The 72,089-nt window shown below is 38.0% G+C and overlaps 2 protein-coding genes and 1 long non-coding RNA gene across 5 annotated transcripts; 2 read left to right on the forward strand and 1 right to left on the reverse strand.

The window, feature by feature from the left end:
- The first annotated feature begins 1,419 nt into the window (after positions 1-1,419).
- LOC135477156 (uncharacterized) lies at positions 1,420-5,138 on the forward strand. Its single transcript, XR_010445142.1, has 3 exons — positions 1,420-1,861; positions 2,463-2,617; positions 2,960-5,138. It is a non-coding gene; the product is annotated as an uncharacterized LOC135477156 (long non-coding RNA).
- A 1,236-nt stretch (positions 5,139-6,374) lies between these two features.
- LOC135480194 (paladin-like) lies at positions 6,375-40,867 on the reverse strand. Its single transcript, XM_064759966.1, has 23 exons — positions 40,722-40,867; positions 39,663-39,703; positions 32,549-32,670; positions 23,177-23,313; positions 22,197-22,360; positions 21,341-21,517; positions 19,374-19,538; positions 18,454-18,617; positions 17,617-17,692; positions 17,073-17,218; positions 16,789-16,900; positions 15,134-15,238; positions 14,309-14,404; positions 13,483-13,617; positions 12,794-12,910; positions 12,203-12,382; positions 11,871-11,921; positions 11,582-11,731; positions 10,759-10,908; positions 10,344-10,424; positions 9,822-9,962; positions 9,391-9,546; positions 6,375-9,180 (listed from the first exon to the last, which is right to left on the reverse strand). Exons 4-23 carry the CDS (start codon positions 23,298-23,300, stop codon positions 9,037-9,039), a joined length of 2,634 nt encoding a protein of 877 aa, XP_064616036.1. The 5' UTR covers positions 23,301-23,313; positions 32,549-32,670; positions 39,663-39,703; positions 40,722-40,867; the 3' UTR covers positions 6,375-9,036.
- A 120-nt stretch (positions 40,868-40,987) lies between these two features.
- LOC135477996 (growth hormone-inducible transmembrane protein-like) lies at positions 40,988-47,178 on the forward strand. 3 transcript variants are annotated; one of them, XM_064758245.1, is made up of 8 exons: positions 40,988-41,049; positions 41,442-41,679; positions 42,153-42,264; positions 42,607-42,748; positions 44,781-44,979; positions 45,194-45,292; positions 45,611-45,782; positions 46,240-47,178. In XM_064758245.1, exons 2-8 carry the CDS (start codon positions 41,481-41,483, stop codon positions 46,322-46,324), a joined length of 1,008 nt encoding a protein of 335 aa, XP_064614315.1. In that variant the 5' UTR covers positions 40,988-41,049; positions 41,442-41,480; the 3' UTR covers positions 46,325-47,178. The 3 variants fall into 3 exon arrangements, with proteins under 3 accessions (XP_064614315.1, XP_064614325.1, XP_064614331.1); XM_064758255.1 differs by having other exon boundaries at positions 40,996-41,122; XM_064758261.1 differs by having other exon boundaries at positions 41,036-41,171.
- The last annotated feature ends 24,911 nt before the right edge of the window (positions 47,179-72,089 follow it).

The following is a 72,089-nucleotide window of genomic DNA, read 5'->3' on the forward strand; positions in this document are numbered from 1 at the left end:
TCAATGGTGTTTACAAATAATCATTTTAACAAAATATTAAATAATGATTTAATGAAAGTGAGGCTTTGTGTCATTCTCGTCTGGCAGAAATCAGTTAGCTATTCGTCTAACTCATGTATGCATCCAAGGATTCAATAGAAAAGCACATGTACTTATGGATTACCGTTCTAGTATTAGGCTGATGTTCACTGAATTTCGTATCTGACGTAGACTTGCGTATATCCAACATATAACAATAAAAAATAACGAAACAACGTAGAGTTTGTTCCAGCGTGACGAAACTATTCCATCCTTGGGATAAATAAAAAATAAGAAAATGTTGGAAGACTGTGCACACATGTTTAATTACAGGAATGTATATTGTAAAAATATGCTTAACTGCAAAAGTCTACACACCGAAATTCCAACTTGTGCAACATAATAATCCCTCAAGCATTTGATAAAAAGAATTTCTAAATATGTGGCTTCCGTTGTTAACCAAACATCACTTTACTTTAGAGTAGGCCCTATTGAGAGAAGAGCAAACCAAAACAAACTCTTCCAATAACAATACTCCCTGTGACATTCCCATGTATTTATGTTATTCTGTTTAGCATGAATCTTATGTTCCCGAAACTTAGTCACACGATTTAATCTGAAAAGTTCGTCAGTTTATAGCGTAATCATAGCTTAAAAATTAATATACAAGCTTGCATTCTTCGGAAAATTCCAATGCCCACAATATTTCAAGCCTGTGAATATAGAAGTATCATATTCGAGAACCGTAACATATCTTCGTTATGACCACTTATTTTCCTATAATACACCATCCAGCTGACATTCGGCTGCCATGCGCTGGTGCACGAATATTTTAGTAGATGTTATAAGATTTTGACGGAGTAGCTACCAGGTAGTAAGTGATCCTCTATATTTGTTTTGTTGTTATTGAAACAGCTGACCTTATCCAATGTATGAAATCAGCTTAATTTTAGTTTGCTGATGTTTGTGATATCTTGTGGCTATTGTCACCGTTAAAAGTGTTAATACTAGTGTATTAGTTTTAATTTCTAGTGTAGGCCTAGAAAGAAATGTGTGTCATATAGTATAGAATATAGCATTGTATAGCATTAATAAACATGCCATCACCAAGAGGGGAAGAAATCAATAAACTGTGATCCGATTTCGGCGATATATATTCTTGGGCATGTTGCCAAATTCTCGTAAACCCGTAAAGGATACTATAGTTGGAGGTTACGGACCAGCTCCAGTCATTATGAATCGAGGTCGACGCAAAGTAAGGCTAGCCTTGGCGATGTTGTGAATTAATTAGGCAATTCTGTCCCATAATAGACACGACGTCATACTTAATTAATAACCTCAAGATCGATAGCGCTATTGTCGGGGGATCAAGATATAACAGTGGTCAGCTGACGAATTGGTGGTCGTTTGTCTGTTGTTCTTCTACTGCTAGCAAACGGTGACCCATCGATATCTTTGGCACATGCTCTGGTGATGTACTAATAGTAACCCTGTGTGCCCTGGAGTCGGGCTACTGACGATACATGCTGGCTAATACCGTGTCGCTAGAAGCTGTTCAGAGCCGAAGCCGCTTGCAAAACCAATTTGCATTTGCATGTAAGCAGTAGCACTGTTACCGGCCTCGGGTCTGGATGCTTGGCTGCCACGTAACGTAATCCATGGGTTTGCGGAGCTCTTTTGTGCATCCGATATGAGAGTTGCTTGACAATGGTGCGTGGACGGAATACCGTAACATCAGGGGGCTCCTCTGAATTTGTCAGTTCAATGTTGCCACCATACCATAGCTCGATGATGGGGAGGGCATTGTTGTCGCTGATAGTACTGACAACTGTAATCTGGACGCGTAAGTTAACAATGCATCTGTACATACCACATTTCATTTGTCTAACTTTGTAATTTGGTTTATGCTTTTATTGCGTCACCATTCTTCGTTCTACACAAAAAACCATGTTTATACCGTTATATATACATCTATTTGCACATCATTCGTGGTTCGTGTTTCATCAGTTGGACTTACGGACTTTTTTCTGTTTAAATGCTCAGCGTTAGCAAGTGGCGTTACCATGGCGATATTGATTCCTGTAAAGTCAGGGCCCACAGGCTTTCATAGACATGGTTTGTAGCCGATGAATATATGGGTTTATACAGCCAAAGAATGTCTTGCTTTCATTTCTGTCATCACTATCACCCCAGTACATCAATTAAATTCAAAGATATAGTACTATAATGTGGCAGGAAATGTCTGGTATGATAAATTCTCTTATTATTTTATTGCTTCATGCCACTGATTTCCCTGCAGAATCTGTCTACAAGCTTACAGTAAAGGAATTTGGAGCTTAAACCAGGTACCGCCATATCCGAGCTATGACTGTGGGTATAATTCTCCTTCACGCCTAAATCACATTGAGAAATCCACTTCCCATATTCAATTTATTTTCCTACAGAAGCCGCCGATGAGGTTGTTGTAAAGCAAATGGAGCCAAAACAAAAGGAACTGAAATGCTACAAGTGCCTTGATTACGAACCCCACTGCCAGTCGCTGGCCAACATAAGCGTCGTGGGTGTGGCCACATGTGGACCTGACGAGACTTTCTGCCAGGTAAAAGGTCGCATATTGGGCATAGGTGAACATTTATGGTTTTGAGTGCAAAATGGGTCCACTTTTAGATATAAATATGTACGCTTAAATGAATAATCAACAGTCACCCGTACCGTAATGTCCTTCAAACCTGAACACCTGACAATGGTTGAACACACCATACAAATCCTCTCCTTAAACTGTTGCTTATATTTTGGTAGCCTGCAAGTTAGAAAAGCTCTAGTTTGATAAACAATGAAAACTACAATTTATTGTAAACTAAATCCTTGAGATACATTTAACTCAAATTTCTTAGCTATTGTTTAATCGCGTAGTACAATATTGCATTTTACTTTTAAATAGGTTCAGAGACAGCATCTAAATGATGGCCTGATCACATTTGAGCGCCGTTGTGCGAGCTCTTGTAAACCGGGTTGTGAAAATGCTGGCGACTACAAACGCTGCTCATCGTGCTGTACAAACCAGCTGTGTAACACAGACAATTCGGCACCGGGAATCATCAGGGACCAGCTGATTATTACCACCGTCACTTTCAGTTTTCTTGTTTACCTGAGCGTCCTCTGAATGGAGTGATACAAGTGTGCTGTGATTGTGGATTCCAGTGGGATAATTTCTGTACAAAGAGCTGAAGGATCACATAGATTCTATATGTACATCATATATCTTGCCCTGGCTATGTATTCGGGTGGAAGTGTTGCTTGAGTAGACCTAGGATACATACATGTGTATACTATACCTTCAGTATCAATGGCACGATGGACGTCCGTATTTCACAACGTGTAGTCGCTTAATTTGTGTATTAGCATTTGCATTAAGTATTGATCTTTGAAGTTATCGCAAAAACAAGAGTGAACGGCAATTGAGTTTCTGTATAAAACAGTCGTGTTGTTTTGACCCAAAATATGTAATTTAACTAACAGTGAAATAAAGAGATTGGCGTTCGGTGATTATATTGAAGATGTATTATATAACGTTAGGGTATATGTGACATTGGAGTATGTCGTAAGTATGTTCCAATCTTTAAACAAGGTAAGTAACAAAGTAAGAAATTTGGAGTAATGTATACAGAGAGCAGTCAAAACTTCGAAGTGATGCCCGAAAGACGCCAGGAATATCCTAGACGCGTAAATTTAATCAGTGTTCAAATAATGAAGTATGCTAGTTTACATCAAAAACACGATTCCTTTATCAGAAATGCTTCCATCAAACGCTTTCAATCTAAGGTTCTTGAATGGACAAGTTGTCCAGGAGCGCTTTCGTCCTGCTTCATAATTGTGGTTGTGAGGTTGTAAATGCACCATGTTGTATAAAATCGCCATGCCGGATACACTAACAGTGAGGTAATGGCCGAAAGTGTCTGAAAATGTATTTATTTTGTGAATTTGTGCCGTTGTCATGGATCGTTTTTGGTCCGGTGAGACTCACAACAAGTTAGTTGATTATGGGGACCACTCAGTTAACATCCATTTACGCTTGGGAAGACTTAATGCGCTTGTGAAGATGCGGTAAATGTGGCTTACCGTCGATCCGGCTCGTTAGAAGCAGTTATTCTTCGTAATTCGACCAACACTTTGTGTCGGTCGATTTCAGAGTTACATTTCGCAACTACAGCTGAATTACCCCAACTTTCGGACAGCAAACTGAATCCATGCTCATTGCACAGGCTTCAACAAAAGTTGACACCACAAACAATTCATTACCTATTTCTGGAGCCTCCGTGGCCGAGTGGTTAGTGTGCTAGCGTAGTATAGTGATTAATTCATTCGCCTAGAATTTCTTTCCACCATCACTGAAAACTGTTGACTGCTTTTCTTTGCATGATTCCGTCCTAATTTCGTACTTAATATACTATCTTAGTTCTTCGGTGGTTTGTGTTAAATGTGGTTTTTTGGAGACTGACCTTGCCATTATTGATCCAGAACGTTGATCCTTTTTTGTTGGAGGCCTGTAGACCTGGACCTGTATGAATGTCTGTTGCGACGCATAGATTCAGCTCCCTCTCAAATCATACATGGGAAAGTTTGTCACCAACCTGCTGATGGTGATGGGTTTCCTCTAAGCTTTGTTTGGTTTCCTCCAACCCTGACGCTGTAGTGTGATTGAAATGTGTGATCAATCTGGTATAGATTACTGCTTGAGCTTGTACAAACGTTTCCCTGCACAAGTTCCACATAAGATTGCAAGTCACAGACATTTATACAAGATTTCTCAAGCGGTAGACAACAGTGTCGTTCAGTGACCAAAAAGTAGCAAGTAACCTGGAAATTTTTCAAGGATTGTACGAGTCTAAAAATTGAATTATATGTCAGAAAACTGATGACTGCTTCTTATTTACATGTTAATTATTTACTAATTATGCATTATTTCTTACATATTCCGTTGAGAACTGGTGTTTACCTCGTTTTGGAAATGGGTTTTGCGAATGTGGACTTTGAACACCCCTTCATGCTACACGAGTGTGCGGCATTCGACGTTTTGATGATCAACACTGTTTTCTTGACTCAAGAAATTTGAACAAATATCAACCTGACTTTGTAAAGACTTTGTTCCATGAAGTATTGAAGTAAAGAAAATGGTGTCATGGTTTTCCATTTGTCATTGTAGAGTACTAATTTGTGACAATTTAAGTACATTCAGCTTTACTCTTAAAGCCAAATTTGTTTCACCCGTTTTCATCATATGACAAGCCAGTGCTTGATGGAACGCCCTAGCTGTAAGATATAACGCCTGCCTCCATTGAAATAATAGTATTTCATTAGTTCACCCTTGATTAGGTGTGCTCTAAAACATCGCGTGAGAACAGATTGGGAAGGGTAGCTAACACCCTTGCTTATTCCCGCAATGGCTCTTTGAATTAATGATTATATGGTCCTTCGAAAAGCTTCCTCAAATTTCTATATGTATCTGCAATCGTGATTCTTCTGACCGTTTAACATAAGTAGCCACGATTTTCGCCGGGAGTACAATTCATTCCAATAAAACTGAAGTATAACCCTTATAACGCACTGGTGTGACTGCCATGTGGATCCGGTCGTGTACATTTGATACCACAGAATTCCACCTATATGCTTGTCTAGGCATCCTGCTGGACTAAACGCCCGTCGACGTACCTTCTATCATACAGCTTACTGGCATTGCTTATTTGCCAATCAGCAGTTTTCTCACGGCACTCAAAATTCGTCCACTCAAGAGTGCCACACTGCATGTGATAGCCATTCAGATTTTACGATATATATTCTCTATTCCTATAGTAAACATCACATTAAACTTATTCGCGCAAGCCTCCTGCATCTCAGAAATAGGGGCCTTAGTGGCCGCGAGGGTTAGCACGCCAGCACAACGTTGCTGTGAGTTCAAGTTCAGCTCATGCTGGCTTCCTCTCCGGCTGTTAGTGGAAAGGTCTCCCAGCAACCTGCGGATGGTCATGTGTTTCCCCCGGGCTCTGCCCGATTTCCTCACAACATAATGCTTGCCAGTGTCGTATAAGTTAAATATTCTTAAGCACGGCGTAAAACACCAATCAAATCGAATAAATAAATAAATTATTGAAATAGGTTAGCTTTAGCATTAATAAGTTTCTTTCAGCACTATCTCCATCATTATGAAGAAATGAAAATGTTCATTTTCTTGATTATTCTGACGCTATCTTTCCTCTTCTTACAATATTAAGTAGTTAAATTTTAGTAACTTTATGGAGAAAACTAAGACAGTATTTGTGTTTGTGTTAAGTTCTTTTAACATTTTATTGTAATGTATGTTACATAGTCATGACAAGAAAGAGTTGTATCAAACATTCTGAATTGAACTCCATATCACAGTATATTAAACCTATGAACAAGCACAAATATATATATATATAAAGTAAGTTTCATAGGAAATATATGTAAGTTGTGAATATGCATGACGGGTTGTGAAAATAATCAACCTTCAATGACTAGATTTTGTCTACAACGTTTCAATTAAAGAATAAAAATAACATTGGGCACTATGCACATCATAAAACTATGTATATAAGCAACTCTCACAATGGACTTTGTTTAATCTCAGATCTCAAACACATGATACAGGCATTAAGGACATTCTTCCAGAATGTGGATGCTGACTTGAAAAATCACCTAACTTAGCTGCCATGAAACTATGAGATTCTTCTTCACCATCGATAAAAAAATACAAGGAACTCAAAGCAATCTTGCACAAACAAAGTAATTTTGTATGAAAGAAAACATCTAGTTTGGAAAATCTAAAATGATAACATTCCTACATAATACAGTTATATAATGCAGCAATGCTAGACAAGTGAAATGGACATGGAATACTGACTTCCAGTCAGGTGAAATATAATTGAAATCTGAAACAAACTGAAATCACCATTTTCACACTGTTAGCAGATGTAATTATTTTTTGTTTCCTCCAACACTTTGCAGTCAGGAAGCTCGAAAAAGTTCTAAATGAAATCTCTGAGTTCACATAAACAGAAGTAAAAACATGAAATGATAATTATGTAGACTGTCAAAATCAAGGAAGCCTTTGCAAGATAACAAATTAAATTTATATAAGGCAACTGATGAATATGTATGGCATAAATAACAAATCTGAAATTGTTTATCCATGGTCGACACATGTTGAATTCTGTTTTGCAAAAATGACCACGACCATGGAAAACGTAATGACCATGAATTGGTCCCTGTAATAAACAATGTTTACACCAAGCCATGCAGACTTTCTGACAAGCATGCTTAATGCTAATATCAAAGAGGGAGACTTTGCTGGCACATTATGCTAAAGCTTTGTCCTCCCTCTTGCTGCTACCAAGTTGAAAGGTTTGCAACATATTCAGTAAATATTCTACTTACAAATCTTGGCCCGCTTGCGCGACGCCCTTTAGTGTTACATGAATATAAATACCATGGCAACCAGAACTGTATAAATGTTATCATGGCAGTTACTTGATCATAATGTTAGGCGGACCGTGACGGCTATCGTGTAAGAGAGAGCTTCTTCAGTATGGGGTTTACACCAATCCTGTTAATAAACAGACATATAAAAACAGGGGTCATAATGGACGTCCAACTGTAACGTTTCAATATTATGATACTTCATACTGACTGCGCCATATTGCAGGGATGAAACAATCAGAAACTTGTAAAACTCCTTCCTACCTTTAACAAAGTGGCCCAAGTCTAAGTCATCTTTTAGGTTTCCTCTATTTGGACCTATTGAGTATCTAGCCATATCTCCCATTAATCCCATTGTTTTCGGATGTGTGCCAAAAAGTGTAAACACACGTTTGAAAACAATACACAGCCTGAATAGAATTCACATGGGGTAAAAAAGGCATCTCCGCTCAACAACTTTGAAAATTAGATCTGTGACAACTATATACAGTTTGTACAAGGATCTTTATACACCTGGAAAAACTGTTCGTGCAATACTGTGATACATGTACATGATAACTGTTATTCATATACTGCAGCCAACAAAGTCAGCTCACATTTATCCACATCTCCATGCAACATAATGATTGTCAAGAGATCACTGACCAGAAGTTCAACAGCTAAGAAACAATGAGAACAGTTCTGAATCTAAGTGCACCATTCGTATACCACTCATAAACCATACATGGGCAGTCCAAGCTGATTATCGCAAGACCCTTCATATAATACACAGATGTATGTAATACCTTAATCTAAAAACATGACCATGACATCTGCTACAATTCCTCCTTCATACAGAGGAGTTACAGGTAGATGAGGATTCATGTGGCTGTCAGTGTCTAAAACAATGTGACAATCTGGGCCTGCAGTGCAAGTGTAGCAGATCACGAAATAAAACATGAGGACTCATGTGGCTGTCAGAGTCTAAACCACTGTGAAAATTTGAGCTTCTAGTGCAAGTGTAGCAGATCATCATATAAAACAATGTGACGGTTTGGGTGTCTGACACACAAGTAGTACATCATGATACAAAACACTGCGATGATCTGTGCCTTCAGTGCAGGTGTAGCAGATTGTGATACAAAACAATGTGTCAATTTGGACCTACAGTGCAAGTGTAGCAGATCATGATGTAAGACATTGTGACGTTTTGAGCCTGCAGTGCAGGTGTAGCAGATCATGATATAAAAGTCTGTGAAAATCTGGGCCTACAGTGCAAGTGTAGCAGATCATGATATAAAACACTGACATTTTGGGCCTGCAGTGCAGGTGTAGCAGATCATGATATCAAACACTGTGACATTTTGGCCCTGCAGTGCAGGTGTAGCAAATCATGATATAAAATACTGTGACATTTTGGGCCTGCAGTACAGGTGTAACAGATCATGATATAAAACACTGACAATTTGGGCCTGCAGTACATGTGTAGCAGATCATGAGATCAAACACTGTGACATTTTGGGCCACCAACACACATGCAGCAGATCATGAGAACACTCCTCTGACAGCAGCATGGGGTCTGCGGTTTGACCAGCGTGCCGCCATGGACTTCAGCTCACAAGGCACAGGGGAGAAGTCATAGAAGGCCAGGTTATCCAGTATCTTATACACTCCAGCTTTAGAGGCCACCTGGGAAAAGGGAAAACAAGAAAAAATGACCCATATGTGACCCAAGCTACGACAGAAGCATATTTCAGAAATGCACGCCATTATTAAGAACAAGAAGTAATCCATTCCCAACAATTTAGGAGCTAGAGTTTGGCTTGATTTGCAAAAATAAACACTGTCCACACCTTCAGAATCTTTTCCTCTATAATCCTATGTCACAGGAGTCCTCACCTGTTTCATCCACTGACTAAAGCGTTTTTTCCACCTGGTCCACCTCTCAGCATGAAGGTAGGCATTGAACAGAATCATGTATATATACCGCTCCAGATAGTCCAGACTCCTCCACTTTAAGCGCTTCCTCTCCTCTTCAGTCTTGGCTTTCTTCATCTTTAAACACATGAACATATAAAAATCTGTGCATCACAAAAACAAGTGCCATACACACTTTCTTATCTTGGCTTTTAAATTTAAGAGCTTGAAGCATTTGTAATGAAAGTTTAGTCACACATAAAATTTTACATTGGTCTGATTTCTAATGAATAACAAATGGAACTTGCTTTGCCTTACATAAATTGCAGGTTTAAATCTTACTACACGGAACACTGGGGCCTACATGCTACCCACCCATAGCAACAATTTCGAAAGAATGACATCCTACTTACTTTATTGTAAGTCACAAAGATGACTTCTCTCATGTGGAAATGCATGGGGGTCATGGTCTCAAAACACTTGTCCAGGATAAAGTCCACTTCTCGCTTGACCTGATGACCATTGGGCAGCAAATGAACCAACTTCTGAACCACCTGAAGAGCAGCAAAACTTCCATGGTGTTATATAAACATAAGTGCTTGATTATGTATGCATGCAAGCTTTGATATATTATATTGTGGCAAAGGCACCATAAATACCCTAACTGAGCTGAAATTTTGCCCTTAAACAGTATATTTTTCAAGGCAAATAAATGTCACAAAATATTATTATTGGTGCTGAAACTTACAATTTTCTAGTAGAATATCATTCCAGGTGCCAAGCAAACTTCAAAACACCTATAAACATTAATATAATTCTCAGAATCATTAAAAATGGGTAAGTTGGTCACTGACAAAATTTTTGGTCATTTAAGGTAAATCTCCACACAAATAAGGTCACTGACTAGAAAAATTGATGGAACATTGAGTACTCACAATGAAGTCTCCTTTTGTGTACTGAGCATTCGGACACGACACTCTTTCCTGCTCTCCTAGTTTTGCTCCATAAGGAAAACCCTGAGACAAAACGATGAGAGCCCATGATATTTAAGTGCCACAAGTTCACTGTCAATGTCTCCGATGATCTGACAGTAAAGTATATAAATCATACTACATATACTATCGTGTACTACATGTATTACCTGACTCTGATTTCCTGCTATTAAGCAGAAAACATTATTTGGTGAACATCGTTAAACACCATGTGTTCTTATATGTATTTAGCAGAGTACAGCTTTAAAATTGAGCAGGTAATGGCATCAACAGAAACAATGTTTACCACAAAGACACTTTGGGAAACCATTTCTGTTCTCCTTATCCACCACTCTCCCTGCAGTTTTCCTTGAGTTACCTTTTTGTGACACATAATGAGCCCTGCGAGTGCCATGGCGGTAGTGGTTCTGCTCTTCCCAGTGCGACAGTAGAACACCACAGCTGGCCCATCCTCATCTGTGTGCACCTCCCTCAGCCCATTCATTATGTCCATCAGCTGGTCAAACGTCTGCCAAAGTACACAATGTTCTCAATGTTAGAAAACAGTGCCATGTTCGTTCAAAATTATCACACTGAATCCTCATGGATATCAAATTCTTCACAAACATTACTAAATACCTACATATTAAACTAAATGTTTTGACTGTTCAAGGAATGAACACATTTCTTAACACAGGCCCCTCTGAATGCAGTGTTAAATATTCATCATGATCCTGAATATATTTACTTATCTGATCAGTGTTTTCACAATACTCAGGTATATTTCACTTATACGATGGCAGCCAGCATTATGATGCCTTACCTGTTCGTCAGGGAGCTTCTCCACATCCATGGGCACTCTGCAATACATCACCCATGGGGACATCAGTCTCTGCTAGACAGACTAGCAGAGACTTCCTCCTTACCTGTTCATCAGGGACCTTCTCCCCATCCATGGGCACTCTGTAATACATCACTTATGGGGACATCAGTCACTGCTACTCTACCTTCTCCTTACCTGTTCATCAGGGACCTTCTCCCCATCCATGGGCACTCTGTAATACATCACCTATGGGGACATCAGTCTCTGCTCCTCTACCTTCCCCTTATCTGTTCATCAGGGACCTTCTCCCCATCCATGAGCACTCTGTAATACATCACCTTTGGGGGCATCAGCCTCTGCTACTCTACCTTCTCCTTACCTGTTCATCCGGCGCCTTCTCCCCATCCATTGGTACTCTGTAATACAGCATTTCTGGGGTCAGCAGTTTTTGTTGCTCCACCATGTCTTTACTGGTTAGTATACTGCCAATCTGCAATGTCTCTGGCAGGTTTGAAATATCCCTGTAAACCTGAATAAAGTCAAAACATTCATATTTTACATGTATTTTTATAGCCATATTTGCATAACACACCTGTTTAACCCATGAAGTGAAGGATATTTAACAAATATATCCCACATAAAAGTTAAAACTTTTTAGTGAAACTAACCGATAAAGTGTTCTTCTTCTCTATTTCCTCTTTCAGTTTTTCTTCTTTTTCCTGTAAAATCAAGAAAAAATTCAAAAATCAAGATAGAGCCACTATTCATTTTCCTTCTTTCTTTTAGAGTTCATGAACAGGCTTAAAGCACTTTCCTCTTCTTTTTTACTCTATAGCTGTGTTCTATAATATTAGTCTAAAGTTCTGTCACTAACACTAACATAAACCGGTATATCAAATCTACCATCTCTCCCAGGGCTAATACAAATTGTTTATTTTGCCTTTGTACAACTAACTTTTGATCCAGTCCGGCAATAGGTGATGAATTCAGCTACACATACCTCAATATCTTTCCTGGTGACACCATGCATGATGACAGGCTCCTCCAAGTCTGTCGAATCCCTCACGCTGAAGGTCTCTGTATCACAGTCAACAACCACATCATCCCTCAGGTTCACCAGCACTACAACAGGGTGACCCTGCTTCTTACTTAACAGGTGACTCACCACCTTACACAAGCCCTGAAACAATGCAGGTGCATGCAGATGGTAGTAACAGAAGCTAAGTGAGATATAAAATGACAGACTCCGAGCAAAACTTAACTACACAATGACACCTTCATGGATTGGATATAAACGATGCTGCATTCACTTCAGGGAAAAACACCTACATGATCTGAAATTCTCCATATCCAAATGAACACAATTTCCACATAAACAGCAGAATTATTAGCTATGAAACGAAATTTATCACTTCCAAGTAATTTTAATTAAGATCAGATGTTCCATTTGTGTTTTCATCAGGTTCTTACAGGATCACATCCCTGTATCGCTTTCTCCAACACAAATTGGTTATCTCCCTTTATTACATACTTGTAGCAAAAGCTCAAAACAAACCATTCAAAGTAGATTGCATTAGAAAGAGAAGCTTACATTTCTGTTAGGCTGAGCCATGCCATAAACAGGTAGGCCTGTGACTTTACGGAAGTTGGACACTTGTACATCCATTTGTGAGCTGAGGACATCTAAGCCTATGTAATCATCGGATACCTGCAATCAACAGCAGTCAGTTCATCTGTAAGCATGTTTTAACAGCTTAATATGAAAAGAATTTTGTCCTCATCAGCAAAAAAAGGTACTTCAGACCCATGAAAAATATATGTATCAAAATGTAGTAATAAATATTTGCCAATTTGTACGTTGCATTCTTTTTATATTCTTTCCATCCTGTTTATTTGGACATCTTTGTAACATCAAAATTAATAAGTCCCATTCAAGTTTCACTTTAATTTGAAATTTGTTCTTACCTGTGAGATATCACCTATTCTGAACTCTAAGATGATCATTTGTCTTCATATATTCTGGGAGATATATGTCATGTGAGATATCACCTACAGGTCAGAGTTTTCTCATAAGATATCTCAGCCCTGAGCTGACAAGACCATCAGGTATCTTCAAACCTGAGAGATACAAGTGATGTGAGATATAACCTAGACATCAAGAGTTTTTGGCATTCACCAGATATCTCTGCCTTGGGGTGATAAGAGCCGCAGGTGTCTTCATACCTGGGATATACAGGTAACCAGACATATCACTTACAGGTCAGAATTTGCCATACTTACCAGATACCTCACTCCTGAGCTGATCAGACCAACAGGTGTCTTCCACTCTGTCCTGTCTAGGTGACTCCTGATGCGTATTAACTCAGGGTGGTGGTGTAACCAGGATGTGAAACTCGAACAAAACATCACATGAAACTGGGAACAAAACATTATCTTCAACAGCTTGCCCACAAAATCCAAAAAATTGTCAAATAAGTGCTTTGCATAAAATTATATTGGCAGTAACAAAGATCCTTTGTAATCTTCATAACAAGTATATGCATTTCAATCATCAATGGATATATGAAACTCTTGGTGTTCATTTAGTATATGATGTGTCCTAACATACAAAACTACTAAAAAGCTAAAAATCAGCTTTCTCTATAGGGTTTTAAACTACAGTTTCCTCAGGCACCAGCGGTCAGTCAAAAATTATGTAGAATTGTCTGGTGACATCAACAATAATATCTGTCAAAACAACTTTGCTGAGGAGAGAGGCCCAATTGGGAGCATTAAACTGCATTTCCGGTGTATTCGTCGATGGCATCATTTCCGAATATTTCTGACCACTGACGGAAAATGTGCATAATATAGAGGGGTTATTAAGATATATAACATATGCCTCAAAAAAGAAACAAAGTATTTCTCATTTTTTGGCACATTTTTCACTATGTTCCTTGAAAACATACCCTTCGTTTTATAGTAGCTTTTTCTGTATCCTTTACACCAACTTGATAGATTCACAACAATATCTTACAACCATTCACCATTTAAACTTCCTCTTTTAATTTACAACCATTATAAATATTATAACATGAACAACTAGTAGACTTAAGTTAGAACTCACTTGCTCTCTGAGGTAGGCATTAAAGCAAATCAGGAAAAAGTACCTATCCAAGTACTGACAGCATTTATCCAGCAGGTATCCTTTAGCACTATGACCCTGTAGAATGTAACAAAATGACACGTAAAATATACATGTCTTAAATAAATTTTCCCACAAGTGACTCACAGATATGTACACAATATTGGCGGAAGACAAGCGGTCTTTACAAACTTAAGGCTTTACCAATGGCCTGGTGCAAAGTGTTGAGCACCTTAATTCTGTCACCAAGGTCTCACAAACAGTCAGTTTCACAAAATCTACAAATTCTGTGCACAACACGGAAAGCTCACCTCACTTAAACCAGCATGACAGAATACAACATTTGTTTTCAGTTGTCAAAGTTCATGGTATGTAACATATAATAACTTATAATACGTTATAATTATTCATATTATAAAATTGAGCTGAAACAAATTTTATAGCCAGTTCTAGATAAATACATCAACTGGTGTTCACATTTTAAATTTAAGTTTTACATAAATAAACAAGAAATAAACTGCAGTTACAGAAACCGGCAAGCAGCAGTGTGTATTGTATAACTGGGTAGAGCTCCCAACCATAATACATTGTATTACTATAATATTACTCAATGTATGCTATCAGTAGGGTATTTAATTAAACTTAAATAATTTCAAAAGCATAAGATACACAGGTTTCACTTTAACTGTTATTTAATATGACTAGTAAATAATTAAGGAATTATTCATTATGTAAACATATATTAGTCCAATATTTTCCGCTGTCATTAAAACTTAAAAGCAGAAGCCAAAAATAACGGTCGCTTACATCAACAATATAGTCATCTGTTATACCCTCCAAGCTGGCTTTTGTTTCTGCTATGATTGTTCTCAGATTCAACAACTCGGCACATGAATCTACAGCAAGGTCAACCTAGAAATGTAGAGCAATGAATAATATTAATGTATATGTACCCATAATTTTACATGTCAGTTAATACTTATTTCTTTAACAGAGTGCTTGAGGCGAGCCACCAATATCTGGCAAGCAAAATTTCCCATTTGTGACACACTGATATGCTCAGCATACTGGTTGATGACCTGCTGCAAACATGCAGTCATTGTTAACCCTTTATTGTAGCACTGACCCGACATACACTGAGAACTGGAGAATGTGTAAATTACCTGTCCATGGCTACAGGACTGAATTCACACCTTTTGTATGTTAGCCGCAGAAAGACAATTAGCATCTAAACCACTCAATGATGACCAGCTCCCGTACCCATTAATGGCTTCTCAAACTGAAATTTTACACATATGAAAAAACAATCCATAGAAATTACAGACGTAACTATATTTATAGGTTATTGGATTGTATGGTCCTGTACGGACGAGTCCTGGGTGCCCAGGAAAAGGACTATTTATTATACATCCACTTGTCAAAAACGTAAGTAAATAAACTCGAACGCTAAACAAATTGGGTAAAACTAATTATTTCATATCGCGTAACAATAGCAGATAGCCGGTTGTGGATGAATATGGAATACTGAAAGGTGCACTTTCATCAGCTGACGGAAAACTGGGTCAGGCGCACGTGGCTGAAGCAGTATTTTACAAACAGAAGTGTAAAGAAAAGGAATGTAGACGTTTCAGTGAAAATTAAAAGTGCAGTTATTGAAAACTGCTCCACCGAACAGACTAGTGTAATATTTACTGGATGAGGATGAAAGAGAAGTAGAGTTTGCTGAGAAAGTTAGCTGATTATCCTTGGGATTCTGTGCGGAAGTTGATGGCATCGGAGTCCTGAAAACTTCGTTTGTGTGCACTTGAACTGACCGGCCAGGGAGTGGAAGCGCGAGAGATGGTTGACAGAAGGCGCGATTGCCCTGAAGTAAACTCGACATTTGCTTCTGCTCTACATGATCGAATTTAAAATCATACTCCTGGATGCTAGCAAGGGATTTGTGTCCGGTGACCTGCATACTTTTATGTGGATCAGATTTTACAAGGGTTTGGACGGTTGTTTTTTCAGACCGAGTGATTAGTTTTCTGGCCTGTCAGTCCAGCAGCCTCGGCTGCCCTCTTCATTAGCTCTCCCAAACGATGCTCTCCCATTGGAGTGGAGTAATACCACACAGCTGCATCAGGTTGAGGCGACATTCGGGAATTGGTGTGAGGTAGAACGTTCTGTCCTGAGACACAGATTTTTTGGGACGAGCACGGACGAACATCATGTTGTGTCGTCTGCTTGTTGACAAACAAAAAGTAGTCCGTACGTGTGACGTCACAGTTACAACTGTCCAATATATTAAAACATATTGGACAGTTGTGTTTACTACATAATATAGTAGGAGCTGGACACTGTGGTGTATAAACTTCTTCACTGGACTGTTGCTTTCTGCTCCAATAACATACTTAACATACTTCCAACATATGTTGGAAAGTTATCATCTGTAGCTGGAGCCATTTTAAATACATACAAACCTGATTTTTAATGAGTAGCCCATTAGGTAAAGCTTGCACCAACTGACAAATAGCCATAAATTCTCCCCTCTCAAAGTTTGGATTCATTTCACTGATGGAAGGCCCCTTCTTGCTGAAAAACAAAATTATTTGCACACAGGCTTTAACAGGTATTCAGTACAATTTCCGGGTAGCAGTTTTTTTCAACACAAAGTGATGTGCTATACAATAATTACTTTCAACCTTCTGACATGATTTTAATAATAAATAGCAATTTTTTCTTGATAATAGGGAGATATACTTACTTTGTTTCTGGAGGAAATCCTGACATATGTGCCAACATAAGACAACCCATCACCATGCCAACATGGCTCCTCCCTATTCCTGAATGACATGTGAAGATCAAAGCTGGGTTTGAACTATCCTTGCACAGAAAGAACTCCGGAACTTCCTAAATTTATATTGTTAAAATACAGAAAGCAAATTAATATTAACAAACAAATCAGCTTTTTCAGATGAATCAGGCTATTATTGTATTAGGTAAATACTTTGCAAAGCAATGTGGATAAGTAATTTATTTACTCACTTGATTGGTACTTAACACCGTACTTCATGATATTTCACCTCTATGAGAACAAAGTGTATTATACAATGTAGGTTGAGGCTGAGTATCTACACACATCTACGTGCATGGTTTGTTATTGATGGCAATTAATGCAGTGTTTATATACTGCATTATTTACATGTATTTCATTATTTACCTAACACTCTCAAGAAAATGTCAGCCTTGGAAGAGAAATGAATACTGGCAGTTTAATAACTGGGAAATACAAGTAAATATCATTATACCCGGAAAACACTGATAAAGGCATCTACATCTTCTGTGGAGGGTGCACCGTCTGCAGGAAAACACATCCTCTGGTACCTACAGGTGTAATACACAGGTGGGAAAAACAGATAAGAATATAGAGCTAAAATATATTTTGTTGAACTGCATGATTGTAACTAGGCATGATGTCCAGCGATATCTGCACATTACTTAGATGAACATATCAATTAAGAGTGAGGAGGAACCTGTCCAGCATGTTAAAGACTGAGAGACAATTAAAAGGCATGCACTTTCCAACAGAGGCACGAGATGAAATCATGAAATATAATCATCTCTTCATATGAATGACAAACACAGGAAAAAAGGGTTAATTGCTTCCTAAAATATATATCAGATAGATTTTGCTGAATCTGAATCTAAGGAAGTCAAGTGAATTTAAAGCTGCATTGACATGGGTCAAATTTTTGTCAACTTGTACACTGAATTTGACATGATGAACGAACACAGATGTAGGACAAATGCTGGTTTAGAATGTTGTGACCCTGTATGCAGTACATTGTGATTATTTAATTGTTATGAATTGAAAATGGCAGTAAGCAGTGTTCATATGACACACTTTGTCAAACTGTAGAAATTGTACCAAACTACATTAGTCCTGTTTTTGTTCGACTAATCAAATTTGACATGTTGAATGAGCATAGGACAAACTCCTATTTAATAAGCCGCATTTACAAATTGCAAAATTGTATGAAATTAGGTTTTCCAGATTTTGTTAGACTAATTGAACTCAACATGTTGATACAACAAGCAAAGTATAAATGTGGTTTGACAAGACAGCTTCAGAATTGTGTTCTCACCTGATCCGTTCATTGTTGAAGCAAGGTCTCTGATAGATTTCCTCTGACACCAACAGGTAATCCTCATACTGGACAGGTAACACATGCGGCTCATTTGACAGATCCTCAAGGTTGTTATAGAAGTAAAACTTGTTCTCATCATTCACAGTTGCCAAGTCTATAATCTGGGAAACATAACATATTAACATTTATTAATGATAATTTTCTGCATCATGACTACCTTTATCTGGAAACACTTATAGGCTTAAACGTATTGCTTCCATACAGCTTCATATATTCAACAAAAATTTGTCTGTTGGTATGATAATATAAAGAGATTAACTGAAGGTATGGACTAGTTACATACTTAATCATCTTTGGTAACACCTATACATATATACATGTATATCTACATGTATGTAAAACTTAGCAATAATGATACGTTTTGATGTTAATTATCCCTCCCACACTGTAAAGAAGCATGTGTAATTCTACAAGGCTTAACAATCTGCTGGGCATCAGCTTTCACAAGGAAATTCTAAAGATAGGCACCATCCGGACATAAATTAGGCATTGTTATCTGTTTATATGGTTAATCCAAATACACAGATCTCAAGAACAAATTAGAAACAAAATTTCTAATAAAGAAGTTATTGTATTATCACAACAAGAAAGGGTCAGAATGGAATTGTGCCATTGTTTATGGGAGGCTGCTTTCACTGGTAATGAACTGATTTGTCATCTTTGATAACACACAGAAATTCGGATGTCACAACTAAGAAGTACGTATCCATGATTTGTTCCCTACATAATAGTGGAGATATCTGCATGGCACGTGGAAACACTTTACTTAACCCTTTTTACCTATCGGGAAAATTGTAACTGTTTCTTAAAAACATTAAAAGAAAAGTTTGATAGAAATGAGATCACAAATGGTTTACCATTTTTCTCAGACTGATTTCCTGTTCAGCAGCCTCATGAGGGGTTTTGCCAGAGAGCACATAATCTTGCAGATTGTCCGAATCCCTTAGAGAGTAGGACACCATGTCTGAGCCATCAGGAACAAGAAATACTGGTTCCTCACGCAGGTTGAACACCAGAATGTCCTGACAGATACAAACACACACATCTGCTCAAAACAAGATGATTATAAGCCACATTTGCTCCTATTTTCTACATACACCAACACTTAGAGACCTGTCAATGCCACAATTGAGGTCAGATTTGCACATGTACTTTCACTGTAAATATAAAATATCTCCCACTGTCATGTCAGAAGAGGACGGACTCTTCTGTCACCCACTTTGTTGATGTCCTTCAAGATTACAGTGTATGGTGCAAAGTTACCTTTATGTACATAAATTAATAACTGACTGGACTATAAGTTCTTATTTATATACAGAAGTTAAATTTTAGATTTTCCTGACATATTTATGTTAGATTTCAGGCAGCACACATGTAATACAAAAAGTTCTTTGTACACAAACATAACAAATATATGTAGAATACTGCACAGTTAGAATGAAATATCATACAATTCTCATGAATGATACAAAAGATACTTTCACATGTCACTAGGACAATATATGGCATTCCATTTATACCATGAAGTACACTGCATTTTACCATTAAGCAGTTGTCCCTTCAAAAAGTCCATGTACATGTACACTTTGTAACTAAAACTAATGCAGCTATCTCCTCCAACGCATAAAAGCAAAGATCCCACATTATTAATAACACTGAAAGTGAACTAAACTTCATGGACCTTGCATTGGTAGATACACTGTACATATACATATTTAATAGTGCCACAGAGCTCTCGGGCTAGGTGAATTGAGACGAACTTCTCTCACAGTCTCATTATTGCACTATTGACATCAAGTAAATCAATAGATTAACCAGAGCAGAGCCTGTGAATAAGTGTCTATACCTACTCATCCAGAACCAATTTCACCTTGCTACCTCCATACATTAAATCCATGAAAGCTCTGCACTACGGACAGGATACTGTTGTATGGTAGAAACAGGCACATTAACATGTACAAGAAGCCCAAGTAAATGTAGCTGAAGCATGAGATATTTCAAATGGAGAATCCAACAATAAGAGTATAAATGCTTCTACAAACTAAACTAATTTGCTAGAGATCAAAGACCCCAAAACTGACTCAGTAATGAATCAGCCTCCTTAAAGGTGTTTTCCAGAAAAATCAGTCGCCAATCAATACACCGCAAGGGGGTTTCTCTATTAACAGACCATAAGTCTCTAAAAAGGTGTAAGAAATTTATTATTTCCCACAATAATAACCAAATTCTACAAGAGATATATAATTACAAACATGTCTTCGTTAGACAAACAAAATACAATGACAGTTTTGCATGTCATCTGTAGACCTCACAGCTACAGACAAGACATAGATTTCTCTTTGTAACTGGGGTATTTACAGGATTTGAGTAAAAATATATATTGTTGAACCTTATGTTACATAGCCATTTACCATGAACCAAGGAATCAGCTTCCAACATTGTCTTCTTTGAATTATCATGGCTGGAAAATATCTCCCTACACAAGACATCTAGTGACTAACACTAGATGTCTTGTTTATGTAAGCCATTCCACCAAAAAGTTGTTTGCAGTTGTTTACTGGATACATAACACCATTTGATCCCGGATCTGGCATTACTTTTGAAAACATGACTAGACTGGTGTTTTTTTTTATTTTATGCCATAGGCCAAAATATTTTATTTATGTTGTGGCTGTCAACATTATGTTGGGAGGAAACTGAGCAAAACCCACGGTCACTTGCAGGTTATTGTCTGACCTTGTTCACTAGTTCACACGTTCATACAAACAACAAAATGTTCTTCTGATTGAACAGACTTTCTGTAACGAGTTCTACTGAGACTTACAGACTGACGATCCTCCAGCAGACTGCAGATGACATAGAGTAAGCCATCCTGTGAAGGCTGGCCCATACCCAGTACTGAAAAACCCTTAGCCTGGCGAACATTGGGGGCCTGAAACTTCTTCAAGGTGTTTAGTTTGTCAACACAGGTACTTCTGTCCTTCACAAGGAAGTATTTACCCTGAAATGTTGAAAAGACATTATTGGCTCTGAACTCTTCTTTCTATATGTCTTGAAATTGTTATGGCTTGTGATGCAATCACAGAGGACAGATCTACATACCTTTGAAGTGCAAGAGAACATGTGAAGTCTTGATCTGCACGAACATCTCGTATTAATACCCGCTGAAGTACATGTGCCCAAAGTACATTGCTCAACAAATAAAGGCAATTACACATACATGTGCATTATATTACTTTTGTATCATGTTATCCATTCCTTTTGGAATTTGAAAAATAAATAAGTGAAACCACTTTGTACTGGGTTAGACAATATTTTCTGATTCATTTCAAATTGTTTTCATGTAGTACACAAGTCTTTAACCCGAATTACAAAAGACAACGCTTTGTCTTGACACCATATTTTTGCCATAATCAGGAGAGTTCATTTTCATTTCATCCCCTCTTCTAAATTCTGCCTATATGATGCAAAGGAAATTGATCAAAGATAGTCTTTCATACACTGCCACATATCCATAACTTTATACAAGTTAACAATATAATCTGATTCCAAACCTTTATTCCAAAAAAATTACAAAAGCATTCTGACAAAACATAAGGGTTGCGTGTATTTCCTGTATTTATCTGTGTTCATTCATAATTAGAATTATCTACACTCTCTCACCTGTATTTTTCTCTTACCTTTAAGAGAGGGTGTTCCTTCATGCCCACAGCCAGACTACCCATAACGATAGGCTCCTTCAGATCCACTATGTTCTGGAACTCCTCCTTACAGTTCTTGATGATCACTGGTGCCACACGGTTTGTTCTCACCACACATGATTTGTTCTCTTCTCCGTTACCCTCTATCATGACACAAACAATCTACAGTCAGACCTCAGCATGGGAGCATGCTGTGTATCAGCGTCATCACACTTCACAGTCTTACAGGTTAGTTAAGAATTCTAATTACAGTATAATATACAATATGTTTTCAGTGGTATTGTGACTCCAATTTAATGTTAATAATATTATAATAATTTAATGTTTATTTTAGGAAATTCTTCATTCCTACATGAGCAAAACAATTATTTATAAAATCAATTTTAGACAATATTATCAAAATAACCTTAAATACAGCAAAAACTACCAAAGAAATATGTAAAATGTACAATGTGTTGATCACTTCTCTTTGAACTCAAGTCTAACCGTAACCTAATCTTGGACGACACAGCCTGCCGTAATGAAGCAAAAGGACAAAATGTTCATTGGTATTAAATATGATGAAATATAATGCGGTTTGAACACTACATGTACATGTAATATTCCTACTAGCACACCATCATCAGTTGTCTTTTTTTTGTCTCTATGATGTTGTCTTTTTTATCCACCAAAGCCTTTTTCTTCAGGAGCCAGTCTGCCATTGGCCTGGCATGGCAGTGGTATCTTCTGCCCATAAACCTGACAGCCATTGTATGAGCTGGGTGCACTATTGGATTTTCATAAATTATCAAGCGAAATTTGTAATATTGGAGCATAGAGTGTAAATGAGAATTTGTGAATGACATGGACTGTCTGGCGGAGAAAAGCCTATAGTGCACCTTAATGCATCGTATAAGTGAGAAATGTAAACCTAATCAAATGAGTACAACATGAATTCTGAGAACTGATATTTGTCTTACCTTGCTTTGTTCTCTTGTTGTCTGACTGTCTGTGGGATGTACTCCCCTTAAGGCTTTTTGGGCTGCTCTCTAAGGACCCATCGGGGCTCATTGGGGGGCTGCTGGAGCTGGCCCCTGAACCCATCTTACAACAGTACCTGGGCAAAAAACATGTACAGTACAACTTAATATCTTCTTTCCTGTATGCGATTACCACTAATAAGTACAAATACAAACTTACACATATAAAATGATTCTCATGTTAAAACCACAACGTCCACAAGATTATCAACAAGCTGCAACTAATCAACTAAAACTTAAAGTGCAATGTAGTGTTGGTGCACTTTGTTCAAGTTCATGTCTCATGAGGCTGAATCCAGTGATAACTTAGTTCCATACACAATCTAATTCTGCTTGCTACCAGTAATACCACTGTATGCTTTCTGCTAGTTTAACACTGCTTTCAGCATTACTCTGGCCACACCACGATGGGGTCTCCTTGGTGATAGTCTCATTACTACATCACACCTATGACACCTGACCTAGTTGCGGAATATGTACACTGTGCTGACAATTAACTTTTTGATTTGTCCTCTTGTGCTGAGTGCCATGTGAGATGCAAAATTGTTCATTTTGTAGTTATATGTACAAATATCACAAGAGTTTCTTCTAAATTTGTGTTTGATTGTTTATAAGAGAGATATGCTCCAACTAATAATCAGTTGTAGTGTAGCTTCCTTATTTTAGTTCAGTAGAGCAATACAAGCACAATATAGTATAATGTCCAAACCACATACATGAATTCACTCCTCAAAAGTGTTAAATTTTGTGAAACGCAGCTATGAGACGAGGCAGCCATTGAAACTACTCTCCTGATTATTCGCTTAATAATTTACAGGCTGTAAAATCACTTGCTTCTATTATACAAGTGTCCCTGCTCAGCTAAGCACTTCACTCGGACAACACCTGTTTCCTCCCAGTCTGGAGGCTGGTTACCTGATAGGTGTTAATGAGCCAGTCTCACCTGCACATGGATATACCTGCATGCATCTACCTGTAATTTACACAACTACATGTACACCAGGATGTTATAGCCAGAAATGTGACAGAGGGCGTCAAAACAGCCCTTCATGACATTTTTTTAGAGCAGGGTAACCAGATTTCCCATTTCTCCAAGTTAGAAGTGTTGAAAACAGGGAACCCAGTTAGCACTAATTTTCTATTTAATTCATTTACATTCAAACATTTACACACCTGTATTTATGTATATCTCAGTATCAAACATAATGAGATCCTGGAGTCTAGAAACTGAAATGCTTTTGGTATATTGCATCCAAGTGCCCATGAAAAATAGATACCACTGATACAGTAAACATGCAATTTTACCTCTTTTCATCTGTAAGCATCACACCTATTAATGTGATTGTTACAGTTGGTGCACTGAATTTTAGTGTTTTCAAACCAGACTTCACCACCATCATCACCAACTTAAACCTACAAGTTGTGGAAGAGACAACAGTCATGACAGTGTCATGAACGGATATTACAGCTTGGATAGAAATTTTGGCTAAAATTTGTTTTTATACATTCTCTAGCTACTGTGTATTCATCACAACTAAATGCATTCAACAGTCAAAGACACTTAAGATGAAAATGAAACCAAATTTCAGAAAACCATGGAGCATTCCTCTCCTCCTTCAGTCAATGCTGCCTGATTTATGATATGAGCAATAGGCTGACAAGATGCATGATTTGCCTGGTCAAAACAGATTAATATAAATTTATGAGGTATTGTCAGTTTGTGATAAATGAACACTAAGCATGGTTAATATAAATTTAATCCTCAACAAGATCAATCCTTCATCAAAGCTTCATACAAAAATATGGTAGCAATAACTCTGTTCAATCCACAGCATGCCAAGTCTATGATAATGGAAACACAGCAGGTAGACCAGTGCTCCACTACTGACTGACGACCTCACATGGCAATCACACTGAAACTCTTCCATCCAAATCTCCCTTCAGCAACCAATCACCTCCCTGGAACTAGTGTGTGTACTGATGAGCATTACAACAACTTTCTCTCCTTTCCACTGCTCTCTATACCATCAAATTTGCAAAAAAATATTTAAATTGATACCACAGTCAAATGATTAATTATGTTAGGTTAGCAATTTCCTGCCTATAATACATACATGTGATGCTTTCATTGTTGGTTATCATAACCAACCCCAAAACAGAACATGTTTACTCAAATACATGGTTAACCTTTGTACAATTGATGTTCTGTGTGACAACTGACGGAACATACATTCATCTACACATGCATGATGCCCACTACATATATTTCCCTGACTGCATAATGGACCACTTCGGTATAATGCAAGACTTGCAACATTATAATGCCAGTGCACTTGGACTTATAGATCTAGACATTCATATAACAGCCTTCAACCATATTGGATGTCTGTATTAAATAATCACAAGACCATTTTCCACAACAACATTCAAAACAAACTATCAAAGGGAGAAAGTATCTAGAAGAATTTAGAATTCATGCAAAGAGAAGCATGTAGTCAATAGTTCTCAATGATGATGCAAAGATGCAAAGAATGTTTTACATGAGTAAATAAAATTAATTCATAAGTGCTTCATATCTGGAGTCCCCAGCATGATACATATTTTATCCTAATGAGGCAGCTGTATATCAAATATGTCATCAATGAAACCTGAGGCCTATACTACACTAATACACCATCATGATCTGAATGAAGTAATGACAAAAGCAATGTGAAACAAATGATGCCCAAGAAACAAGGAAACAGTCATAATAACTCCCTTCACCATTATTTTTTGAATAACATATGCAAGTGCACCACTTACAAATGCTGACTATGGGAACATTGGGACACTGCACTTATTTACATCTATAAATTCACTAGGGTTAGAATCGCTGAGTATTGTCCAAAGTTCATTTTATACATATGTAGCAATTGTGACTTATTCTGTAGAGAGTGGCGGAAATCAAAGATGGCCGATTATGGAGCTCAACAAAAAGCAATCCCTAACTTCCTTTCACCAATGGCTAAGGCAGTGATTGAAGGTAAATCATCTTAATTGTTTTTAAGGTATTGAATTCACATAATGTACAAGTCAAAGACAGTTCAACTATCACTTAATTAAGTCAAACTTAAGTTTTACAACTTAATATTTTTTTTAAGGAAGTAATGATGCAATGTGTTCTTGCTTGTACGTTTCAAGTAAAATGATGAAAAAATTTGTGAGACAACAAGCAAAACTCGGTATTACACTAGAATCCTCAATGTGACAGTCCATCACTGAAGGCTTAGAGTGTATAATGAATGGCTGATTGAGCAATGAACATTGGGACAATCACAGGGAAGGACTTCTGCTGCTTCCAAGCCTCCATTATACCGCATGACAGCTTTCCTTTCTGATTTGGGATAAGGATGATCCAGATTCTCCTGCTCTCACTAATCCTGGAGCCTTGATGGCAGTAAACGGTCAGTGGTGCTATTGTGGCCATTTGTGCAGACTTAAAGATTGCTTGTCTTCCACCAATACAGCGTGCTAATCTTTAAGTCAGTTTACACGCAATGGTCATCAGTAATTTGCCAAGGGCCTCTGGTTTCCCCTGATCTCTCTTGGTTCAACTGACCATAAAACTGACAGACATAGATGTATGGTACAAGTGAAAAATTAAATATAGTATTAAACATCAGTTAGCAGTAACACGGTTGTTGGTTTTAATTAACATCACAGCAGACATGTTTTGACATTATTTCATCTAAAACTGATTCGCTGCACATCAGATCTGCCCCATTTAACATCATAGCAGGCATATTTTAACATCACATCATGTGATAAAGCAATAAGATTTGGGTTTTGATCACACCTTTGTTGTCATGGCTTCCTTTATATACTAGTCATCATCATAATTGTCAATAATTTCAATCCGATATACATGTACATGAGTCTGCCTGGGTTACATGTAGATATGCATCTGTCTGGGCTGGTCGTCTCACCTGAGCAAACAATAGGGCTCCAGCATCATGTAGCTATCTGTTCTTTCTAACAAGTGGGTTTAATGATGATTTAAACAATATGGTCCCTAGAGCACTGACAAAGTTGTGCAGGGTTCATCAAAGTTACACAGATCGACAAGACTGAGAAGGTCTGGGTCATCCAGGCCAACAGGTTCCAGATGACCTTGTTGAGGTTATTCAAACTTACATGTACTTGTGCCAATAACGTTTATCAAAAAATGAGACTTGCACTGCAAGGCGTAGCTAGGATCGCAGATCTACTTAGTTGTTTGAACTAATTACAAGCACACAGAAGAATTAATGGATCTCCTGGGCTGAACCAGTAAGGGCTTCAAAAGAAATGAGGGAATAAAGGCAGAAAATCCACAGCATTTCTTTAATTACACTGTAAGCAAGCCTATGCAGCAATAGTTGAACAAATCAGTTTATCACACACACGTCAGCTTGTACATAATGAATCATCATCAGAAGCTGTAGGAATTCTGGAATACAATATTTCAATAAGGAAAATGATGGGAGCAACTGTGAAATATTCCTTTTCTTCATCAAAACACTGTAATGCTTTCAAGCACGATTCAAGTCATATTTATCTGAATCATTCCCTGACACTGTATTACAATAGAGTGTTACCACCATCACCATGCTCTTACTACCCTTGATCTACCATGATTATATATACAATGATATATTTATTTATTTGATAGATGATTTATGCAGTATGGTGCTCAGGAATATTTCACTTCTATGACTGTGGTTAGGCTTATTGGTGGAGGAAGCCAAACAAACCCATGAGGTCTCACCTAACTAAGCTCTTGACGTACATGTACTGATGACTTCGTAGGAACTGACTTACAAACATTAATTCCCATGGTCAAGAGCAATAGTCTGATTGAAGTAGTTTAGACCACCTGACCAACACGGGCCTTTAATCTTCAATCACATGTACGAGATGAAACAAGTTAGTGAATCACTGTGATACATGTTTAGATATTTGTTTCTTCAGAACCTTAAATCTATACTTTATTAAGATGTTTCAATAGCAGATGCATTCTTCAACATCAATGGATCCTTAGATGTATTTCAGCCTACATATGGTGCACTATTAGGAAATGTGGTAAACTTTCCTTTTTCAACATGTATATTTATGTGACATTTGGAACATGCATGAAGCACATCATTCCACATGCTGTATATTCATAACCTGCTGCCCTAACATGTAAGAGTGTAAGTAAACTTCCTAGTCTCCTTAGGAGGTAAAAAGGCCATAAAAAGATATGGTTCATTCACCAACTCTCGACTGTCTGCCCAAAAGTTTATGCCCCAAAAATTGAAAAATAACTGTTTTATTCATTTCTGCAGCATTGGCTTAAATGTTGAATATTTACAATCATCATTTAACACTTACCTGTTAATTAATATTTCCACAAAGCTTAAGCTGCATTGTATTTGACATGTACATGTATATTTTTATCCCAAGTTTTTTTTTTGTTACCAGTTACTGGGCATTACAAAATACCTCACTGCATAGTAAGCGGAGATGAGATTTACCTGCAGTGTCCTCAAACCACATCCCTGGGTCAGGTCAGAATAACTGTAAGGATACCTGAGCTATGCTCTGTACAGAAGCTCCAGCCTTGTCATGTCTATACCCACCTCATTGCCCTATCCTACATTCCCCAATAGGCCTGTGGCTTTAAACTGTCCAACCTCACACCACCGTGAAAAATAGCTACATACCCTAACCATTAGTAAGATCAGTACTCAGACAGATCGTGGTCATACAAGAGGAGAGAAGAAGAATTATAAACAAAAATCACATTTATGACTGTAACATAACGTATATAGTATAAGAATAGTCTACAAGTTAATCTCTGACTAAATGAGCACTTGTAAATGAGCTAATTACATGAGCACATGTAACATCTTGGTCGTTTGTTACTACCTACTAATTATTCTTCCACCAGAATGGCTAGATGATGAGTTAATTCCATTTACTTACTCCACTCTTACAGGAGTCGTAACATTAAAGGTCTGCTCTGAGTAATTGCCCAAAACTTTATATACACGTATGTAATTACCTTTCAAGTACAGTACACCATCAAGCTCCAAAACTGGTTTCACTTAAATGAATGACATACAGATTGTGTTTGACTGTCATATACAGGTACGTGCATATGTACCTATCACAGAATAAATAACAAAAATGACTAGCCCTGCACAGTAACTACATCTTATATCTGACGATGAAAAAACATTATAAATAACTAACTTTTCTTCCTTTTATCAGACACCTATTAAACTAAGACTAAATTTTAACTTTTTAATGAACTGATGATTTTCATGCAATCATTCACTAGTATATAGTGCCAAAAAGTATTTGAACATTTCATCTTTAGATTTGAGAACGAGCTCACAACAAAGGAAGGTTATATACCTTAAACAAATCACTTCACGTAAAATTTGTCCATAACAGTGAAAACTTAGTAATCAGATGCTGTTACATAAAATATCAATATATTTCGTGTGAATGCGGAAATGTTTTTGTCAGGTTAGTTAACATGCTAATCATAATTGTCACAGCAAACCTGAAGAAATGGTAGGCTACACTGAGAGATAAGTTATATACATAAATATATACACTGATTACAAAACAACCTCCATCAGTGTACATGCACTCAGATGTAAGCATTCTGAGCTCAGAGACACAAGGCTGTTCCTATCCCAGGCTTTGTATATATGTAACAGAATAAACAAGGCTTACAGCCATTGATCCACTCATTTACTAATATAGTATTACAGGAGAGTGGATCATTATACATGCATAGCAGATTCTACTAATAACCTGCATGTCCTCTTCAGAGGCTGGGTAAATGTGGAGACAGCATTGAAATGGGTCAATAGAAACATAACATGAAGGTCAGAGCATAAATGACACTGATAAATGAGCAGGACATACTTTATCCATGTTTTACACAAAGTAGTTTTATAAACAGAATAATAATAATAACTACAAAAATGAAAGCATCTTTGGCAACTGGTTCTATTTTCAGACCCTACATGAGTGAAATGCAAGAACAAATAGGGTGTATTTGTCAGCTAGGCAGGTGTTCCATGACTAAAGATTGACTGATTGATAGCAACTATACTGATTGTTCAGGATTTCCATTATATAAAGACTACAATAGTGAGTAATGACATGAATGCCCTACAGCAGAAGGCAGAGGCATCTTTGTCCATCATCCATAATATATGTCTTCGAGGACTTTCCTGTTGGCAATGATGTGATCTTTAGAAACCAGCTTAAATGAATAATCTTTATCGATTCATAAAGTCTGAAGACAAAACATGATTACACCTTGTACAGTAGGCATATGTTTCATTTACACAAAGGGCATATTACCACAGAGTACCACTAATAATACAATATGCCAATTTTATTCAAGGGATTGAAATGAAGAACAATTTGGTAACAGCTAAAGATGCCAAAAAACACTGTTCTACCTTTACCTTTGCCAGATATTATTTTGTCAGCAAAACAAAATTTCCCATATCAATCATTAGCACTTAAAACTTGAAAAGAAATCTCAAATTCCTTGCTTGTTTTCTTTAAACTTCTGGATTCAAAGACTACAGTTTGCTAACAGACTTCTTTGCAACTGTCTTAACAGTACATGTACCAGTACACTGCCCTGAATAATATACCACAATAAGCATCTAGACATACTGACTGCATAGCTTTATTTTACTGACATTCTACAGAAAGGTATGTAAGGAAACAGTCATGCATATTTTACGGTGCCTATCAAAGACTCTAACTACAGGTACACTGATTGATAACTAACATTATTTCTGGCTCCTCTGGGTAAACCAAATGTAATACACATATTAACATATTACAATCATCTGATGCAACTGCTCAGCATCCTTACACTAGCTGTCACAGGGATTACAGCAGGTCAGATAAAACAGAATCTCGGAGCACCCCCATCGGTCACTAATTCCCATCAGTGTTGTCAGAGGACAAAATCTGATGCTTTACTGATATGGTCCTGTGTTTATTTCTGCAATGGTTCTCAACACACTGTGCTGTACTTTAATCTGCAATACCAAAGCCTACCCCAACCCATCCTTGAAAATCCACCATATATAATTACAGGTTATTTATGTGCACAAATGTTGCAACATACCTAGAAATGGAGAGCAATGGAGACCAAACTTTACACTTGACAGGTCCTTGAAAAATAAGGCCCTGTGTTCAAATCCAGCTGATGTTTGGCTGTGGCTTTGTGTCAGGAATTTTAAATATCTTTACAGAGATATAAAATATACATACATATATTTGAAAAAAAAACTTTCCATGTGGAGAAGACTTTTTCCACAATGAGGTAATAAGAAGAAGGTTGATTTTCTATTGTGGATACCTGGTACATGTCCAGCTCATGCTGGCTTCCTTTCCGGCCGTACGCAGGCGGGTCTGTCAGCCACCTAAAAATGGTCATGGGCTTCCCCCGGGCTCTGCCCAATTTCTTCCCACCATAATGCTGGCTGCCGTACATATAAGAGAAATATTCTTCAGTATGATGTAAGACACCAATCAAATAAATAATTTTTTCAGCATAGTTCCATCACTGTTAAAGCAGCTCTAACAGTCTAAAATTTGTAGTACATTTGTACATGAATGGTATATGAATGGTAAATTATTTCCATGTCCACAACTCCTCATATTGCCTGATGCTACTAACTGGTGACCGAGTTCTGCAAATTATATTTATCATATATTACTTCCCATTCATCCACTGTCTCCTTCACTTATATAACCACCCCTTGACTTGTGATGGTTGTTTAGTTAAACCATAATATACAAATATGCTTTCATGGTTGTTGTTTTTTTTGTTTGTTTGTTTTTTGGCGTTTTTTTATGCAGTTGTTACTACATGAACTTGAATTATTCACATTTTCAATCAACTAATGGAACAGAACAAGAAGATGACATACCAGTAAATGACTTTATGTGAACAATGCTCATATCTTTCGGTTTAATCTGGTCATCATATGATTTAAGTACGTACTTTGCTAATCTACTTTGCAACATTTTTACTCTACTGTCTCCGTATAGTACAGGATGTTATAGCCTGATATGAGGTACCTGGTGTCCACTAGAGGGGTGTCCACACCTTGCATGCTATGTGCCAAATGGTCAAGCTGGCTAGCTGCTCAGGTAAAATAACCCCAGTCTGTCAAAAACTGACGCAAAGACAATAATTGCTTCCTGTCACAGAAAATCTGAGCTGTGATCTTTGCATCTTTAACAAACTGATGAGCTTACCTTGACACAGGTTATCCTACAGCCATTGATGAGTGTCACTGGAGTTGGTACACCTGATGCCACTTCCACACACCAAGATGCAGCTCCCTCCCTCAGGTGTGTCCTCTCTCTATCCGTGAAATCTGCGCAAAGACAGGTGGTCAGTTCAGGCAGGTAACGTTAAAGACATATGACCTGTGCTACTCTCACACTCTCAAAGCTGTCTCTGGACTGGCAGATGATAGCCTCCTGTGATCAATATAGAGTTAGGAGCCAACGAGGCTCCACAGGGTGAGAAGTGAGCACTAACAAGATTAATAATCAGGCAGGTTGACACACTCACCATGGGCAAAATGTGGCAGTCTAAAAATCAGATACCAGCAATGTGCAGGTTCATATGTAAAATCATAACTGATCTGAGCCTGAGTCAAGCTGAGTCAGTGGTTTAACCAAGCTGTGAAAGCATACAGTGGGGATTTAGCAATCTTGATATCATTACCTGTCCATGTAGCTTTTGTGTCCTATTATCATTAGACTAATGAGGGCACCTGAATACTTATCTCTTATACACACTTCCTCACAAGATAATGTGCTGCTAAAAGTGTGGTTATTTAAGTATTTTCCACCCTCCTCAAACAGGTGTTTAGCAGAATCTTGATAATGAGCTAAATTAGGCCTGTGGTCAGAATGAACTGTTATTGTATCAACATCAATGGCTTCAGTTGCTGGAATGTGTTCGAATTTAAAAGTGCATAAACTTCACTTCAAACTCTGAAGAATATCCAAACAAACTGTTTATGGACATTATCGGTTAGTCCACTTGATAGCTGTGATGAAAACAAAATTGGTCGATCAGACATGTAGTTTAAGCGGATGCAATTTGAGAGGCTCAAGGGTGGAACATGGTGTGCCTCCATTAGCCATAATGTCTAGCCCCTTGTGGTGTTGACATAGTCTTCCCATCCAACATACTTCCTGAATATACCGGGCAGTTGAATAGAGCACCACAATTACTGGCATGGGCTGAAGACAAAACATCCATGTACGTCACAGCGGGGACAAACTTAGTGCCTACTTGCTGGTGCTGTAAAGATACTGAAATAACACCTGCATCAATAACTACTGAGAACAATTAGGTAAGTTAAGTTTCTTCTCTTTCTTGACACAGAAAAAGTGCATCCAGTCACAGCAACGTGGTGGGGAAGGGGAGGGGGGATTTGTTTGTTATATAAAACAAGCCTAAAACAACAATAGTTTTCACACCTGCCAAAAGTAAATATCATCTTACACTCTCACCCCGTGTTAAGTGAATGGACCGTTCATGATGTTGGAAACAATGTCAAAACTTTCAACGACTCTCAAATAAATGTCTTTATTTTAATATTGCCATTAAGTTACCCTAAATGACCTAAATTTTGGAAAAACAAAGTACATCTTTGGAGGCAAATAAATGTGATAAAATACTATTTTTGGTGCTGAAACTTACATTTTCTTTATGGTATGATACCATCGTACCTTCCAAACCTTCGAACACCTTTCTGAAATCAAATAACTCTCAGTATCTGAACACTTAAGCAGCTGAGTCATGGATGAAATTTTAAGTCAGCTGAAATCTTCACGTCAGTCACAGTGCCATAGTTTTTTGTACGAAAAATCATAAATGAAAAACCAAGATGACTTATAATATAGGGAGTGCTTTAAAAGTCCCAACTGCTCACTACTGAAGCAATCCAGGAAATGCTTCAACAAAAACCTTCCCCTGGATATCTATGGCCGAACAAAAGCTGATGATTCACCCAGGTATATCTGTGGCCTAAACAAAAACCTTCCCCTGTGTATCTGTGACCTAAACAAAAACCTTCACCTGGGTATCTGTGGCCTAAACAAAAACCTTCACCTTGGTATCTGTGGCCTAAACAAAAACCTTCCCCTGTGTATCTGTGACCTAAACAAAAACCTTCACCTGAGTATCTGTGGCCTAAACAAAAACCTTCACCTTGGTATCTGTGACCTAAACAAAAATCTTCCCCTGTGTATCTGTGGCCTAAACAAAAACCTTCACCTTGGTATCTCTGACCTAAACAAAAACCTTCACCTGGGTATCTGTGACCTTTAATAACAAAAGCCTTCCCCTGGGTATCTGTGGCCTAAACAAAAACCTTCACCTGGGTGTCTGTGACCTAACAAAAACCTTCACCTTGGTATCTCTGACCTAAACAAAAACCTTCACCTGGGTATCTGTGACCTAAACAAAAACCTTCACCTTGGTATCTGTGACCTAAACAAAAACTTTCATCTGGGTATCTGTGACCTAAACGAAAACCTTCACCTGGGTATCTCTGACCTAAACAAAAACCTGGGTATCTGTGACCTAAACAAAAACCTTCACCTGGGTATCTGTGACCTAAACAAAAACCTTCACCTGGGGATGTGTGGCCTAAACAAAAACCTTCACCTTGGTATCTGTGACCTAAACGAAAACCTTCACCTGGGTATCTGTGGCCTAAACAAAAACCTTCACCTGGGTATCTGTGACCTAAAACAAAAACCTTCACCTTGGTATATGTGACCTAAACAAAAACCTTCCCCTGGGTATCTGTGACCTAAACAAAAACCTTCACCTGGGTATCTGTGGCCTAAACAAAAACCTTCCCCTGGGTATCTGTGACCTAAACAAAAACCATCGCCTGGGTATCTGTGACCTTTAATAACAAAAACCTTCACCTCAGTTTCTATGATTTAAATGAAAAAATCTTCACCGAGTATGTCTGGGCTAAACAAATAAACTTCAACTGTGTTTCTGTGACCTAAACAAATAAACTTCAAATGTGTATCTGTGACCTAAACAAATAAACTTCAACTGTGTATCTGTGACCTAAACAAATAACATTCAACTGGGTATCTGCAACCTAAACAAATAACATTCAACTGGGTATCTGCGACCTAAACAAATAACCTTCAACTGGGTATCTGTGACCTAAACAAATAACCTTCAACTGTGTATCTGTGACCTAAACAAATAACCTTCTTCTGGGTAGCTATGAACTTTACAAGACCCTCATCTGAGTACACAAACAAATTTCACTTGGGTATTAGTGACCGAAACAAAAACGCTTCACCTGGGTACAGATAACCTGAATGAAAAAGCTTTATCTGTCAATCACTAAATAAACATTTTGCTCTGAAGCCATCAACATAAACCATCAATTTGTGCATATATTAAACTCAACCTGGACTAAACAAAAAACAATTAATCCAAGAACACATTTTCTCCGTCCAATTTTTACTGTGCAATGGAGTGGGATAAAAATTTAACCATTTCCCGGGACAGAACATTGTACCATTAATTACCCCACTTTTAACTGCTAAAACCAATTAGTTGGGTTATATTTAGGCAGAAAAACTGGTGTTTTATTGAACCCTATGAAGATATACATGTAGTTCATGGATTTTCTATTGTCAATGACCTTTTGTTTCAAAAACATAAATGATCTTGACAACTTGTTCTTTCCCACTGAAGCTTTAATTCCCACCTTGTGTTATCAGCCAGAAATCAATATGACATTTATAAACCAGTTTTTCTGAAGATTTCAATGACCAGCACAGTGTATTAAGGGCAGACTCAGAATGTTGACATAGTGCACAGGGCCTGGTCATTCCTAACAATGCACCCTCTAGAAGAGTAGAGTGCAAACACATGGATGTGAGCAAACAGGCCTCTGGGAATGCTAGCTCTACCCCCTGCTATCCTCAGAAACACTGGCCATGTCACTCAGATGCAACAAGCTGTTACTATGGAAACACTCAGCCATGTGTCAAACAACATCCATGGTGATTATGGCTATTCAGCTGAGCAATATATTCAGTTCACAGCTGGATCACTTTGTACTTCAAACCAACAATATCCCATGCATGACAGTAACACAAACATAGCACAACTGAACATGAGTAAACATCTCAGGTTAAAAGTATACTATTAGGTAAATGTAGCACAGACAAAAAATATTTCTTTACTTATTGTTAATAGCTGAAATTGATTACTATAATTATAATTATCAACTACAGTATCTTAGACAATGCCTTTTCCCCCAGTGTACATTGCATGTGGCAATGTGCATCAGACGGTCTCCTACAACATTCTCAATAACAATTAGGCCTACACTATTAAAAACATGTACCCTAGTACAAAAATTTCTGCAATAGACAATAAAAGGGCAGTGATATTTCATAATTTACCATTACTCTTTGAAAAAGTTAACTGGAACAAAATTCAATGATTTCACTCAAACACTGTGAACAAAAAAGCGATTAGCAGGAACAGATGGACTGATAAATGAACAGACAGATGGACACCTGACATTGGGGCATAAGGGGCAAAAGCAAATCATAATATAAAATCTAAGTAACCATTGGCCTACAAAATGATGTAAACAGATATTTTACTGCTATAATAGTTACCAAACTTTATACATGTAACTGAACTATAAAAAAAATTATCCATCTTACATGAAGATGGGCCACATGTATTTGCACAACAAACAAAAATAGCATCCTGAGTAAAAATATATACAATTAGCTGGGGTATGCTGGTAATTCTAGTACACATGCACACATACATATCTATATCCCTATCCTACAGCGTTTCTCACTGTATTGATTTACTGTAGTTCTAGCTCCTATCCGTCTAAGATGACTTGATAAGATGGCCCTTGTAGTATTTCTGGTGGGTAAACCAGCACTTACATCAACATGACCTGCCTGGGGTGAATGCATTAGTAAGCTGAGCACATAATAAGCCACACATAAGTGGTGTAAGGCCTAATTATCAACATCTGCATGTGTACATGTACCCGGTACACTTACCAGGTAAGCAGAACACGTAGAACCTGCATGTGGACACAAAAGTAGTTCTACAGCTAAATCAGAAAGCTTACACAACAGACTTACACCAGGCAACAACATAAACACTTCCCTAGCCTTCTACCATTAGCACACTTTTCCATCGTTAGCACTGATGGAGGAGGCATAAATCCCAGACAACAACAACAAAAACACTTCCCTAGCCTTCTACTATAAGCACACTGATGACAATGATGGAGGAGACATCAAGACCAGACAACAACAAAAACACTTCCCCAGCCCTCTATCGCTAGCACACTGATGACAATGATGGAGGAGACATCAACACCAGACAACAACACAAACACTTCCCCAGCCTTCTACCATTATCACACTGATGACAATGATGGAGGAGACATCAACACCAGACAACAACACAAACACTTCCCCAGCCTTCTACCATTATCACAATGATGGTACTGATGGAGGAGACATCAACACCAGACAACAACAAAAACACTTCCCCAGCCTTCTACCATTATCACAATGATGACAATGATGGAGGAGACATCAACACCAGACAACAACACAAACACTTCCCCAGCCTTCTACCATTATCACAATGATGGTACTGATGGAGGAGACATCAACACCAGACAACAACAAAAACACTTCCCCAGCCTTCTACCATTATCACAATGATGACAATGATGGAGGAGACATCAACACCAGACAACAACACAAACACTTCCCCAGCCTTCTACCATTATCACACTGATGACAATGATGGAGGAGACATCAACACCAGACAACAACACAAATATTTCCCCAGCCCCCCAAATCTCCACGAACAGTTAGAGTGAGGAATACACAAATTCCATGTCTAAGGCCAGGTTTGAACCTACAGCTAGTGTGTTTTAATGACTGAACACACTAGGTGTGGGTAAACACCTTTAAAAAGTGGTTCCATAGCTGATCCTGTTATAGGTATTACCTCTGCACGTCAAAAAGTTGCATATCAGTATCTTAAATAGCTGCTTACAAATACCACCTAGTATAATCTAAATTTGAGCTGGCCCGCATGATTGATTGATTGATATTTCACTCAGATTTATATGTGGAGAAAACCACAGTGCACACAGTACACCACTGGCCTTCCCCAGGTTGCTAACCCATACAGAAGTAACAATGTGAATATATAATACCAAAAAATGCAACATTTACAAATTTTAAGTACTTCAATCTCCATATTAATCACCTTAATTTTTCACACATAAAACTTACTACCGATGTACATGTAAATTCTTGTATTTGGTGTTAGACACTAAACAAATAAATAAATGAATCAAGCTCAAATCTTATTACCTTTCTTCCCAGCAAAGTGTCATACTATTTTGACTAAAACCATAATCTGATTATGTACAGAGATTCAAAGTTATAACAGTGAATTATTCAAAAGCAGAAAAGTCAGTCTCTGAGCAAGAATTATTGCAAATGTTAATCCTCTCAGATAAGTTTATTTCTTTTCCAAAAACGAATAATTGTCTCAAAACAATACTAATTATCAACTTATCAAAGGAAAATGTGAATGCTGCTGTTTAAAGATGCCCGTCCTTGTCCTATATAATCTAAAACAAAATGCCCTTTAAACTAACTGGCTACAAATAACTGATGTACATTATAAGAACAGTTTGAACAAAGAGGCAATAAGTGAGCTTCTACAAGTTAACCATATTTAACTATGTATTCACATCATTTTGTACATCCACAATACAGTAGTACCTACAAATGGACAATTACATGTACATATATTTATTCTGCAAAAGGTTTGCCTGAACAAAATTCCCCTTTAAATCATTTTTGTATACAATAAAGCAATCAAAGGAATGTGGAAAACTATTCATTGACTCTGTTAGTAAAAATAAAGCCATGCAGTGTTTCATAGTTTTGTAACATTGTGAGTACAGACTTTCAAAAATACATATCACCAGTCTTAACAGTTTGCAATACTGTACCTCTTAATGAAACAGGCTTACAAACACCAGTAGGCCTACTTACAAAACAGTTAAAACTTCCACATATGCAGTTTAGATTATAGGATGTGATACGTTCTCCCCACAACAATTTAGACAGAAATTGTGGTTAGGTGCTACACATTATGAATTTTTACTGTTATAGTGAAGACAATGATGTAAAAATTATGCCCATGTGCAATACTTGAACTTTGCTGGGATTCACTGCTGAAACAAACAAAAAAAGAGATGAATCCATCAATGGCACCTGAAAATATACTTACAAGAGTAGTCTCCCATTACTGCTTCTGAATTTCACAGTTACCTGAAACATTTAATATCCTGCATCACCAAAGTGAAACAGTGGTTTGTCTGAGTTGGGTATTTGGATTAAGGATTATTATGGATTAAGGAGATACTTTGTCACAAAGAAGTCATACAGGGGTTTAAACTCAAGTCTGCGAATCCAAATTTCAGCACTGTGTCTTTTAAGCTATAAAAAAAATTGCTGCTGTCTGCTGCTTCTATTTAACGTGCCTGAAAGCAGTTTCCTTTGTAATGAGTTGAACCATGTGCAAATGTTAGGTTTTTATAGCAAAGGAATTCATAAAGCACCAGTATTAAACAAGTAACTTAAAAATTCAAAACAATTTCCCAATACAGGGTAATGCAGCTAGAGCTCTGGACCTCTAGTACCTATCCAGATTGATTCATTAGTAAGGATTTGTGTGGATTCATTTGGATAAGATTTGGGTAGATTTGCACCTGGTTTACTAAAAGACGGATACCACACAGCTACCTGCAGCCTGTTATTTTAGTAAAATTTTGAGCAAGTTAGCCATTTACTCTGACCAAAACTGCTATTTTACTTTATTTAATTATCTGCCACTATTTTTCCAGGATATATCCTTTTCCTCAGAAAGATAACGAAAGTCCTGATTCGGGTAAATCATGCAGACTGCACGCTATTCTAATATGATATGATACCCTGTACGTGTTTACCCAGGTGAGGCTGAGATTACAAGGTTGGATGCTCAGTGTGGAGATCTTTCCCACTGAATCTCCATAGCCGTACTGCGATTAGCCAACCTATATTAACACGACTCCAATATGGCTAACTGGCTATTGTTCTGTGCAATGTGCAACCCCTCTGTGATACTTGCCAGAGGCTAGTTGCTCGGTACGTGATTTACTCATGGAATTTCAGTTCCCAACACCCTTACTTAGTGTCATGACTAGTTGTGTTTATATACAGTGTTAACTACCCACCAATCAATCAGTCAATCAGTTTTTATGAACATTATATTATGAACGACACAAGTAAAATATTGTACTAAAAATACCTCCGAGTGAAAGCTACAGGTTGATCCGGAAGAACTGTATACTTTTAGAAACTTTCGTGTTATTTATGTCTTCATTATATTTCCTAATTGTTGAAACAAAATTTGCTACACAGCAGATTATCATTCATTTACGATTACATCTCGAGGTACTTTTGGTCCTTTATATCCCTTACGAACATGGTCTTATGCGGGCATATAGGCCTACTAAGCATATCCAAGCCTTATGCAACTTTTGTGTTTATGCTAGTCTCGTACATTTCGCGCGAAGTCAACGTACGAGTGTGACATTTGCGTTTCGGTGATCGAGAACTTACGAAATAAGTATTACGTATGTGTGGCAGAATTTATGAAAAGTGGTTTGTCAGTTTAGGAATGAACATTCTCGGGGCTGTTCCTTGAAGGTTCTCACATGTTTAGTTTTGCAGATTTGCAGCACTGTTGAACTTAAACGTCAGTGTTTCACCCGAAAGGGCTTCTGCGCCTTAACCGAAATAACGTGTGTTGTAGTTGTTGTAGTTATATACGATAACACGTGTAGGTATGCATTCTCGAAACGTCGACAGTGGTTTAACACGCTAGGCTTTTGGTATTTAAGGGGAACTTCCACGATCCGTCTCCTTTAGAGCACGGACCTGTAACAAAATAACTTATTATCAAACATTTGGTTGGACAAGCCATTGTCATCAGTTAATAACACCTGGTTATTCTTCTGTCTGTCAGGTTGATTGCTGTCTTCGATAAAGACAACAGACTGTCACGATGATTGCAGCTCGTTTTGCCAGAATTCCGATCACAGCTTTCGTAAGTGGTGTGTCCAAACAGTCTTTTTCAAATCTTCGACCGGGACAGAGATGTGTCTATTCACAGCTAAGAAACTATGCTTCAGAAACAAGAGCAGCTCGGCGAACAAGAGCAAGGAGTTTAAAAGAAATAGCTATGGCTCCAGCTGGCTCCTCAGGTAAAATGGTTTTTCTGTATGATATAATATCAGACAGTACTGTGCTACTTGTTAGCAGAACAAATTAGACATTATGGCCATTTTGTTGGCATTTTTAGACGTCAACATATGATTTTTTTCCCATTAGGTTGAGAGGTTGAAGCAGGCCAAAAACTTTTAAACTCTAGACATTTCATTGTAAATATGACATGCCTCATACCAACTGAATCTTAAAGAGCAAGCTGTCAAGCTCAGACATATGGTCATCCATACTTCAGGACTTAATTATTACAATAATTATCCAACCTAGGTGTGTCTTGTTTATTACCTGCATCTCATTCATCCACAGAGTTATTCCTCATTACCTCAATCAAAATATTTTATGCACATCAGTTGTCTATATTATGTTTTCATTTCATTCATGTATTTCAGCATTTCATTCAGAAATTTCATTTGTGACCTTTTAAACCAAGCCCATTATCTATGTATTTCAGCTTTCAATTTGGGTAGAGGTGTTGTTGCTGGAGCATCCTTAGTGGGAGTTGGAGCCCTATGCTTTTATGGCCTTGGAATGTCCAGTGAAGTTGGAGCAGTTGACAGATCTGTGTATGTTTACACTTACTATTGTAGGTTTTCAGCTGTGATTAACTTGAATGTCGCCAGAATTTGGGAAGTGACAAAATTTAAAGTTCAATGTTTCTCAGCACTTCATTTTATCGGTTGAAACATGCCCCTTTAGTTTCTATATTCAAATTCACACTTTTATTAAACAGCAAAATAAAATTACTTGCAGTTATACTATTTGAATGAAACTTGGTTCCTTCAATGTTTCCAGCCCTAGATATTGGGACAGGAAATGAGGAATCAAGTTTCATTGGCCTTATTTTTCAGATTTATTCAACCAACAAAATAATAAATGTATGTTAAATGGTCTGTTGCGTGTTTCAGGTTATGGCCAGATGAAGTTAAGAAGCGTATCCGTGACACATACATGTATTTTGGTGGCACCATTGGTTTGACGGCAGCCTCTGCTGTGGCTGTCAGCAGAACTCCTGCTTTGATGAACCTCATGATGAGAGGTTCTTGGCTGGTAAGGCTCATTCTGACTTCATGTAATGTGATTCACCATCTTAGTTTAGATTATTTTCAGCATATAGGCCTGTAAGGATTTCAACTCAACCATCCCAATTCTTATTTTATATATTAAAGGTCATGGATATCTAGGCTTTTGCCATTTTATATGCTCCTAGTTGCTTTCAAGGAGTTTTCTTGCCACTTTTCCATTTACAATTTTTTTCAACAAATATTGCATTGAGTTTTTATTAAATAAATCGAGTTTTTTCTGCATTTTTTGGACCACCAAAGTCTTGAGTAAAGTACCGGTAAGTACATGAGCCTGCAAAAAACATGGATAGTTCGAAAGGTCAAGGTGGTTATCTCCCTAGTTATGGATCAAAAGAAATGTGTAGAAATTTTAGTCATATGGAATTATGTTGAAGATGTGGAAGATGGCAGTTTTAACTTTTTTGAGGAAAGAATCAAGAGTTAAGGATGAAAATTTGATGGAAAGTGATATTTTCTTTCATTTCATGGTCTCGTGCAAATCTAGTCTATCACCCTTGACATATTTACACATTTATATGAACATTTGATACATGTACATATGAATTTAAATTACAAAAACACTGATAGTATTCAGAGAAAATTAATCCAGTAAGCCAGACCCAAAGTTTAAGTGGGCTCCGAAAGCCCTGAAAATCAAGAGGCCAGCAGGGCCACTTGCCATGAAAACAAACAGGCCCTTCTTTGAAATAGAAAAAAAGTACCACGTGAACAAGATATAACGTTGTAGGTTTTTCTGATAGGCCCATTATAGTGTATTGTTGTCTATTTTCAAAGAATTACTTGTACATGTGACAGGTTACTATAAATGACATGAAAAAAGGCATTAAGAAGTTCAGGTACTAGAGGATAGTAGCCATGAAATCAGCTGTGAACTTTTAATATTGGGTTAGATGTTTGGGGGACCGACAATCCATGCATAGACCCTATCTATAAATACTGGTAGTAAGTTATGTATAAGCCATCCTTAGACCAAAGCTTTCAGGTACAGAAGACTGAAGACCGCTCTAGCTGATAAAGATGCTACAGAAAGAATTTGCTACATCGCTGCGACATTTAACCTTACATGTGGTATCATGTCACGATAAAATCGTCCCTTTAGTTTCACAGATGCGATCAAATTTGCAAGTAAACTTTTATTTTAAAGTCGTCATGATTCCCGCTGTTTCCAGTGTTTCATCGCTATTTAATATTAGTAACCACCAAAATATTGTTACAAACATGTCTTTACGCACCCCTTTACATACTCTCAGTTGCAATCTTCCCATTAGTTTTGGATATGTTTCGGTTTTAATCGTCCTCTGTAGCTGGTCAGAACCCCTACCACTGCTGTAGATGTCAGACGACCATTGCATTGTTGAACACAGGTGACATTTCCAACAATTTGTTAGAAGCTCACTCATTGGTCCATAGAAGGCACACAGCCAATGGGATGGCATGTATTATAGCAACATTCTCTGGAAGCCAGTGTGTGTTGGTATCTACTTCTCTTTCCATCACGCCCTAACTCACAAGAGTTGTAGATATGTTTAACGCCTAGTTTTTCGTCACTGCTGTTAAAATTTAGCTGACCTGCTGGACTTTCTTGTTCAACTCTTGGAACCCCAGCAAAGTTTTACTGAAATATCGGCTGTTTTACTAGCGCACAGGTTAAATTCCAACCAATCAAAGACTGTATTATGGGATCAGCCAAGTCCCTCGCGAAGCTCGCTCCTTGCACCATGGTTGTTGTTGATAACACTGAAGTTGGTCTTTGGTGAATTTTATCCTCAGCTACTTACTCTAAATTAAACTCTCTATTAGCCAGCACATTGAAGTAAAAGATGCACAACTTGTAGCAGGAACTGCTGAGCCGTGCATGAAATATTTAGCCCTGTTTTCTCAGATCTGACTGTGCAAATCACAGCTGCACGGTATGCATGCTAAATGCATGAAACACTTCTCCTAGATGTACAGTGTACGTGTGATGTCAGTATATAAATATGCTGTATTTCTTTCAGGCCATTGGAGCATCATTTGTGGCTATGATTGGAGCTGGCATAGTAGTGCGGTCTCTCCCCTACAAGGAAGGGTTTGGAGCCAAGCAGTTAGCCTGGGTGGGGTATTCCAGTATTATGGGTGCAATCGTTGCTCCTCTCTGCATGTTGGGTGGCCCCCTGTTGGTGAGGGCAGCCTGGTACACAGCAGGAGTTGTGGGAGGTATGGGTCCTGTATTATATTCTACGTTGACTTGATATATTGGTAAAGTGCTAATTGACAGAGATGAAGGATAGGACATTTGCATGACCTACATGGACAAGTGTCATTTAGATATTTATACTTTAGTAACTGACAAATGTGCATTTTGATCACGTTTTGATTGCGTTAAGAGCATATACATTCTCCTCTATTGTCAGTATTTGTGGGTTTACAGGGCTGTCAACAGTAGCAATGTGCGCTCCGAGTGAGAAGTTTTTGAACATGGGAGGACCGCTAGCAATAGGATTGGGGCTGGTATTTGCCTCTTCTGTTGGTGAGTGGATCATAGGCCAGAAAATATATGAGTAATTTGACATTTCTGAAGGCATAAAATTTCATTTGGTTAGCTAGGTGAAGACTGTCCTTTTTTTTTTCAAAGGGCATAAGAGTTTATGCTTTTCAAGAATCACAAGACAGAATTTTTGTCCTGTACTAAGCATATGCTATTAGTATATATGTGTACATATGGTTACTACCATCTGTAACTTTCACCACATGTTATGAATGGTATTTCAATGGATAACAATATATTGAAAAAAAAAAAAACATATAAATCTCTTCCATTCAGTGAAAACTTGCTTTGATGTTCCAGGTGGGATGTTCTTGCCGCCCACAACAGCATTAGGTGCTGGCCTCTACTCAGTCAGTATCTATGGAGGTCTAGTTCTTTTTGGACTTCTCTTACTGTATGACACACAGAAAGTCATCAAGAGAGCAGAGACCTATCCTACCTACACCGCACAGCCCTATGACCCTATCAATGGGTAAGACTTTTTCACTGTGTCATTGTCAGAGAAGACCTTTCAGCTTGTTCATATAAGAAAAGTGATTGAGAGATATGCAGCTCTTCAGTTTAAATTCAGTACGTTAGCTGTTTGCAAACTTACCTGTATTTACCTGCATTTATGAACATTGTAGCATTCATGGACTTGTCTGTGCAACATTCATGGAGGGTGTAGCATTTATGCACATTGTAGCATTTATGGATGTTGTGGCATTTATGGACATTGTATCATTTATGGACTTTGTGGCATTTATGGACAATGTAGCAATTGTGGACATTGTAGCCTTTATAGGATCTTACCGTAAAATTACCATAGTTTTGATTAGGCATATGTTTTACTCTACATTGTGGAAGAAGACTGACGGTTGGGGGGGATTTATTTTACAGTTGAAGTGACAAACATGTTTTATGTAATATTTCTTTGATTTTTGTTTTAGGTGCCTTGGAATTTATTTAGACACGTTGAACATCTTTGTTCGTATTGCGACAATCCTTGCTGGTGGGGGAGGTCGGAAGAAGTAATCATGACAAGTGTACATACATGTATCTTCCTGTGATCCTATTGAGACTCTGTGAGGAGCTATAACTCAGTACATGAAACTGTACAGTATCACAAAGTCACCCCCTTTTAACTCAAAAGATGAAATTCATTTTTCAAAGAAGGAAAAGAAAACAAATGAACTCTGATGTTGTAGCATTGTGCTCAAAACATCTGTTCATCATTGCATCAGTGCTGTGTTGAAATAATTGTATAAAAGATTTTGAAGTGTATAGTGAGTTTGTAATACAATGATTAGAGTTGTGAGAATATCATGTCTCTTTCTAGCTCCCAGTGCTCTCATGAGTGTTTTGTTTCTTATACCTGTACACATTCGAATAATAAGCAGCTAAAGATGGATTCTCTTATTAGTATTTTCAGTAAGTCAACACTTTCATTGATTCATTTTTGTGTAAGTGAATTTTTTTGGCCCAAGAACAACAGGGAACATTTTTATGATCTACAATTCAATCATACACCTGCTTGTAACATCATTTGCCAAACATGAGAAGAAAACAGTAAAATAAAAAAAAAACAATTCTTAGAGGTCTAGTTTTGGGTGTACGACAGTTAAATAGCATGCTTAGCTTTATACATGTGAATTGTTTCCATCGACCATGTTTCTGCATTCTTGTTCCTAACTAACTGACAGGTTATTTTAAATAAGCTGCCCAGAAGAGATCTTCAGAGATCTGTGTATATATCACGGAATATTAAAACATCACTTGACAAATTTGTATCCTTTTGTTTGGTCATAGATAGTCTAGGTATGAAAGTCCACAACAGTTGCAAAAATGTTTGGTCCTATTTAATAAAAAATATTGGAGAGAAACCCTTAGCAACAAGATTGTCGTTTGCTTGTTGTACTTCATGTTTTGTTGCTTAGTAAGATCTGATATCTTACGATGTTCTGATGGACCGAAGGTAGCTTTGGGTGTTCTACAGTCAAACAAATTGACTGCTTGGCTAGGTGTAAGTATTCGACGCAAATCTGGGAAGCGATTCGCGCAAGGACTCGTGCCATGCTTGTCTAAAAGAATCTATTCGGATTCGCACAGAGGAAGTGTTTATTTATTTTTTCTGAGGCGTTCCACAAATTGTGACATTTGGGCGATAAGGCACGCAGCACCTCCTGAAGCCAAGCTCTTCATCTCCGACAGAAAACATCGGCTAGGTTATCCATCTCCGACAGACAACGTACGTCTGGCTCTTCATCACCAGGAGGAAATGCCTTCCGGGTTCTCCATCTCCGGCAAACAATGTCCTCTCGGATCTCCACCCCAAACAGACAATGTCCGCTAGGGTCTCCATCTCCGGCAGACAATGTTTTCCAGGGTCTCCATCTCCGGCAGACAATGTTTTCCAGGGTCTCCATCTACGACAGACAATGTCTTCCAGGGCCTCCGTCTCTGGCAGACAATGTCCACCTGATCGCCCGTATCCAGTAGACATGTCCGCCAGAATCATCTTCGACAGACTGCCAGATGCTCTATCTCTGGCAGATAATGTACGGTAACTTATCCATCTCCCACAGACAATTTCTGCCAGGTTCTGGTTCTCCGGCGCACATTGTACTCCAGGGTCTCCATCTCTGGCAGACAATGTCCGCCTGATTGTCCGTATCCAGTAGATATGTCGCCAGGATCGTCTCTGACAGACAATGTCTGCTAGGTTCTGCTTCTCCAGCACACATTGTACGCCAGGGTTTCAATCTCTGATTGTCTCAATCTACGTTTTTTGTTATGAGATGTCGATCATTTGGTAAATTTTTGTCAGGTTAATATTCTCCGGCAGACAATGACCATCAAACTCTAATGACCATCAGCCTTCTCTAATAGACAACTAAGTTCCCCATCCTTCAATAAAACGCATGTTTCTGCATGTGCCTAAGAACTCTTGTAAAAAGTGACCTACAATCATCCATTTTGAATATACCTATTGCTTTTTGATTCTAATTTATGAATGATACCTAACCCTTTTCAAACTTAATGGATGCCAAAATTTGTTAATCATAGATAAATTAGGACTCTGTCCTATCAAGTAACAGCAAATAAAAAAAGGGTTTTTTGCGTTTACTATCATCACCTGAGCTTAGTTGCTTAATGAGCAGTAATAATGTCAGTGACATACATTGGTGCCTACGAAATCTACAATGTCTTTGACGTCGTGCAATTGCCATGCTCCGAGTGGAAACGTAAGTCGAAGTGCTTTCTGATGCAGTTATTTAGAAGAATTACAGTGTGGCGTGCGCGTATGTAGGTACATTCTACAACAATGTATAATAAAACATGGGCTCTTTGATAGACTAGTTGGCTGACCACAGTTTTCAGTGCAAAGCCGTGTGTATATCAAAGCCAACCTTTTTACATGCCACAGCTGACGTCTGGTTCTTACAGTACTGGTGATTAGTTTGGCATATTAGTGTTTATCGATATCGAAAACCCATAATAAGGTGATTGTGGCGGTACTTGGTTCAATCAGATGCTCCTTGGAGATTCAAACTGAACACGCATACCCCACGAGCCTACTTGGCGTAGTCTGTGGATAATCCTTTGCCTTTTTCATGCTTATTAAAGCATCGCGTGAAGAGGGGGGCTCAGAGGCTGTTTTCTGTGAGAAACCCGTCTTTGAGTTATCTGGTAACCTTTGACATCTTCATTTCAAATTTTTACTGCTCGTTTGCTCGTGCTTTAGATTAGGTCATCTTTTCTTTGTCCGAGTTCCTTTCTTCATCATTATACCTAGAACTAATTAGACATCAATCAAAATAAATAAGCGGTATAAAAAATTTTTAGGTATTAAAACTCTAGGGTTTCAATGACATCACATCCGTATTTTGGGGTGAAATAGTTCGTTTTAGGGTTCAGCAGGCGAATACATTTATAGACTTTTATGTATATGCATGTAAGTTGTAAAAAAACTGATGTGACGTCACTGGTCCCAATATGATAAGAAAATGGCACCGTAAAATCCAAAGTTTTAAAATACATTTCACAAGTTTGACAAGAAAAATCCAACTATATTTCAGGACAGCATTTAGTTGACTTCCATCTGTAGTAAACGTTGGTGTTTTCTTCACCTTCAACGGTAACTCAACCGGGCTATAATTTATGCATGTCGTAAGCAGAAAAACATTTGTATTATCACATGTAAACTATAAATTTTCTCTAGCGATCCATTCAAGTAACTGGAATTACATATAGTTCATAAAGGCTTCTATGGGGTAAATATTCTCCCGTCAAAACGTATGCAGTCATAACTGGCTCGTTAATCTAGTGTACCATTCAGTTGTCTCAGTTAAAGGAGATATAACTTTTTAAAGTATTGATTTGGACGATTATGGTTGCCGTTGATAGAACTCGTGTATTTCTCTAGTGTTTTATTTTAATAACAAGGGTGTACATCTACATATGCACATAATAATTTCATCACCATACACTGTACGTAATTTATAACTGAAATTTTGAATTTTGTAAGAATTTATCGCAAACAATTATGGGATACGAGGAACTCTCTGCACTTTGGTTTTATTCCCGCACACTTGAGAATAATTGTTTTATATATTAATATTGCTATGAATAGTGAATAAAAGAAACTGAACGAAAAAAAATGGAAATAAAAAAAAAATGGATATAAATCTGGTTATTGACAGAAGTCTATTTACTTCCGGTGATATAATATAATGATAACATGTTTAAGACTGTGAGTCTGGGACGTCTCCAGCAAGAGATTTGTATGAGGCACATTACTGACACAGCTGGATTTTTATTAAGAAATGAAATTAAGAAAAATGTAGATATCATCAAAATGACAATATCATCAAAATGACACAAACAAAAACAGACAAAAATAGGGTACAATTCTTCACTCAACCAAACCCTATATCCTTAAACTGACAATGCCTAATCAATGAATACATTAAACAACATCCGACCCAAAGACACCGTTGGTAAGCAGCTAAAACCGATCCGTAAATTTGACATCTACATGTTTTTGAAGATTTAAAATCAGAAACTTTGAAACTTGATGTTTGCTTCAAGCTTTTGGATTGTCCCAATTTCACCTTGAGAGTTGATATCAGGGTTATTGCCAAAGCGAGCCGGCGTGATTGTGAACATGTCTGATTACAAACCTGAACACGTCTTGGTGAAATGTATAGCTATTGTATAGCGTGACAAACAGCACTCGGCTGGGTTCAGGTGTGAGACCTATAATTGGGTCCGAGAACTGAGTACAAATTGTAAAGGAAGTTGTTTCCATTGCAGAAAAACCAAATGTTTGAGGAACAATGGAGTTTTCGTGATCACACATGAAGTCAGGCAGAACTTAATCGATCATTATGGTACTTACCAATCTCATACGTATAGCTGATTTAATACAAGCAAAGAACATTGTTAAGAATCTACCCGAAGAAACTTGGCGCAAAGTTGACTTCGACCAGTTAGGGTTGATGGGCGTGAGTTGGACAAAGCTCAGTCCGATTCTTAATTAACGCACGAGATCCGACTCCTTGTGATTGTGTAAGTCAGACGTGTACATCTATCAGGCCATGTACACGGCCAGCGTAGTTCCATAACCGGGATAACATTCTCTCTTACACACCATACGTCATCCGACCAACAACGGGAGAAGAAGTAAAATGATCTTACTTCTTGTGGCTGCTTACTTTGTTCATGTTTCTCAAGGTAAGAAATGTAGTATCAAGGGGTCAGACATATTTTTAGGGAACGGCTTCAAATGTCCAAAAGATACATTTGTTGCACAAAAAATGGATGCTTTTCAAGTATATTCGTTTATGTTGCATATTTAGTGCAATCGCATATGTAATTATCCAGTCTGTTTCAACTGACTGGATAATAAATTTAAATGCGTGCCTTCCTAGTATATTTTCGTATAAATTTTATGAATATAATGAAAACCTTTCTAAATTCACTTTCACATGAACTCAATATATGCCTATGGTTTTTTTTTTCAAATTTACCTGTATCCTTGAACATAAGGCCTGTCCAAAGCAAATAGTCGTTTTCCTCAGCTGAGCTAATTTTTGACATCAGTGTTCTTCACTGCACTAGTGCGGCTATTTTATTTCCCGCTTAACCCGCTGGAAAAACTATTTGTGCCGGTATGGTGTAAAATGAATTGGCTACTGTGGATACATGAACAGTTGCAAGCAAAGCGCACGTGAAGTACATATTTTTGATTAATCACAACTTATGGACTAGCATGGTACACAATTTGGATATCTATTAAGTTTTTTTCCCTGGAATATTCCGTGTGCCTTTCGGGAATTATTGAAAACTTCGGACAGCTTTGCTATACATTATTTCGCCCTTATTTTATATTTTTTATATACTTAATGTATGCTTTCTTAGTTTTTTGGTGGTTTATGTTGAACACTTTCTTGGACGTTGTTCTTGTGAATATTGACCTGGAATGCCCATTACTGACGATTGGTAAAGGTTTATTCAGTTAAGAAGCCTAGATTTATAAATTCTGGCCTGAAATAGCTTACACCAGTATTCAAAGAATCCAAGAAGGTGACATTTGCTCACATATGTTATTGTCTATGAGATTATACGTCTGTGCAATTGCTACTATATTTCTGCGTGCCCATTTTCTTGGCGGTTCTCGGCTTATAGATTCAGTCTCCCTGACATCATGTACTTCTCTCCCATTTGCTTTCCATCAGCCACGTGCCCTCACAATTTCACTTCAATCAATGGCCGATGTTACCTGGCGTCTAAGGAACAGGTGGACTGGCAGACTGCCGTGGAGGAGTGTTCTGACCTGGGAGGATTCCTGGCTCTGTCCACAACCCCGGACCGACGCACTGCCATACACCTCTTCACACATGTATCAGGCATGGGTGAGTTATCTATAGTTGCCCAACAACTGATTGTGTAATTCATCACATCTTACAGCTATTATTCATTGGGATGAGAAAATTTGCCAACAAAAATTTTCTAATTTCTATATGACACACTACAACGCAATTTGTCGTCGGTGGTGAGTTTTTCAACGTTTGATACACATATTTGTATATCCAGAGAGAAGAAAAACATGGGATACAGATGGTAATGGTAATTAGGTGTTCTGGCGGTTATTAGCAATCTAGTGAAATATGATCACATATTGTAATATGATGATTTACATATATAGCGCACATTTTCTGTAGAATATACCGCTGTACTGAACTAGTCATTGTAATAAACATGGGTCATTGAGACAGACGAGTGAGGATGAATTTCAGAGGGAACATTTGATTATCATGAAGACCCTCTTTATTGGTTATATAACATATAGCTTCGTCCGCCTTGGTGACTGAGCGATACTGCCAGCGTATAGACGAAGTCGAAAAATCCGTTGTACAAGAGCTGATTAACACAGCCGCATGTTTGTTCCTTGGGTTTTGTGTCGCAAGTCGGAAAGTCCGTTGTACAAGAGCAGATTAACATAACTGAATGTTTGTTCCGTTGCATGAGTGTTGTGCCGGAAGTTGAATATTCCATTGTAAAAGAGCAGATAAGCATGACTGCCTTTTGGTTTCGATGCGTTTTATGTCGAATGACGTTGTTGTGACTGTGAGACTGTAACTGTTAAGTGTGTGTTCTCATGTATATCTTTGTTTCAGAGCTGTATTTCTGGTCACCGGTCATCCTCTCAGACGGAGAATCGGTGTCCTGGAATGGCCCGTCGGAATTCGCCTCTCAGTCTGGCGGGAGATTACAATGGAAGCATAACATGAATGAGACTGGTCCGGACGACTGCGTGGCCATGGCTGTGGTCGGAATCAGAATCGAGTTCTACAATATCGACTGTCTGGAACCTCTGCGTTACATTTGTGAAACTATTCCAGGTAGTACCCCCCCCCCCCCCCCCCCACGCCCACGCCCCCGTCTTAATCGTTGTGCTAAGGTTCAGACAGTCGCGTATCACGATGCCACAACCTACAACTATGCAGGAACTAGTGCCGACTCTGGCGTGATCATTGGCCAGTGTAACAAAAAAGCTTTGAATAATCTTAGTTGTCTTCAGGATACCAGGAGACAGAAAAGCTTTGATTAACCTTAGTTGTCTCCAGAATACCAGGAAATCCACTGACAATTTCAAGGCCAAGTAATGATGTATGGCACAAATATTTGATGTAAACCTAGATAGACAGCCCAGAGTTAGGCTTGTTCAATACCGTAAAGAAGCAGAAACATTCGTCAATATATAGTATAGAAAGTGATACACGCCAATTGGCATACCGGTGTGTTTCCATTTGATTCACGTTTGATTGCATATATAATGAATTAATGAATGACTAAATTAAATATAAACTTTGCAGAAAATGAAACCTTGTCAACTTTTACCGACGGTGACTTAGATGATGTTGTGACCAGTTCTTTGCCACTTTATGTAACAACGATAGAGGAGTGCGCTCTCCTGTGTATGTCGTCAGAAAACTGCACTGGAATAAACTTGTCCCCAAACGGCACAGAGTGTTATCTGCTCACCACAGTCAGCGCCAGCAACAGCACCGCGAATGCCACGGTCGGCCACAGTGTGCACATAGTCTCTGGTAAGCAATACATAATATCATAGATCACATTTGGACTGACCAGCTTCCCGAGCTCCCATTGTTCATGCCTCCGACCTGTATGTCGTGGAGTTTATATAGTCGTTACACTTGGGGAAGTCCCTCGGTAGATGGTTTAACGGCACTCCGGTGATGTCCTTCTCCTGTCACAAAATTGACCGCCATCGTATAAGTTAAAAATTCTTGATTCTTGGTTGCGTTAAAGGATACGCGAAACGCTTGGTTTTTATTTCTTAATATAACATTCTTAAGGCTTAAAAATGGCTGTGAACTACATTTTTCTTATGGCTTCATGTAGCGGTCACTCCGGAAATTAAGTACGGTAGCCTGTTGTGGTTATAATTGTCAGAAGAAGTTTGCTTGGTGGTGGGTGGGGGTGGGGGGGGGACCCGAATTGGGGGGCGCTAGGCTGGTCCTGCGTTCCCAGTATGTTCATGGATGACGTCATTTCCGAATTGAGGGGCGCTAGGCTGGTCCTGCGTTCCCAGTATGTTCATGGATGACGTCATTTCTGACCATTATATTAATACAACATATACCTCAAGAAATTTGTTTTCTAATTTTGTTGGTATACCTTTCTTCATTTTCTTAAAAAAACATATTCTTGGACTTATAGTATCTTTTGATGTATCCTGTAAACAAGGAGCTAAAGTAGAAGATGTATAAGCGACAATTCTGTTCCAACATTTCAATGTTTGGTATACAAAAACCGCTGTCAGAAAAGAATAATTTCAATATTTCGAGCAAGAAAGTCAAGCTCTCAGCTGAAGTGTAATAATAAAGATCAAAGAGTTTTTAACAAATAACTCCTACGATCTTTAGTTCTTTTATACACGATGTTGCGTTTTCAGTGTTAATTCTATGGCGTGCCACATTGCATAAGCACCGCAATCAAAATCTACTTGAACAATTGATCATATACATGAGCCATTAATTTTGCTGCGTACAATCTTGCATAATTAGCACAGCAATTAAGATCGGTCCTTCAAACTATTTTATTCAGATAAACACAACGCGTGGATCCTTCCTCGTCGATTCTTCACATTTTCACACAAGTGCCCCAAGCCGTACTTGCAAGCTCTCATACTGATCGAGTCTTGTATATTGACCACCTTTAACGTACTTTACCACCAGGAGATCTTTTCCTATTAGTTTCCTGTTTCAGTTTAAATATTTCTTTATCCCGTGCATGGGTTATTTGTTAGCAGTGATTTGTCGGTTGCGTTCAAATTCGGAGGTTGAAGTGCAAGACATATACATGCATATAGGCCTACGTGACGTAGTCAAGGAATGATCCCTTCCCGTCTTGGATCACGCGCGTGGCCTTTCTTTATTGTGGCTATTTTTTCTCGTATTATGTAACTCTGTCACGACAAATATTGTAGAAGACATCTTGCAACAATCTGTTACTGTTGAAACTATTTATAACCTATTGATTTTCCCATTCGCATGGACTCATTCGACAAATGTGTTACCATTGCATGACATGCACTAAACATATACAGCTCTCAAACTCGAGCTCGGGGCAAGCTGACTTTTCAACCATATCAGTCAATGTGGTGAACTTTTATTAAGCTGGTAAATCAAAGTTACACCACCACAAGAGGGTAAAGTTACAACAACGCATTACACTGCAATACAAGAATACATGCACATATACCCAGCCTTACCATAACAAAATTTACTGGAAGGTTCTTGTGTTGTCCGCTGAATTCAGTACTCCTGAATGTGTACATATACGAGGTCTATCTATCGGTGACCGCCAGTCAGTTGTCCACCGCCTAGATATTTCGCAGGCAAAGGCTATTAAACGAATTTGTGAAGTTCTCAACTATACCCTCAATCCGTTGATACTCCCCTTTATGGTCCCCTTCACGACCAAAATATTTAGCAAAATAATGCATATACCAATTAACCTTCTTGTGGCGAGAAGATAACGCACGGCTTTCTCCCGTAAATGAAGTCCGTTAACCAGACTGGCGGGCTGTGACCCGGCTCCTTTAGATACGATCCAGATACGGTGCAGGAGGAAGCTTTTTAAAGCCGAGGACACACTAGACGGATTGTTTCCCTCGTATAGGCGTATTTTGTGAACTTCTAAAATCCGCAAAGTGTGTCCTCGACGGTGTATTTTGCTGGCGATATCAGTCCGCCCTGATATTTGCTTGCATCAAAAAAATTTGATGCAAATTTTGGCGATCCAGACGATCGAGCTGACCAATGAAACAATGCGAAATTGTGTTGACCCGTGACATTTTGTTGGTACCACATGGTTTACTAGGTCACATGACATAAAAAAAAAAGTTAAAGTAACATACATATGACGTTATTTCATTGTGTGCAAGTTAGCAGTGGACGGCGCAATTTCGGTAATTTCCGTAGCCTTCGGTCGTATCTCTAGGTTCTTTCATTAGCTCATTTTTATTTGATGGTAAGGTGAAAGATGTTCTCTGAGGTGTGCCATTTCGCATGCCGCTTTGTTACCAGAAATTCAGAAAGAACTACTTTGCGCTAGGGGTAAAACGAACTCCATTGGAATACAAATTTGACTCGAAAATCGGAAATATTTGATTTTATTTGGCAAATGAACGGCCAACTAGTTTATATATTTCAACATAAGAAACACCGTGACTACTCGATGGGTTTGTTTCGTGGCTTAATATTTGATAATTCCTGAAGAAGTCATGTGAGTGGGAGTTAAACAGTTGGGTCTAAATGAATGTAGGATAGCTATTTTGGTACCGTGTTTATTTTCTAATGGGAAGACGGCATGTTTTTTAATCCCGTAAGGTGGTGATAGTCTGAACCAGGATCACGATCTGTTCTTATGTTAAAAATCATTATTGCGCAACGTCTACAGTGTTACAATTTGTCAGTTTCTACTCTAACGCCGTTTTGTCTTTATTGTGACGGCATAATGATGAGCTGAAGAACGAACATTTGATGTCAGTAAAATGGCGTCAAGGTCTTAATGCCGAAAGTGTGACAGGTCCACATTATATACATGTGCATTATACATATATATTTACCCATATATATATATATATATATATATATATATATATATATATATATATATATATGTATATGCTGAAGAGTTGAGCATGTTCCTAATTCATTTGTACAAATGTGAAGTTGGCTCACCGTACATATGTCATAATTCGTTTACGTCAAGTCAAATCTATAATGATTCTTTTATACATGTAGGCCTACAAATTATTTGAAAGCCTACAGATGTGAAATAAATTTTAATTTGAATATGGCGCAGAAAGGATTGAACATACGTATATGTACAAAACAATGGCGAACTCAGAAAACTCAAAGCTGTGAAAGCTTTTTTTTTTTTCATTCCTTATGATTCCTTATTATGTCACAGCTCATAACACATATAACCATGGTTGTAAAATGTATTTCTGTTGATTTTGTGTGAGCAAATGTCAGTAAATGAATTGACTTTGAACTGATAATACCTGGTAGGCTATTGATTAAGTATTTTATTTATTCATTTTATTTATGTTTTAAGGCTGTCAAGTGGTAACAACAGTAGAAAATGGCAGAGTTGATGGAATTCAAATGCCCCTGGTGGGTTCAAGCTTTAATTACAGCTGTGACCCTCTGTTTAGTAAGACTGAAGAAACAGACATTATCTGTCAGCCCAATGGCCGATGGTCAAGATCACCGAGCTGCCAATCAGGTGAAAAAGATTTATTTTCAGTATCATTAAACACACATACAGTTCTGGTATAAAATATATAATACCAGACATAATCATGATTTAAATCCTTCCCGAGTTCATTCTGTAACTTTTACGTGATGAAAAACTTCAGCAATAATTTTCCATTTTAAGGCTTTTACTTTAACATTCTAATTTGGAAGTGATGTATTCGCACATGATATTCTTTTGCTGATATACAGAGTGTAGTCTACAGGGTTATGAATATAGGATTTCTGCCTTATTAATGAGATAACTAACTGTCTACATGTACATTGCCATTTTATAATGTGTTTTGTTTTAATATACAGAATTTTTCTTTCTCATCCATAGATATTCCATGTCCTTATGGGTGGGAGAGCCACAGAGGTAGCTGCTACTCCATCTCCTTGGAGCCACACACATGGGAAGAGGCCAGGGAGAAGTGCCAAAACTCCAGTGGTTTCTTGGTGGAAATAAATGACCGGGAAGAAATGACCTATCTGAACCTGCTTTTAGATTACAACAGAATCCTGTGGTATTGGACGGGTGGAAACGACCTATACAGGGTTTGTGAACTTAAGTTATTTATGTCAGGATCATGGTTTTTTCTCAGTGCAGACTTTCTTGTTTGAAAACCTGTCTTGCCACACAGGTTACAAAAATCAGGTTGTGATACATTGTGACCTATGAAATAGTAGCCATATATGAACCAGTCATAAACAATAGACTATCCTCATTGCTCAGTAAGTTTGCCTGGTTGCATATTCTGGCTTTGCAGAAAACTGTATTAGGAAATATGTCAGGAATTTTCTGAGGGTGGGTGGGCGGGGGTGAGGTATCTTCCTTATGTCATCCATCTATTAAGCTGATAGCTGTCATATTAGTGAGGTGCATGTATTCTTGATTAGTGTGAAAAGCTTTAAGCATCAAATAAATGAATCCATAAACAGTAAACAATTAAAAAAAAATCCCAAATTCCAGTACTGTGGTAACATTCTCCTAACATTTGATATATCAGCTGGCAGTTACATGTAACACATGTTTTCTGCATGGATGCTTCTCCTTCACTTTCTTCTAGTAATATCCCTGATGAAATACTCGAATTTTTAGGAAGGCTTCTTTAGCTGGTGGAGAGATCTGTACACACCTATGGAATACACAAAGTGGAAGTTGGGTCAGACAGTGACAACCCCAGCAGTCCTCACAAACAACAACCAGTTTGACTGTGTGTCATTACAAAGGACAATAGACAGTGTTGATGAGGGGCAGTACTTTTACATGGAAACTGACTGTGAGATGAAACTACCCTTCATCTGTGAAAAAGAAAGTTAGTCACACTTTAGTATACCTACATCATTTTATTTATTTCACTCTGTAACATCTTGAAGTTGTGCCATGATAGAAAATCAAAGTTTCCAAGTTTTGTATTATGTGTTCATGGTTAAATATAGCCTAAAAGAATGGCAACTACCACACTGCTCTTCTGTATGTTGGGACTAAGTAATATACAACCCAGTAGTAAATGAAAGAATAACTTTTCTGACAAAATTTTTTTAAGACAACCAAGTCTTTTAAGAGCATAATACCATGTAAAAAGTACTTGAATGTACATGTACTTAATTTATTTATTTTATATTTATTTATTTGATTGGTTTTTTATGACTTACTCAAGAATATTTCACCTATATGAAAGCGACCAGCATTATGGTGGGAGGAAACCAAGCATAGCTTGTGGGAAACCCACAACTGTCTGCAGGAGGCTGACCGAGCTTCCAATGTATGACCAGAGAGGAAGCCAACATGATCTGGACTTGAACTCAGAGTAGCTGAAAGTGAAAGGCTTCTGGGTCATTGTGATGCACTAACATGTTGTACTTAAATTTAAGAGTTTATTTTGTGTTTAATCATACCATGGCAACAGAGAAGCTCTCCCAGATACAGACTTGAATTGTTCTGTATGTTACTCCACCAGGGATAAATGTTGGGGGATACAACTGCTCTCTATTTGAGCATGATGCTTGCTCTGGCCCAGCCGTGTGCATCTCTGACAAGTGTGTGTGCCCTGAGCTGAACTACATTAGGGTGGGAGAAGACGATCATCCCTCTACGACATGTCGTGATGGTAACTGTAGCACAATTATGCTAGCTGTCCAAGCATGATCATGTTTCAAAAGAAGATTTGGAACATAGATGTTTATAAAATATTCCCCCATGAAAGCAAAGTATTTTATCTTTAACCTGAGCATATTGTGGCAATTTTAACCGTTCAAAAATATTTTGATCTCCGTGAGCTTTTTTGGGAAAATGAACAGACTTGAAATCCATCTCAGATACAGTTGCCTAGATGTATGTATTAAATGTTTGATGGTTTTAAAGCTAATTATCCTTACATTTTATTATTTAATGCCAAATTTTTATAAATATGTTTCAGCAACATATGACACTTCTTAAATATGATCTTGACCTGCATCAGCGTACAACATTCTTATGGTAACAGAAAAGGACATGGATCATTAACTCTCCATAGTCAAAACTATCATGGTAGAAGACAGGTTTATTGGGACATTGAAGAACATGTACATGTGTAAGGTTACTGTTAAAGCATTCTGAGCTAAGCTCACTGTCTATTCTTCCCAGTGCTGCCTGTTGGGAGTGAGGGGTGTGGGGGCAGAGATGACTCCTGCCAGAACATCTCTATCTGTGTGGCAGATCGCTGTGTCTGTCCTCCAGGCACTTATCAGAATGGCCAAGACCAACATTATGGGACCACTTGTGAGCTGAGTAAGTAACAATCAAATCAATCCTTGGTTTTGCACTTTGTTGAAGTCCATTTATAATTTTAAACTGTCACTATCACCCAGGAAAATATTTGTAAAATTGGCCACTTATTTCAAATAATCATGCTTGGTTAAGTGAAGTTTTTTTTTCTTTGGGCATATCTACTTTAAATTATATAGGTGACTTGTATGTCAAGTGAATTGTGGTATATGATTTATGTTGTACATAGGTAAAGTTCTAGCTTCCATAAAGTTTCATTTGCATAAATCATAATTGGAAAAACAAGTGAAGGCTTTAATTTACAGATGAACCACAGTGTCCACCTGGATGGAAGACTTACCTAGAATCGTGTTACCGGCTGGCCACTTCTCATTGGACAATGGAAGAGGCAGAAGCTAACTGTGTCAGTAAGGGAGGTTACTTGGCTAAGGCAGAGACAGTTGAGCAAAATGACTTCCTCATATTGATGGGGTGGGTAATGCTGTGCATGTATAATGAAGCATAGAAGCATTTTGACCTAAGCAACCTGGCATATCTTATTACTATCTGAGTAAACCTTAGTGATCTAATGTAAAATTAGATGTGGTCGATTTTTGTATAATGTTAAAAGGATATAAAACATACATTTAATAATACACTGCTAAATATGCATCATTTTTCTTATTAAAGCTGTAAGCTACCATAAATCTTCTTTGAATTGCCTGATTCAACAAAGTTGATATCTGTCAATTCTGCTAAATTTGCGGCAGTGGTGAAAACATGGAAGGTTATTTTGTTGGTTTTATCAGAGAGCGAGAGACTGTGTGGAGTGGAGCTCACACCCGATATGGGGCCACGATGGGACTGGTGTGGGGTGATGAGACCCCTGTGACCTTCACTAACTGGCAGATTGATGTAGGCATACCAGAGGATAACCTGTGTGTATCGGTTAACCTCCTGGGGGTGTGGGGCATCCAGGCCTGTGACTCTAAGCTACCGTCCATCTGCCAGATTCCTCATGGTAACCACAAGAGGCCTAAGAGAAGATGTTTGAAATACCTTTGATATCTTATTCTTAAACAAATGCAAGCTGCTTTGGACATACACTGTGATCGCACTACAGATTGTTAGAATTTAATTCATTTCAGTTCTAAAGTGTGACAAGATAACACTTCACATTTTATCGATGTATTCATATTGCAATTTTGAATGTGTTACATAAAATACATTTTTTTGATGGCAAGCAGATAAAACACCATTGTATGCCTAGCATGAAGACAACTGCAGGTTTTATTATTATTTTAAGTTTGTTTTATAATGAATTCCTAGTTCTATAATTTCTAGACATGTAATCTGTTGCATTGATACATTTTTACTTGAAGATGCATTTGGTTGTTATCATTTTTTTTTGTCATCTTTGTAACATATGTTTCTTTCTGTAATAATCAGGTTTTGCCATCCTCTGGTTTGCGATGGCAAACCAGAGGATATAGTATGAGTTATCCCCCTTGAAACTTGGATTATTTCCCTTTATAATATTACATTCCACTTAGGAAGTATGATTTTATTTATTTGTTTCATTGGTGTTTTACGCCGTACTGAAGAATATTTCACTTATATGAAGGCGGCCAACATTATGGAGGGTGGGAACCGGCAGAGTCCAGGGGAAACCCATGGCCATCCGCAGGTTGCTGGCAGACCTCCCCACCTACAGCCGGAGAGGAAGCTAGTATGAGCTGGACTTGAACTCACAGTGACCGCATTGGTGAGAGGCTTCTGGGTCATTAGCACACTAACCAACTGAGCCACAGAGGCCCGTAGGAATTATGAATATGAAAATTTATTTGTTTCATGTTTAATCATGCAGTCAAGAATTTGACACTTATATAATGGCAGTCAAGTTTATGAGCAAAATGAGAGAAAATGTCATTTTTATTGTTGGCCAGAGTACTCTACCAGCCTGCACAAAATTCACGACAAACTTATGAACGATACTATACTACTATGTTATGCAAATGCCCTAAAACATTTTTTATTCTCTTTTTCTTAATTATGACCGGTTTTTGTTTCAGTGTGTCCACCTGTTTTTGTGAACAACTCAGGGAATCTGGCTTCAGGGTTGGAGGACGCAGGGTCCAGATCTGTAGGGAAGTCTCACCTGGTTACTTGCCAGACTGGATACATTCTTGGTGGTCTTCACACAGGATACATAGAGTGTATATACCATAATGGAGTGTCGTCCTGGGGAGATATACCCGAATGTATCAGTGAGTTGTAATATTATTTGTAATTGTCAGAAGTGGAAAGAAATAATACTGTTGAATCAGGTCATTTGTTTAGTAGGCGTTTTGACAAACCTAGAACCACTTGTAGTGATCGTGAGGCATGTATAGTTTACTAATTGTAATGACACATACTCTGACAAATATGCTACAACAGTTAGATATTCAGAATTTAAGAAAAAAAACCAGAACAAAGTAACAGAGTAAGATACAAAAGAACAAAGTAACAGAGTAAGATATAAAAGAACAAAGTAACAGAGTAAGATATAAAAGAACAAAGATTTAATATTATTACTGGAATAAAGGAATTACATTTGCCTTATGTCACCTTGATCAGCTATCTTGGAGGGAAGTTTTACAAACTTAACCACAGCTGACCAGTTTGCCAGGCTATTGAAGGTGAGTAGTGCCCTGAACCTGGAGGACTGTGCTGTGGAGTGCTATCAGGAAGCTGGCTGTGGGACTATAGCACTCAAGACTGGAGATTATATCTGCTGGCTGCTTACCTCCCCTGGACAGCTGTCGTCTCCTGGCACAACAGACCTGACCACTCTCTTGGGATTTGAGTTAAGGAAGAGGGAATCAAGTAAGTGGATTTTGTTCACAAGTTTCTCATACTTGTTATAGATGGTTTGTTACATTTTCTTAATGTCATGTCAGTTCAATTTCAAATCTGGGAAAGTTTACCGATTTGTTGCTGTGCTATGCTATATTTATTGTTTTGACCTGCTTGTTCTCGACCTGATGAGAACTGTTGGTCAGGATTTTATAAGTGAATTATTACGATTTAATGTAACATTCTCAGTTTGAGTAACAATAGGTGGCCAGCCACAATCATTTCAAACTTGAAAACTAGTTTATTGATGTAAATGCTTAAACCGGTTCTCTATTTTGTAGCTTGCCCACCTGTACCATACGTTAGCAATGCATATGCTCATGCCACTGGACGAGACATAGGCAGTGAAGTTACGTACAAGTGCTGGCCAAACTACAGACTGCAGGACCTGGGGAAGGGACGAATAAAGTGTTTGGATAACTTGACTTGGGAGGAACCCTCATCCTGCATTAGTAAGACTTTTGATTGTATAATTGTTTATTTTTGTCTCAATTTATTTCTGGGCAACACTAGCCAGGTATTAAAATTTAATGGCATTGAGTCCTTTGCATTTTTACAGAGTAGAATAGATTTTTTGTCACATATGAAATCACTAGAGGTACAGCTACATAAAATTGTGATATGTGTATTTATAAAACATGCTTACAGATCGCTTTAGTTCAGAGACAGAAACAACGTTTTCAAAGCTATACACCAAGTTTAGCAAGTTTTATTCGGTCCAGTCGATGAGAGAATGCCAAGAAAGATGTGTGAACTATACAGTAGCTAGATGTAAGATGCTGGACTACTCAGATGGGATTTGCCGACTCTCCAGCCTCGGGAGGGAAGAAGTGGATCTTGGTGTTGTTCTGTCAGGGGAGGCAACCTTGTCTGTGTTTTTAGGTAAATCTAATTTGTGTATTGATGTGATGAAATTCTTTGTTGTATAGAATAGCAGTTTGAATGCAGTTTATGAACTCAGGAATTTAAATTTGGCTAAATTGGCAGGTTTGGTCAAATGAGGTTATAATGGGACTAATCTAAGCGCCTTGAAGAAGATTTGTAAGGACATTCAAATATAAAGGGTGTTAATAGATACCATATTTCTGCAACCTTTTCGCAAGCAGGGGGCAGTAAAACTTATGAAGAAGTCATGGTTGAATCCATGGCAGGCAAATGGGGAGATTGGGGGTAATCCTGTTTCCGTATTAAAGACACACATGCAGGAGGTCTGACGTGTAAACTCCCATGTGTTCTGACACCTGGTATAACAACAACACCTGTCAGTCAGCCAGGATATAGCCATGTAGGAGTGACTATGTCTGAAAGGAGATGACAAATACTGCTCACTCTTTATGATATTTACCAGAAATATCAAGTCCAAAACTATTACGGACAACAGGTGGTTGCCGTGTTCATTTCTCGCTGCCTGCATATGTGTACGGGAGTATAAGATGGCTGTCGAGTGCTGGCCAGCTGGACATTTTTGTGATGATCGCTCTAAACTTTGCAACAGCATATATCTCAAGCTCTAGGCATTTATTACTTGTTTCACACAATGTGTATATACAATTAACTTTGGCATATGACAGTCAGCCAGTTGAATAAATACATGAAAAGGATATGATTCACCTAATGAAAATAGCAACTCAGAAGTATAGAGGTATAGACAATAGATTAAATCTAAACTCGAGTCTTGCTTGCGGTGTTATTCATTTCCGATTTATAAATAAATAATATGACACTAACACTGTATCAGCTACAGATGTTACACCATGTTGTACCGTCTGTAGCTATGTTGTCACATTACTTGTTATGCTGAGCTGTATGTGTTAACTCAGGTTAAGAATTTGAATGAAACTTGTCTGCCCTGTAGGCCTAAATTCAAGGATGTTGAGCAGCCAATCCTTGTAATCATGTAATCCTCAACAACAGAGTGATGTGGTGATGGGTGATCTTTTATAAACTTGTTAATCAAAGGCAGGATTAAACACTCACCCTTAATCCATTAATCTCTATATCTACTGACGCATGCACTCACATCTGAAAAGCACAATCTTTATGAGTGGACTTGTTTTTCTTTTCTTCTGAAAATGGTTACAAGATGTATGTAGAACGAAAAATTTCTAAACTGATAATCAGAGTAACAATGTCTACTTCTTTCTACTTACTTTTTATGTTTCCGTAGGTTAGACAAAGCATTTTAAGCACAAGCCGAAATTTGACTCAGTTTCACATGTTTGTTCTTGTAAGAAAATTCATTTTTGCCCAGTTTGCATTAGATTAGAACATACATGTACACATCTTCACACCTTACCAATGTATGCTCTGATGACCTTACAATAGGCTAGCATTCTTTGTGTGAAACTTTGGAAGCGGTGTCAATCTACAACAGACTGAGTGTATTCAAATTTAAACAGCAGAGTGGTATTGGTATGCAGATCGCACCTTTGCTCAGCTCCAGCATACACGAACCAGTACAGGACTTTATGATGGTTTTACTGAAATGGTTCAGTGTCGAGGCCAAACTCAGAGTCGTAAATAAAAGTCCTAATTGTCATGAGATATGTGACAAAAAGTAAAATTTTGAACTCCTGTCATCTTGTCTAGATTTGGCAGGAGATTTCACAATCAGTCTTTTTTCCAAGGGGCGAGTCAATGAAAATAAGTTCATCTGATTGATCATTGTTGAATTCTGCAAACTGTCAATTTGGCACACGTGACTGAGTTCCCAGAAAATCAGATGAGAATGGCAATAGTCTCTCAGGAATACGATGTTTAAAATTGTTGAAATATGAAGCTGTTAATGGGCACCCAACTTCACACATGCCAACACGATGTTCTACCCGTGCACACTGAGTTTATGACTGCCATTTTATGAAAATGTCCCACCATAATGCAGGTCGCTGTCGTATGAGTGAAATATTCTTGAATACTGCGTAAAATACCACCAAGATGTTCGAAATGTCTGTACTACGCCATTTTAATTACACTTGTCAGAGAAAGATATAATGTGCATTACTAGGAAAAAAATATGCTCTTCACTTTCGGTGCACACATGAGCAAATAACCAGTTGAGGCCTGCCACACCATTGGACAGTCACAGCAAATGAAAACATAGATTTTAAGTATGACTGTTGATTCCACACATTCAGTTCAGCAGTGATAGGAAGCTTCTGTTGTTGCAATGAGCCTCAAGCAAGAAATAAAATTCATCAGTGGATTTCATGGAGGGGTTATCAAGTTTACCGCTGTTAGTCAGGTGTTGGCATTGAAAGTTTGACCTCGATTTCACTGATTTGGAATCCCTGTGGCAGTCAAAATCGTACGTTATCATACTCGACTACCACTTGATTTATGGCACATCACGGTGAGAATTTTCTGGAATTTCATGAAATTGTGTATTTAAGTGGATAGCTGTGCAGTTTTTAAGTTTAGTCATACCACTTTGCATGACATCATTTAGAATTTGAGGCCTACGTTGCAAGTTTGTAGCTCTGCGAGCATAGTCTGTACCCACACCACCTGTCGTGTGATCCACTGGTGAGTGATCAGTGGTAGGATAACAAGTTAGTCCCCCTACTCGTGGCATGGGCTTTTAGCTTTTATGTTTGTACAGGTCGGAGCAATGTTGTAGAGTTGTGACGTTATGCAGCAAGCTGAGCTGATTTCAGCTCCTTGAGAAAAGGTTGTGGAAATTCGGTGAAAGTTGCAAAAGTCATGATTGCAAGTCATCACTGATTAATTGTTTTTGATTAAGCTTGATTAATAACAAGAATTTGGAAAATGAATGTTATGGATATGTGAACATGTATCATAGTAACAGTAATTGTTCATCATTCGGTGTTACGTTATTTCACCTGTAGATCCTGACCTTGAGGAATATCAGGTGTATGATGGCAGAACTTTACCAGTGGTTACAAACATGTCACTGTCAGATGTTTCCTTGGAGATCTGTGCCCAGGCGTGTCTGTCAGAAACGACCTTTCGCTGTCAGAGTTTTGATTACACTCACACTAAGGTCTGTCATCTCTTCTCCCAGGCAGACCCTGCCTCTCTGGTACCGGTCATCAGTGTCCAGCATTTCCTGAGAATTGATGGTAATTTACTGTTATCTGCTTGTCATCAGGGTCTTATGGCAATGATTAATCGAGTTAGGGCGAATCGGTTTTAGGTCTGAATAATGCCTTTGAGTGGGTCATAACAACAAATTTAGTAAGCAGTTTTATGAATAACCAAATTTCTTACATTTCATTTAGGTGTCCTTACTATAGCCTTTCTTTAGTTAATATCTGAAATAATTGCTGTCTTCAAAATATAAGAAGCTTTTATTCAAAATTTGGAAATATATAATGTTGTTATTCAAAAGGTTGAAGTGTGAGATACTGTTATTCAAAGTGATGGTTGTGTTGAAGGTCTGTTTGAAAAATTTATATTGAATGTGACAAAGATTTTATGACTCTAGAACCTAGTATTATTACACAGAATTTAGACATGTGCCATTTTATTGTTACTTGAAGGCTGTGGCGAGCCCATACTCCCCGATTATGTGGCCTGTGCCGTGCTATCCTCTCACAATCTGTCCATGGGATATGAGCCGGGAGATCTGCTGAAATGTCATTGTACCAGGTTTGGAGAGGAAATTGTGGACAACCATTCTCAGGTTATTAGGTGCAATCCTGGAGGACAGTGGGACAAGTTGCCTGTCTGCAGAAGTAAGTATCAACCTCTAAGGCCCTTGACAAACAAGCTGTTGCTAATTGACAAGATAACTAGCTCTTGAACTGTGGGATAGAGGGAAGACTCCAGCTCTTTCTAATCACTCGTGTACATAAGCTTGTGTTTCTGCACTGGTTCCTATAACTAAAACATTTTAGTTACTGTTTATTACCAACATAACATATTTTAATAAATGCCAGTGACTGACTTGTCATGAAGATTTTACTAAATTCTGATAGTTTATCATATTATCTTCTCTTTCAGACCTCTGCCCAGCAGGCTGGTATATGAACAATGCTGAATGCTATTCTGTAATAAGTGGCCCATTCACCTTTTGGGAAGCAGTTGACACCTGTCAATCTATGAAGGCAGCACCTGTCAGTTTCTTAGACTCCTCCCTATTTAATTTCCTAAACACTGTAAGGTAAGATTGGATTAAGAGGACCAAAATACTTTAAGATTAAAATCGAACAATTTATGTTAAAAAAAGAGATGATCTGATGATACTCAGGTTTTTGTTCTGATAGGATTCACCTATGTATAATTTAGTCATCTGTGAATGATGTACATTCCTATAAAGCTAAAAAACATAAAAAAGTTAAAAAATCTATAATTTATCACCTCTGCAGTATTCACCCAAGAGCAGATTGTGTAACATCATTTGCCTGGTTGTTTGTAATTTTGAGGTGATTGTTCCCAGATTGAACCTTAGTGTGGCTGATGGAGACTACTGGACAGGGCTGTACAGAGAACTGGGCACCTGGCATTGGACTGATGGTACTCTGGTAAGCTTGACAACTGATCTCTTGAACCAGTTAAACCCGACTTCCAACACGGCCATGCTGATTCGTCTGCCAGGAGAAAGTATTACCACTGCAGGGCTTGAGTCTCAAGAGGCAGGAGTTATCTGCAAAAGAGCTGTACCACGTGAGTATTTTAATGAACACAGATTTTTGAGGAAAATATCCTACATATATATCCATATTTTCACATTCAATTCTCTGCACAGTTCGCCAAAGACTGATGATAACTGATCTAGTCAAATTGGAATATTGGTCAAAAATTACATGTTAATCATATGTATTCTTGATTTTATCTTACAATGTTATTTTCCCTGCAATATTATATTACAATAATGATATGTAAGTGATACGTGGCGCAATGACTTAAAAGGTTCTCACCTGTGTGGTTGCTGTGAGTTCAAGTCAGGCTCGTTCTCTCACTGTCCTTGGAAAGGTCGGGCAGCAACCAGCAGGTGGTCATGGGTTTCCCTTGGGTCTTGTTGATTTCCTCCAACCATAATGCTGGTTGTGGTCGTATAACCACCAATCAAATTAAAAAATGAATAAATGAATGAATTTTATATATCATGAAATCATCCAGCTTTCATAGATCACCTGCATTATATTGTGCATCACATTGTATTTTGCTTACAGACTTACAGTGCCCATCTGGATGGACATATTTCAACTCTTCCTGCTATATACTTAGCCAGACACCTGACATGGTAGACAACATGGCCACTTCTTGCTCTCTGATGGGTGGATTCCCGGCCAGCATTCACTCTCAGCACCAACTGAACACTTTGATTTATATGAGGTATATGCATTAAGTTTAAGTTCTGATAAACTTCAACAAAAAAGAACAAATCACATGAATATACATGTATTTCAGTTTTCAAACAGTGTGTATTTTGTAGTAGGATTTGTTATCTGTAAAAAACATAACATTTTTCACCAATGCACTGTGTATAAACATATCACAAGAGAAAAATGATGCATGTACGGTTCATCTGTGTGGCAGAGTAAGTTCTTCTAATGCTGTATGATGTATGTATGACAGGAATGCCGTTCAGCCATCTGGGGTGGCCAGGGTGGGCCTTGATAAAGACCCAGTGACACTGTGGAGATGGCTTGATGGGTCTCCCCTGGATTTCCTCTACTGGCAGGACCCAGAGTCGACTGTCATCGGGGTGAGACAGTGTGCTACTCTGGGTACCTACGCTTTGATCATGGAGGACTGTGCCAGCCCTAGCATGTTCTTCTGTCAGGCAGATTTAGGTAAAAGTAACTACACTTTAAGCAAAATACAGCTGTGACAAGCTTTTTAGTTTATTAGACCTAAAACACCAGATTGGCTAGTTAACTCTTGCTTTACATTTGCTGAAGTTTTGTAATCACTTTGACAAACATTTTTGTATATTTATGGTTATATATATGAATCTTTACCATTTTTTAGCCTTTTCAAAAAACCCATGTTCATATTTGTTTCTCAAAGGCAGAGTTCACTTGAAAACAAGTGCACACTATGTTAAAGTATATAAGCTAATACATGTGGGTCCATATCAACAAGGTTGTTGAATTATTTACTAGCTACTATAGGTGAGGTGTCAGGTTATGCTGACGTACCCTGCACTAGCGATGTGTTCTGTGATGATGCAGACCTTCAGTGTACATATGGGGAGAATTCTGCACCCAGCTGTAGGCACACAGGTTAGTCAAGTCAATTTAGTCTACTGGAAATAAGCACACTGAATTCAAAAGTATTGTTTGGAAACAGCATTTGGGAAATATTTTGGACTGTTGGAGAAATTAAACTGCCATACAGTGAGAGTGTTAGTGTTAGTACATTTATTCATTCCACAGTCTTTCCAGACTGATGTTTAACACTAGACACATGTATAACTTAGGCTATATTACAGATGTCTTTTAATTATACATGAGGAAATTGGCTTTGTTTATGGAATATGCACAAAACAGTTTTGTCATATGTGAAATAATTTATGTAAAACTAGACTTCCTGATTATGAAGAATAAATACTGCCAATCTTAAATGTATGAGACTTTGAAAAACAGAAAAACAGTTTATGTATGAAAGTACTATGCGTTTAACTACAACCTTCACAAAGGAATATTAGGGTAACGAGAATGCATACCTGTGCACGTATCAAAATTCTACTAATTAGATCATCATACCTGTCCTCAGACTGTCCTGCCCCCTGGGTGTACAGGGAGGGGAAGTGTTACTACTTCAGTTCGGACCCAGCCACCTATATAGATGCTGAGGGGAATTGTGTGTCCCTGGGGGGTCACCTGACCCAGATAGAGAGCCTGGAGACTGAGAATTATATAACAGAGACCGTTCAGAGGTAAGGGGGACAGAAATCAGAATGCCATGGGGGAACCAGATTATACAGGTTAACCAATTATGTATTGATGACTTTTCATCAGCCATTTACTCATTGCTACTCAGTGTGATGGATGTGTGCCATTTCTGTATGCCATTGAGGTGATGTTTGGCGTAAAGTTTTACACTGTACACATCATAAAGTTTGGAAGTGGAAGTATCTATCTATTTAGACTTGAATTGTATGCGGAACTCAAATATATTTCACTTTTGAGATGGCCGTTGAGACATATACTGACAAAACTTTGTAAATCAAATTTCCCGTAACTTTTTAAAATGACATTGTCTGGGTTTATAGTGCCAAAATTTAATTAAGAAATTTTGGGAAAGTATTGTAGTTTTTTAAGTTTACAAAAACTACGTGAACAAGGATCTTTTTTTGTTTGCAAAGGTATTATATAGTATTCAACTGAACCAGGCAGTTCTCACAAGTGAGCATATTTGGAAGGAGATTCATTGGACTTTTTTTCTTCTTCCTTTTTGAAACTTGTTCCTTTCAAAATTTAATGTAATGATCAAGATTTTTAACTGTGTCTATTCATTGGATGTGACTTTTTTTCTTCTTTCTTTTTGAAAGCTATTCCTGTGTGATTCCTATCCATGCTCTGCTAATTCACCAGATTGTATGACACTGTGTTACAGACAGGGCTGGGTGCCTCAGCAGGTATGGATAGGCCTGGACAAGCTGGGTTCTCGGGACGAATACCTGTGGGTGGAGGGTGGGGTGAGCCCGTCCTATCACCACTGGGCTGTGGGCCAGCCAGACACCATTTCCACAGAGCACTGTGCCACAATCTCCTCCAGCCACATGACAGGGGCATGGTATGATAAACCCTGCTCCAGCAAGCTGCCATTTGTATGCCAGAGGTCTCCTCATCAGCCTCAAACAGGTGAGGCATCACACTGAAATGAGATTAACACTTTTCCTTGTACT

The sequence above is a fragment of the Liolophura sinensis genome, chromosome 1 (assembly GCF_032854445.1).
Source record: "Liolophura sinensis isolate JHLJ2023 chromosome 1, CUHK_Ljap_v2, whole genome shotgun sequence".
Classification (NCBI taxonomy): Eukaryota; Metazoa; Mollusca; class Polyplacophora; order Chitonida; family Chitonidae; genus Liolophura; species Liolophura sinensis.

Excerpts from the sequence above, each read along its gene's own strand:
- LOC135480194 (XM_064759966.1), bottom strand. The coding sequence starts at position 23,300 with ATGGGTTCAGGGGCCAGCTCCAGCAGCCCCCCAATGAGCCCCGATGGG. Across the intron at positions 19,539-21,340 it reads TGCTGGAGGATCGTCAGTCT|GACATTCTGGTGTTCAACCT; the intron begins GTAAGTCTCAGT and ends TGTATCTGTCAG. Across the intron at positions 18,618-19,373 it reads AAATCAGTCTGAGAAAAATG|ATTATAGACTTGGCAACTGT; the intron begins GTAAACCATTTG and ends TATGTTTCCCAG.
- LOC135477996 (XM_064758245.1), top strand. The coding sequence starts at position 41,481 with ATGATTGCAGCTCGTTTTGCCAGAATTCCGATCACAGCTTTCGTAAGT. Across the intron at positions 42,265-42,606 it reads GGAGCAGTTGACAGATCTGT|GTTATGGCCAGATGAAGTTA; the intron begins GTATGTTTACAC and ends TGCGTGTTTCAG. Across the intron at positions 45,783-46,239 it reads CCCTATGACCCTATCAATGG|GTGCCTTGGAATTTATTTAG; the intron begins GTAAGACTTTTT and ends TTTTTGTTTTAG.